Genomic DNA, 72089 nt, shown 5'->3' on the forward strand with positions numbered 1-72089 from the left:
ATGTACCCCCAGGTTTCTGATGTTCATACTTCACCTGTTGGTAATTCAGACACTGAGTAACGAACTCTACTATATCACGCTTCATCCAAGTCCGCCAGTAATGTTTTCTCAAATCACGATACATCTTAATAGTACCAGGATGGATAGAATACCTCGAACTATGAACCTCTGTCAGAATGTTCTTGATCAAATCGCCCACCCACGGTACACACACTCGCCCTTTGATTCGCAGCACGCCCTCCTCATCAATCACGGCCTCTTTGGCCTTACCGTGCAACACCTTATCACGTATTTTACATAGCTTAGCATCTTCAAACTACTTAGCTTTAATCTGCTCTAAAAATGATGACCGAGCCTCAACACAAGCCAACAACTTGCCTGTGTAAAGTCTCATAAAACTGTTAGCCAGAGTCCGAACCTCTCTAGCCAACGGACGCTCAGAAGAAATCAAACGAGCCAGACTTCCTATACTAGCCGACTTCCTGCTCAATGCATCAGCTACCATATTTTCCTTACCAGGGTGGTACAAAATGGTAATGTCATAGTCTTTTAGCGGTTCCATCCATCTCCGCTGTCTAGAGTTCAGATCCTTCTAAGTGAACATACGCTGCAAACTGCGATGGTCTGTGTACACCTCACAATGGATACCATACAAGTAGTGCCTCCAGATTTTCAACGCAAACACCACCGCTGCGAACTCTAGATCATGAATAGGATAGTTCTTCTTATACACCTTCAACTGCCGAGAAGCATAAGCAATCACCTTTTTTTCCTGCATCAATACAGCACCCAAACTAGAAGGTGAAGCATCACAGTAAATAACAAAATCCTTGCCCTTAACGGGCAATGCCAGAATCGGTGTTGTAGTCAATAATGTTTTTATCTTTTGAAAGCTCTCCTCACACTCGTCAGACCACTGAAATGGTACCTCTTTCTGAGTCAACGGGTTAAATGAGAAGCAATAGACGCAAACCCTTTCACAAGCCGAAGATAGTAAGAAACTATGGATCTCGGTCACTGATGTGAGCCTAGCCCATTTCTTGACAGCTTGAATTTTCTGAGGATCCACCATAATAACCTCTTTCGAAATAACATGTCCCAAGAACGACACAAAAGACACCCAAAATTCGCACTTGGAGAATTTAGCATACAACTCCTTCTCTCGCAATACCCCAAGAGCAATTCTCAAATATTTCTCGTGCTCTTCCTTACTCCTAGGGTACACCGGGATATCATCAATGAACACTAGTACGAATGAGTCTAAATAGGGCTTAAACACACTGTTCATCAAATCCATAAACACAGCTGGGGCGTTTGTAAGCCCAAAAGACATAACCAAGAACTCATAGTGCCCATACCTGGTTCGAAAAGCAGTTTTAGGAACATCCTCTGCCTGAATCTTCAACTGATGGTACCCTGATCTTAAATCTATTTTGGAGAACACAGAAGCTCCCTGTAACTGATCAAATAAGTCATCAATATGGGGAATGAGATACTTGTTTCGGACAGTTACCTTATTCAGCTGACGGTAATCAATACACATGCGCATAGACCTATCATTCTTCTTAACAAACAGTACAGGAGCACCCCACGGAGAGGCACTCGGGCGAATAAATCCCTTACTCAGAAGATCTTCCAACTGCTCTTTCAGTTCCTTGAGTTCTGTTGGTGCCATCCTATAAGGTGAGATGGAGATAGGATGGGTCCCTAGGTCTAAGTCGGGTCCCTGGGTCTAAGTCAATTCTGAAATCAATATCACTATCCGGTGGCATACCAGGCAAGTCCACGGGAAACACATCCACAAACTCGCGTACCACTGGAACCGAATCAAGGGATGGAGTATCTGTACTGGTATCACGGATATGTGCCAGATAATCTAAACAACCCTTCTCTACTAGCTTCCTAGCACGAACAAAGGATATTACTTTCTTAGGGGGGGGGGGGGGGGGGGGACTAAGGTTACCCTACCACTCAAGTCTAGGTGCCCCGGGCATGGCTAGTGTAACAGTCTTAGCATGGCAATCAAGAATAGCATAATGCGGGGACAACCAACAGATACCCAAAATAACATCGAAATCTACCATCTCTAAGATCATCAAATCTGTCCAAGTACTATACCCATAAAAGAAATCGCACACGAAGAGTAGACGCTATTTACCACCACAGAATCCCCAACATGAGTAGATACATAAATAGGGGTGTCACGGTAATCACACATCATATCCAGACCCACAGCAAAATAGGTAGATACATAGGAAAAAGTAGAGCCCGGATCAAACAAAACAGAAGCTATATGGTCATAAACGGAGATAGTACCTGTGATAACTGCATCGGGTCTACCTGGAAAAGCGTACAAATGACCGCGCCCCCCTGTCGCCTGTGAACCACCGCGATTACTATTACCAGTCTGAGCCCCGACCTGTCGGGCTGCTGTCAGCCTCTACTTGCCTGAGTACCACCTCGGTTAGGCTGGGCACCACCCATACCCGCAGTGTGGCTGCCCCGCCCTGCTGGTGCGCGATCTTTACCTCCACAATCTGGTACAAACGGAGCTCGGGAAGCCTGATACTGAGTACCCTGCCCACTCTGTCTAAGTCTGGGGCAATACCTCTTGATATGCCCTATCTCACCACACTCAAAGTAAGCACGGTCCAGCGTAGGCCGCTGAACAAAAGCTGATGAAGAGGTGCAGCCTCCATACTGACCGGAAGCATGATAATTTTCCCCTAATGGGCCCCCAGCTGACACCTGCATCGCAAACTGAACCAAACGCCCTGAATATACCTGCGAACTCTGACCCCTCGAGAAGGAGTTGCTGAACATCCCGCCCTTACGGGCCTTCTTCTCAACCTACCTTGTATAACTCTCATGCCTAATCCCCTCAACGATACGGACATGCTCCACTATCTCCTGAAATGAAGCACCAGTGTCTACAAGCTAAAGAGCCGACAACTGAAATCCAGTATTAAACCCCTTTATGAACCGCCCGCCGTATCCTCTCCCCCTCAGTAGGCAGCAACTGAAGAGCATAACGGGAAAAGGAGTGAAAACAGTACTCATACACAGCAACCGATGAGTCCCCCTGACCAATAGTAGAGAACTCATCCTTCCTTTGGTCCCTCAGAGTACGCGGAACGTACTTGTCCAGAAATACAGAGTAAAACTGAACCCAAGTCAACGGAGGAGACCCAGCTGGCCTACACTCCACATAAGCCCTCCACCAAAGCTTGGCATCACCCAAGAACTGGAAGGTCACAAACTCTACCCCGTACTTATCCACGGCCCCCATCTTATGGAGCCTCTCGTGACAGTCAATGATGAACTCATATGCATCCTCCGAATCAGTACCATAAGACACAGGAGGCTTCATTTTAGTGAACCTCCAAAACAGATCATGTTCTTCACCAGTCATCACTAGCCCTGCAACTGGCCTCGGGAAGGCCTCAAAACCCTGAACCTCATCCAAGCGAGGTGCCACTGCTGTTGCATGCTGAACCTCCGGAGCCTGTGCTCTGTCCGGGTCTGGAACCGTTACTCCTGCGCCCCTACTTGTTGGACCCGCTGGTATAGCTCCGGCCTGTCCTAACCCATGCAGCACCTGTGCCATAGCATCTGGTATACTCTGAGCAGCTGCAGCTCCTGGTGGAACTGGTACTGCTGCTGGCTGGGCTGGTGCGGCTGCATCTCCCGCTGCTTGATTAGGAACCACTGGAGGCACGGGTTCAACCACTGGGATATCGCCCCCAGTTGGGGCCGCACCTCTGCCAGCATCTCTACCTCTACCTCTACCTCTAGCTGCTGTCGCGCGTGTTCTCGCCATCTGCGAGAGAATGAAGGATAGTCAGATGCCAATTTGAATCAGCAGATAACAATTGGAATAAAGTAACACGAAAGAAGAAAGAAAAGGGAGTTTTCCTAGTGTCCGATAGCATCTCGAAGATAAGTACAAACGTCTTCGTACCAGACCCGCCATGACTGGCACCCATCTAAATCCTAGAGGGCGAACCAACATACAAGACACCTATCTATTCAATCTGGTTTTATATTAACCAAGCTAAACAATTATTACTCATTTAACATCAAAAGAACAAGTAAATCATACCATAAATGCAGAAATAATTGCAGAAGTTCTAACTATTACAATCCCCAAAATCCGAAAGTCATCGTACAGGACTCTAAGCTAAAACATGTCTAAGAATCTGAAGTCTAACAAATAAGTAATCCATAATGTCCAGAGTACGAAAAGACATCATAGTAAGAAGATCTTCGGGCAGCCTAGCATGGGAAGAAGCTCACCCTAAAATCTGTCAACAATTATCTTCCACGCTAAATGTGAGGACGAGCAACGGTCTCTATATCACAATCTGCACTTCAAAGAATGCAGGAAGGTAGTATCAGTACAAACACTATGTACCGATAGATACCATAGGCTGACTAAGATTAATATCATGCATATTTCGTAAAATCAATAAAATAAAACAAGGCAGTCAACAGACATGAATATCAATAAATCACAGCAAGTCAACCAAGGACAATCACAATCAAATCACCAAGAATGTCAAGCAATCACAATCACGTAAGCCACAACGAAAATAAATTTACCACAATAACCTCACTCGCTGTACATACATGCTAGCTGATGTCTTAGCTTAGTAGTCATGACTTGCAGGGGACCCATAGTGTCCATGTACTACTCATTCCCGATCCACTCCTCGGACCTGAGCACAAACTTCCGCTCCTGAACAAACCTCGGCCGCGGGACATATCAGAGTACCTCTCATTTCCGGAACGATCCTCAGACCGCGAGCCCATAATCTAGGTCACATGAGTGCCTTTCCAAACCTCTTACAGAACAGAGTTTCTTATCTTTGCAATATCAACAAGCAACTCAACATTTCATGTCACAATACCCTTGAGAATATTATATTAGCTTCTCTTCACAACATATCCACTGTAGATTCAATCACACAGGAATAATGGCACGGAGCCCACATAGTCACTCAATCATATTCACGTAGGAATTTAGCCACACAATACCATGCATGAAAACTAGACATGCTTTCTCCTAAGGAGATCACAAAACATACAATCAACTAACCAAAGTCTAACTTCAGTAAATCGTAACCTACCTCAAAGTAGAGCTGGAACACGCAGGTTACTCTACTATAGCCTTTCCTTTCTTCAAAGCCTCAATATGTTCACAGTCTAAAAATAGAATGCTCAATGAGTCACATTGCGCAATTCACAAACACCAAAGCAGGAAAACCCTACCCTTCCCCCATCCTAAGGGTGGATGATTTTCTAGGTGATAAACAACCTATCAAGGCCCCAAGTATTCATTTACCATCAATTTATACAACATTCTATCAAATATTCCCATTACAAACAGTTTTCTATGGCAAAGACACCATATTTATAGAACCCTAGGTCTTAAATCACTTAGTTTATTATTCTAAATGTTCAATTTATGACAAATAGCAACTAATCAATCCATTTAAATGATAAATAAGCGATAATAACCCCAACCCATCAAGTTTAGAAGGTTTATTGACATTCTAGGGTTTCTACCTCACTTTCACCATTAAAGACCCATGAAGATAATTACAATAATGAAGGGGAAGAGTATGATAGAATGAAAAGCAATGGAACTTACCTCTCAAGGTTATCTTGCCTTAGCTTGAAAATTCTTTCTAGGTGCTTGTTGGGAAGTGTGTTGGTGTTTTGTGAAAAGGGAAAATAAAACTGAGTATATAAAATTCGGGCTACTGTTTTACGTCGACTGCTACAACGGTCATCACGCCGTTGCAGCTGTCACGACCCAACCCCGTAAGCCGGGACTGGTGCCCGACATGTACACCCATATACATACTCTTTAGCTATATGTTCATTTCACATCAAACTCAATATGGATCTTATAACGACCAAACCATGGTCTCAGAACTGTCACATAAATATTCATATAAATGCAAGCCGACAAGGCTGCCATCATATAATAATATCATATGCAAGCCGACAAGGCCGCCATCATATACGAACATCATACCACAGCACATCGTATAGACACAGCTGAACAGAACCCATACACAACCCACACATATGTCCACAGACCTCTAAGAGTATCAACAGTAACGTAACATATGACGGGACAGGGCCCCGTCGTACCCTTAGTCAACATATGCACATATATATATATATATATATATATATATATATATATATATCCGAGAAGGATTTGTACCAAAATCTGGACTCCGGAACAACGGAGCTCTCCAAAATAGAAGAAGGGGAATCCTAAGCTGTCGGATCACCAAAACGAGTATCTGCACCTGCGGGCATGAAACGCAGCCCCCCCCCCCCCCCCCCCCGAAGAAAGGGGGTCAGTACGGAATATGTACCGAGCATGTAAAGCATGAAATACAGAAAACGGGATCATAATTGAAATATGAAGTACAGAAAATGAGTACAATAACCAGAATACCAAGTACTTGCTTTCGAAACATAAATCATGCATGTCAATATCATATATCATATCCGGCCCCATTATGGGACTCGGTGAACATGGTCGCCACCCCATCTCTGGCGCCATAACACAGCATAACTTCATAATATAATATATATCTCCGTAACACAACATATCTCCGTAACACAGCATAACTCCGTAACACAGCATAACTTCATATCACAGCATAACTTCATAACACAGCATAACTTCATAACACAGCATAACTTCATAATATACATATATATATATATATTGTACCCGGCCCTTTAATGAGGGACTCGGCGAACAATACAGTGAAAGTGTGCACGATAACATACCCGGCCCGGGACTCGGTGAAAGATATATTGAGATATGCACGAGCAGAGTAGTGAGAAACTATATGCAATTCAAAACATTTTTAAAGACTCAATAGAATAGTCAACACGAACCATCGTTCGCAATGTCAAATAATAGTCATCTCATATACCTTTCGGATGTCCCTGTGGATTATATCAAAATGAATCTTTGAAATCATGTGTACACATTAATATAGATGAATCAAAACATAAGTTATGGGAATCAAAAATCAATAGCCATCCTAGTGGCTCTAGGAATAGGAGTTTCTTTTGGAATCGTATATATATCGTATATTCATTTCACAACGATCATGCCAAAAAGAAAGAAGGGTTAGCTTCACATACCTTTAATGCTTATTCGTCACACAATATGTATACGCTGCCCAATAATACTTCAACCTATATTAAGATGCCAACAACTACGTTTAAGTTACGGGGAGATTCAAAACGTATTCTAACGTTAGTAACTCCTTTCTAGATGTTTAGGCGACGTTTCCTCTTGTATCCGAACCAAGTACATACAACCAGCCCAACATCAATAATTATATGTTCAATATCAATCCGGACAGCCCACACAATATTCCAAACAGCCCACATTCACAACATGCAATAACGATTCACATACGGCTACTACATTCTCAAGTTACTTCTAATAGTTTGTAGCCTTAACGTTTGCATGTAACAACTTATAACAGCCCATACAACATACAATATGATGTATACTCTTAACTTATAATTAGTCTTTCCAACTTAATGAAAACACAAGTCCAAAAGAGTCCCTAACCAACAACACATCCAAAACAGTCCCTAACCGATAACATAACAATGTTCGGAATTCTTGCAAACGTTTACGAACATACTAAGCCAACCACATACGATTTTTACACATCATTTCATGTCTTCTTTTCATATAATTTCAGTAAGTTATGACCAGCTATCCAAACGACAAGTACAACATCAATTCATACGCAACTACGCTATATCGTCATTTCTATAATCCTTACAACAATTCTCAAACGACTTTAGTTTCAACTACAATCATTAAACACCTTCATTTCCATCATAAATTTCATGATAATAAAAATCAAAATATCAAGTAATAACAGTTCACTAACTTCCTCACAAAACAGTCCACACACGGTTTCAACATGCTTCAACATCACTTCACATAAAATCATAGATTCACTTTATTTTCATACTAACACAACTTCACTTTTAACCTTCCAATTCTTTTCATTCTTTTTACCATGAGATCTATGATAGTAACATCCATATTTATTAAAGAAAATTAGTTCATTAATTCCACCAAAACAGTCCCCTCGGTCACAACAACATTCTAACACCAACGTTCATGATTTTATGCATGCGATTCATGTTCATCAAGTTACAACCATACTTCAACATCAACACCTATAACCTCATGGTTATTATCATGTTCCAACATCAACACACCTTATTTCATGCATACAACTTATATTCACACATCTACATCACCCTTAATATATGAAAAAGAAAGTTAGATCTTACCTTGACAACTTGACTTCTCTACTTGGCTAGAGTTTGTGACTTGAGATGAAAATGGTTCTTGTTGCTCCAGAGACTATCTTCACGTTCTAGGGACCTTCTAAAGGGTTGAAACACCTTGGAAAATAATTTTTGGATCAAGACTCAAAGGGCTCAAAAATCAGCCAAGGTGGCCGAATGCTTCTCTCTCTAGATTTAGGTTTTTCTTCCTTTGTGTTGTGTAGTTGAAATGAATGTATTTTCTGATTTCCTTAGTTATTATTTGGTTCACTATAATGCCTACAAGTTGGACACAACACATGCTCCATCATGACCATGATTCACTCCATTAACTTTACACCAAAACTCAATATTTTTCTCACAACTTTCGGCCATAGGCCTCTTGGCCGAACCCCTTTGTCTCTCCCTTCTTCTTTCTTTTCAATTTTTTTACAAGACAATCTCATGTGTGTTGAATGATTCATACACCACCCTTTGTCTATTGTAATCGTGCCAAGATGGATGAGCAATATTTAATGTGAAGTGATCCCTCCACCATGTTATGTCCTCCTAAAATAATGTATACTTTCATAAAGTAGTGGATGCCCAAATATTCAATTGTAGGCTTCAACTTTTTCCTCCTCAAAATTTTCAGCCCTTGGCCGAATTTCTCATGTTCATGAAGTGTATTTTAGTTGTCCACAATATAATGAAAATGTAGTGGATGAATCAACATTAAATGCATATGTGTATGCCTTCCATAATAGCCTTGTTTTAGATGACTTTGAGGCATCTTTTGGACCTTGCACGTTGCATCTTCACCTTGACTCATTGATGCCACAAATTTTTACTTAACACCACAATTAAGTAGTTCCTAATCTCCAATAACATTTTTATACTGAGTAAAATTTATAACCGATTAGTTCTAGTTTAGAAATTAAAAATTCGAGGTTTCTATCTCACGTCGATTCCTTCGCGAATAACTGGACGTATAAAATACGGGGTCTAACAGCAGCGGTACCGCTATAGCGGTCAAGTGACCGCTATAGCGGCCCACTACAAAATCGTTGTGACCACAATAGCGGTACATTGCCAGCTACAGCGGCCACCAAGGAAAATTGATAGCCGCTATAGCGGTTTGAGTACCACCGGCAGCGGTCCGATTACCGCCACAGCGGCTCATTTTGGGCAGTGAGCTCAATTTGTCCAGTTTTTCCCCCTATCCCCCTATATTTCATCCAAGGCCTCAAAACCATAACACAAAACATGCACACATATAAAAAGATGCCTTACGAATCCACCCGCGGCCTCAGAATTCCCAACGGAGTCATAATTTCCCATTACAACCGAAAGGGTTGTTACAGCCCCTCACTGCTTGCACACAAAAAGAAAACATGTTAAACGACAAAATTGTCATATATAGAGTTTTGCTAACCTACAACATGGAGGTTGTAGGATAACAATGTACCCATTTTGTCTTTTCCTTTAATGCCCTTGGTATATCTTGCCAACTCATTAAAACTGAGGGCCTTTTTGTCTTTTCCTCCCAAATGCATTTTCCTCCCATCTGATAGATAACAAGCATACTTGTGCAGCGAAAGAAAACAACCAAGATCAAATTCATACATGTAAACTAGACCAACATAACCAAACACGAGATTAGAACACTAACCTTTTGCAGTTGTAACACAAATCTTCAACAGCAGTCATGCTCTCCAGGTTTGCGATATTTTTCTTTGTAACCTGAATTTCTATGAATAGAATACTTGAGTGGAAAGTATTACAGCTAGAGACTGAATATCTTCAACAGTAGTCGTGCTCTCTAGGTCTGCGATCTTCTGTTGTGTAACCCAAATTTGTATGAACGAAACACTTGAGTGGCAAGTATTGCAGCTGGAGACTAAATATCACTTAGGGCTGAATGACCTTGTTTATATGTACACATTTTAGGTCAAAACCCCAGCCAAAAATGTGTGGCACTTTCCTTACCCACCAAAGATATTATTTTTCCTTTTATTTTCCTTATTCTAGAATATTCAGGCACAGCAGGGACCATAAATTTAATAACGAGGCTTCCTATTGCGGTATTAATTCGGAATATGAGTGAATTAATCCTACCACCATAAATTACAATGTATTCCACTAAAAAACTGTAATTGCACTCCTTAGTTTAATTTAGAAATCTTTCATTAAAAACTTATTAACTCCCCATGTTAAGATTACAGATACCAAACAAATAAATTAAATTACTGACAATTTAATTCATTGACTAATTTAATTCTGTATAATTCCGCTTAACTTATTTCATGTGATGGATACAAAATCCACCTACAGGGTTTTCATATGAAAACTTATAAACATCCATAAAGGGGTATCATCAATCTCAAGGTCGAGACGCGGATTATATCAACTAATTGTTATTTCACAAATGCATTTTGTCATTATACAATTTACCAGGAATACATTAACTCGCAATTGAGTCGTACCTTTTAATAAATCAAAATAATGAACAAAGCACATTGATCATAGCAATCATATCAAGATGAAGAGTATAAGTACATTTAATGAGCTAGAGAGGTTGTTTTATATATTCAGTACAAAAACACTTATCTCTAATTGTTCCGTTCAATACATACAAAATGTACTAGCATAAGAAGTTGGAATAAGGCCATTCCTATAATCAAGATAGATTATATTTTAATCTTATGCTGTAATCAGCAAGATACTTTGACTGGTTTCATTTGATTGTGAGCATCAACTTTATAACTTATAAGAACCGACAATTTAATGTTTTGTGCATAAGCTAAAACTCCATACACTAAATCGTCTACTATATAAGTAAAGGGCACACATATGAACAAATGATGTATTTAAAATAAGGCTTTATTGAATTGAATAAATAAATAAACAATTGTTCCATAAAGAATAAAACATAATACTATAATCAAACCGAATGGTTAATCATATATCCTAACAATCTCCCACTTAGACTCATAACCATGCATCTACAACTCTAACACCCATTTCTTCTACATGCCTATCAAAAGTCTTCTGCGGCAAGCTTTTGTAAACGGGTCCGCCAAATTGTCTGCTGACGCAATCTTCAAAACTTTCACCCCTCCCCTATGAACAATGTCACAAATTAAATGATATTTACGCTCAATATGTTTACTCCTCTTATGGCTTCGTGGTTTCTTCGAGTTTGCAATCGCACCACTATTATCACAATAAAGTGTAATTGGTGCTTGTATTGAAGAGACAACACCAAGCTCTTTTAGGAAGTTCTTGAGCCAAACGACCTCTTTAGCAACCTCAAAGGCAGCCACATATTCGGTTATCATGGTGGAATCAGCAACACAGGTTTGCTTAACACTCCTCCAACTTATGGCTCCTCCTCCTAAGGTAAACACATGTCTTAAGGTAGATTTTCTAGAATCTCTATCTGAATGGAAAGTTGAGTCTGTATACCCAACGGGTACATGATCGGTTGAGTGAAAAATCAATATATAATCCCTAGTCCTTTTCAGGAACTTGATTATATGTTTAACTGCAGTCCAATGTTCTTTCCCAGGATTAGACTAAAATTTGCTAACTATGCCAACAACAAAGCAGATGTCAAGTCTAGTGCATAGCATTGCGTACATAAGACTCCCTACAGCAGAAGCATTAGGGACTGCCTTCATCTTCTCTATCTCATCAGCCGTATTAGGAGACTGATCCTTGGACAGAGAGATTCCATGCCTGAAAGGAAGAACTTTCTTGGAATCTTGCATGCTAAATCTGGCAAGAATAGTATCAATATAAAGTGCTTGAGATAAGCCTAATATCTTTTGCTTGCGATCTCCCGTGAAGTTGATCCCAAGGATATGAGTTGCTTCTCCTAAGTCTGTCGTATCAAAAACCGAGGACAACCACTCCTTGACTGAATTCAACATGCCCAAATTATTTCCTATGAGTAAGTTGTCATCTACATACAGTACCAAAAATGCTACTTTTTCTCCATCCCATTTCTTATAGACACAAGACTCGTTTTCACATTGATCAAAACCAAAAGTCTTAATCGACTTGTCAAAACACGTGTTCCATGCCCTAGATGCTTGTTTCAATCCATAAATGGATTTGTTCAGCTTACACAGCATGTGCTCATCGTCGCTTTTCATGAAACCGTTTTGTCATGCCATATAAATGCACTCATCAAGACTTCCATTAAGGAAAGCCGTCTTAACATCCATTTTCCATATCTCATAGTCATAATGAGTAGCAATAGATAACAGGCTTCTTATGGATTTAAGGATGGCTACCGGTGAAAAAGTTTCCTCATAATCGATCCCTTCTTTCTGAGTAAACTCTTTCGTAACAATCCTTGCTTTAAAAGTTTGCACTTTTCCATCCACTCATCTCTTTTTCTTATAGATCTATCTACGGTTAATAGGTTTGACTCACGCAGGTGGTTCTACAGGATCCTAGACTTGATTGGAGTCCATGGACTCCATTTCAGATTTCATAGCAGCAATCCACTTTTCAGCATCTATATCCTGTAGTGCTTCATCGTAATTTAGAGTTCTGTATTAGGCTCTTCAGGGATCCTATTGTAAGATTCTCCTAAGAGCACATACCGAGAAGGTTTTCTAATAATTCTCCCACAACGACGAGACACTACGGGTGCATTTTCATCCACGACATCATCATGAAGAACTATATGCTCAACCTCATCCTCCACACCTTGCGGTGCTAGGATTTCATGAGCTTCTTCTTCAAGCGCAGGTTGCACAGTTGCAAGTTTCTCAACATTACTCCCACTACTTTGAGACAACGAGATGTAGGGCAATGCCTCTTGTGTGTTCTCTTGCCTATTCATATTCCTCCCACTACGAGAACGCAGTGGTAGATCAATACTGGTTGCCGGGATATGTTTCTTAGATGGATATTTTATTATTTCTTTGCTCAATTCCTATAAAACAAGTTTGCTTCTAGGAACACGGTTTATTAAATAATCCCCTTCCAAAAATTTGGTATTCGCTGTAATATTTACCTTCTTTTCTTTTGGATAGTAAAATAAACCTCCCTTTGTTCCTTTTAGATATCCAATAAAAACACACACCTCTGTCCTCGATTCCAATTTCTCTGTTTTCCCTTTTAGTACATGTGCTGGACAACCCCAAAATCGAATATGCCATTGACTGGGCTTGTGCCCAGTCCACAATTCTGCTTAAGCTGAAGGTACTGACTTGGAAAGAACCAAATTCAGAATGTAATTTGTTGTTTCTAAAGCATATCCCCAAAAGGACGAGGGTGGCTCTGAATAACTCAACATTGATCTGACCATTTCCATAAGGGTTCTATTTCTTCTTTCTGCTATACCATTTTGTTGTGGTGTTCCTAAAGCAAATAATCGAGATGTTATTTCACAATCTGATAAGTATTTACTGAATTCTGTAGAAAGGTATTCACCACCGCGATCAGATCGCATTGATTTGATATGTTTATCATGTTGTTTCTCCATTTTTGTCTTGAATTATTTGAATTTCTCAAAGCACTCAGACTTACAACGCAACAAATAAATATATCCGTATTTCGAGTAGTCATCTGTAAAAGTCACAAAATACTCAAAACCACCTTTTGCTTGTATATTAATAGGTCCACACAAATCAAAATGGATTAATTCTAACTTATCACTGTCTCTATTTCCTTTTGAAGGGAAAGGTCTCTTGGTCATTTTTCCTTCTAAACAGGATTCGCTGGTTGGTAGTGCTTCCACTTTCAATGACCTTAAGGGTCCATCAGAAACCAACCTTGAAATCCTATTTAGATTTATATGACCTAGACGTAAATGCCATAAATAAGTTTGACTCAAATAAGAAATACACTTCCTTTTACGTGGCAGATCAACGTTATTTAGTTCTTTTGGTTGTAGCACATCAGGAGAAATATCAAGTATAAAATGATCACGTACTCTGGCAGTAGTGTAGATAAAAAGTCTATTATACTTAATAATCGCAGAGTTATTAATGAAAAAGACATTATAACCAACATCCATTAATTTCAAAACTGAAAGCAAATTCCTTCTAATGGAAGGTACATATAAAACGTCTTTTAAATCCAAAACTCTATAACTACTAAACTCATCCCTAATATTTCCTAAAGTTAAAGCTAGTGTTGGTTCGCCATTGGCTTGAAAAACACAAACTTCATTATAACTTAGCCGCAGCGTTTCCTGAAACCCTTACAAAGAAGTGCAGATATGATTAGTGGCTCCCGAATCTACACACCATGACATGGTAGAAACAGCCACAAAACAAGTTTCAACGACATTTAAATATGAATTACCTTGCTTATTCATCTTAGCTAGATATCCAGGACATTGTTTCTTGTGATGCCCAGGCTGCTTGCAGTGATAGCACTTACCCTTAGGCTTTCTCACACCACTAGCAACAACTCCAGGTGCCACAACCTTGTAAGCCTTTTTATTTTTTTCGACCGCATTTCGGCTTAGAAACCGAACCTTTCTCAACAGTCATTGCCACAACAGGAGCTTGTTGTTTAATAATGGACTCTGCCGCCTGTTGACACCCAATTTTGTCCCTCATTTATTTTAATTTACTCGGGGTTCTAAATTTACTGACGAGCTAAATACTTTATTTTCACTATTTTTTAAAATTATTATTGCTACTACTATTAATACCACTGCTGTTATTTTTCAACACTACGAGCATTACTTTACCACAAATTTTAAATGATTCGTCATCATTTCATTTTTTCGGGTTTGGACTCGCTAAATTAATTATAGAACAACACTTTGTTAAATCCTTATTTTTTTTTTAAAATATTAATTATTAATTGTCTTCATATAGTATATATTTTACTAGTTGTTAAATTAGAAGCTCAACAATAATAAAATAGAGGAGAAAGGATCAACAATTTTCACCTCATAAAAAATTGCTCGGAAGTATATCAATATTGGACTCATTTTGAAGCTCGTATTTTAAAATGACGTATTATAATTTTTATTTTTGTCAAAATATTATTTTACAAGGGACCAATTCTTGATAATTCTATTTACCTTTTTTCCCTATTCCATAAAAAATAAAATAAAAAATTCAAAAATCATTTTCAAAGTTTCCATCTGTGTCTTTCTCCTTTGCCTTTTTTTTGGGGTTCCACACGCAACTTTCCATTTTTTATTTCTTCCTTCTTTTCTTTTGGGGATCCACATGTTTTCTCTTTTTTGACTTCATACCATATTTTCCCTAAATTGCTCCATCTCCCTTCTCTTTCTCCTGCAAACCAGCCGCCTCCCTCATCTCCTTTGTCCTCTCTCCTTCTCTCCGTCCCTCACCTGCGCTCCCTTTCCCCGATTTTCCTCCACTCTCATCCGTCGCTGTCCCCCACTCGCTACACCCCGCTCCTCTTCTTCTTCCATCTAAAACCCTAATCACAATCCTATAAAAAGAGGGGAACGAGGAGAAGCGAGGAGGACGAAAAGACCTCTCATTTAAGCTATTTTTCTACTTTTGCTAAAAAAAAACATTAGCATTTTATATCTTTCAATCTCTGTCCGTTTCTATTTTGTAAAAGGAGAGTAGATCTGAGACTTGACGCCCCGTTCACTGTGCTCACAAGAGGTCAGCCTTTATTTTTTTTCCCCTTAATTTCATTTCTCTTTTAGTTGTTACAATATGAAATCTGAACTTGTCTTGTGGTTGTCCATTTTAATGAAATCATGTGTTTCTTAATATTAGAAACCATATCAATAAATAGTTTCTATACTTCTGTCTTTGATAAAAGTAATCATATTTTTCTTTTTCAAAAGAAGCTTGAGTTATAATTTTCTTAATGAAATCTATCGCCTGTGTCCGGCACTATAGTTGACATCGTAAGTACATGTAGTATGTTATGAATATTTGATTCTGAATGGGAAGATTGCTTTGTCATATAGTAAATTTTGTTTTAGTTATGTTAGATTCTGAATAGGTATATTATTTAGTATCATATATTACGAATATTTGATTCTGAATAGAAATATTATTTAGTACTTTTAAAAAATGAGGTACATAATTATGTTGCAAGATCTGTGTACACGTGGTGGGAGTTTTTATTAATGAGCTACGGATATATGCAAGTTCAGTGATTTTTTTAAATCATCGTGTCTAAAGCTGAGATTTTTTTTAATTTATTTTTGTATTTCTCTATCCATCAGCTTCGTTATATAAATCAGAATAGATTTTTTATTTTTTTTTCTAATTTCCATTTCCTTTTTTTTTCTCATGTACACCGGAGCCGAAGAGTTTGACTTCGAAACTCAAGGACACCGCTTATGGAGTCCACATATCTGCGCGAATTTTTCTTGTCTCTCAAATATCAATTTACAGAGGGGATTTTGTCCTCCCATTAAAGCCGAATGTGCTACTTAATCGTCCCTCTTTTCTCTGGTTGTTTTGCTTACTTATGATGGTGAATGATTTTATTTTCAGTTATGTATTTACCGTTAAAAGTAGGATTGTTATACAATTAATTAATGACTAAGCCTTAAGTAATTATTTAAAGTCCTTGCCTTATAACATTTTTTTAGGATTAATAATTCAATAACTTTAGGATATTGAACATTGATTTTGAGTGGTAATTTGGTTTCAAGCTAAAAAAAAATAGTAACTTTTTTTTTTAAAATAAACCACTCTAGTTTGTAAGTGATTCTACTACAATCAGAGTCGTTTTCTTCTTTACGTTTAGTATAGTTAAGCTAACTATTAAGAATTGTTTTTCAATTCTAAACTCACTTTTTTTTCAACTTTGAATCCAAACTTTTCCCATTAACTAATTTTGACTTTATATAGTCTATTAAAAGGGTCTAAAGTTTACCTTGTTTTGCAATAGGACATTCTCAAACTTTGGTACATTTTGGTCCCAAACATTCTTTTAAAAATCAAGTCTTAAATCAGGAGTTCAGTTGTCCAAATGCTATGCAGTTTAATATATAAGTTTTTTTTTTTCACGAAATGCATTAGCACTTGTATTTTAACGACCTCCTAAAGCCTAATTAATTCATCTAAGTCCTGTCGGTTAACCATTGTTAATGGGTCTTAAAGGGTGCCTAATACCTTCCTTTTAGACTAATTGAACCCTTACCTAGAATCTCAAGTTTCGCAGACCTCAAACAGAGTTAACTTTAAACATAACTTTAATAAACTTTAGGTGTCCTAATTCACCATAAATAATTAGGTGGCGACTCCTTTAAAACAAGCATATTTAGGAATCTCCAATACGTCATACTTCTAATTTAACCCTCCGGGGTAAAAAAAAGGGGTGTGACAGCTTGGCGACTCCGCTGGGGATTTCTTTTAGGTTCTAACCATAACGGACTTAGTTTAAATAGGTTTTGTGTGCTTATTTTGATTACTTTATTTGTTTGTTAACTGTTTTTACATGCTATTAATTGTTTGCTTGATATAAACTGTTTGTTTGATATAAACTGTTTATGTGTTACTGCTTTGATAAACTGTCATTCCGTTCATATTTCCTCCACTTCTGAAAAACTCACACATATTCACACACTTAAAACGGCTTCGCGGTTCGCGCCCGTTCACTACTAAATTACCCCTTTAGTTGGATTGATCTTGTGGATTTAGTCGATCAGCGGTGCAGTCGACGGCCACGGACTTTCCACTCTCAAGTTGTCCGCTTGGGAGAACCTTGTGTCATAGGAAGCCAACTCTTAGTCAGCCTAAGATAGAGCTAAACCAACACCCTTTATTAAGAGCATACATTTCATGACCTAGGAGGTTTAATACCCTTGGTGCATTAAATCCATTAGATGACTTTACCCAAACGTCCAAGCGGGTTCACAACCCCAAGTGACACCAATCATACTTTATGTGCATGTTTAAAGGATAACTGTGCCTAAATATTGACTATTTGCTTTAATTAATTAAACTTTAGGAGGGAAGGATGATTAACGTTTCTATGACAGGTATGGATTTGCATTGGAGTACAATGAATGACGAAGATCAATGACATCACAAAAACGGGGCTGAGATTTAGACATAGGAAATTGTATTCACTTCATTTAGATTAGGAAACACTTTATGTTGTATTCATTTGACATGTAATAAACGTTACATTACTTTTGTACTTTATTGTTGGGGAAATAGAATTTGTTTAAATAATCAAAGCAACGGGATGACATATTATGGCACATTTTATCCTTTAAACAACGTTAGGCCCACCTCTGGCGCAAAGAGGTCACATGCATATTAGGACGTGCTAGTTGTTTTGATATAATCGTTTACATTTGTTTGACAACTTGTTTGACTCTACTTGATAAATTATTTGCTACATGCCTTACTCGACTTTACGTGACCATGACTTTACCTAGATATGTTCATGAGATTAACATCGTTTATACTGTATGTCTATTTTATCTTATTCCCGAAGAGAGAGTTGATTCGTGTTGACGCTCGATGGCCGACCATCCTTACATCACGAGGTCAAAGACGTCATCGTTACCTGAACGTAGTTAGGCTGTCCAAGGAAATGAAATTACAATGTCTGATCCGGCCGCATCTGTTCCAACTGGTGTAGAAAACCTCGTGATCGCTAGCGATCCGCCTGAAACTTCCGAACATGGAACTGCTATTCAACGGGATGAACATATCGCCCGCCTGACTCAAGAAATTGAGAATCTACGTGGAGAACTAAATCGGGTTAGGGACTTGACCAATTTATCCATCACACTCCAAAATCACCTTCTGAACCTAGCAATACTGCACCAGAACCACCTCGTTTCCCATCACTCGAATCCCCATTTCCTGAGCATTTTCCTCCCCAAAACAATGCACCTACTAACAACAACTTGCCTCCGATCACCCCCGCAAATCCACCAAATCCAACATCCGTCTATACTCCCCCACAAAGTCAACCAACCACTTACACTAGCTATACTCCTCCACAAAATCAACCACCCACCTACACTACCTATGCTACTCATAATCCACCACCCGTCAACCCACCAAGTCAATCGCTAGTTCATACTCCCTATGTTCCTTTACCCGCCAACACTAATCCACTACCCACGACCACTTCTCTAAACCCACCAAATCAACCACCTATAAACACCAATTATAACACACCACCTCTTGTCCAAAACACCCCCATCGTCCAGACTTATCCAACCCAGCATATGCACGGGGCACACTTTGTCACCCCAAATGCACAATATGTTCCTCCGGTATATGCCACAGAAACACAAACCTTTACCAACCCAGTAACGGTCAGGTTCCAACCCGAGGTAGATCAATACGAAGAAATGGAAAGGGATGCAAAGGCAGGGGCAGATAACATACTGCTAAAAGAGATCCACAGTCTCAAAGAAGCAATGAGGAACCTTCAAGTTGCTAGAGGAACTAAGAGTGTAGAATATGAGGATCTCTGTGTCCAACCTGACGTCGATTTACCCGTAGGCTACAAACCGCCAAAATTTGATACATTCAATGGAACAGGCGACCCTCATACACACTTAAGGGCTTATTGTGACAAATTGGTTGGAGTGGGCAGAGACCAGAGCATAAGGATGAAGCTCTTCATAAGAAGCTTATCTGGCGAAGCACTTACTTGGTATACACAACAGGATGTCCGTAAATGGCGTGGTTGGAGTGACATGGCGCAAGACTTTATGGACAGGTTCAGTTTTAACACCGATATCACACCAGATAGAGTTTACATGACTAAGTTAACCAGGAAGTCAACTGAGACGTTCCGCGAATATGCGTTACGTTGGAGGTCAGAAGCAGCCAGGGTTCAACCTCCGATGAATGATAGGGAAATGACTGCTACCTTCATTGAATGCCAGGCTGGCATATTTTACGAGAAAATGATAGGTATGATGGGACAAAAATTCACAGAAGTTGTTCGAATGGGAGAAGCCTTGGAAGAAGGGATCAAATCGGGGAAAATTCAGGATCTTATTGCTTTACAAGCAATGAACAAAGCTATACAATCTGGTTCTATCAACGGGATTAAAAAGAAGAAGGAAGATGTCGCTGCAGTCATGAACGCTCAAGGACATGAGCCGAGCCAAGCCATTCCATACTTTAACCACCCACAACAAACTTTCTACCCTTACCACTACCCTGAACCCTACCAAGCTCCACTACCTCCTTACCCCGTTTACAACACCCAAGCAAACTGCTACCAACCCCGAGCGCCTCCGCATCAAAACCCACGCCCGTATCAACCCAACCAAGCTCCAACTTACCAAAATCGACCACATACTATACCTAGAGCCCGTCCAAACCCTGACACCAAAAACACCCGTAATTACACTCAGATCGCTGAACCCTTGGCTCAATTGTTCGAAAGAATGAAAGCAGCAGGCATAATACAACCGATTGAAGGAAAAATTCCCGAGCCTATCCCAAAATGGTTTGATGGTTCCAAAAGCTGCGCATACCACTCTGGAGTTGTTGGGCACGCCACTGAAGATTGCTATGGGCTTAAAAACAAAATCGAAGCCCTGATTAAGGAAGGAGTAATTCAGCTCGCTGAAGCTAAGCCCAATGTGGTCAACAATCCTTTGCCTGCTCACGGAAATGCCAAGATTTAGAGGAGTCCAGTGCGGAAAGAGTCAGATCAACAACTTTGTCGCTCTCGTGGGAACAATCCAATACAACTACTCGCAACACCAAGGCACTGACAATATGGGGCGCCGAACCAGGAAAGACTCTGAAGAGTTGGACTTGTACTCCGTCCTCGATCCGTCGGGAGCCTTGGTAGCATGAACATGTAGTGAACTTGTTTTCTTTTATTGATGCTTGAACCGTACTCAAAATTTTGTTTGTTTTGCTTCACCTTGTGGAAGCTTGAATTGCAAAACTATGAATGCATTTCTGATTTTTCTTAATCATCTATTTTCTACTTTATTTATCAAAACTGTCAACTCTACGATTGTGACATGGAATGTACGAATAGACAACATACGTCTCGAGAGAGTAACAAAGAAAACTAGAGAACAAAACAAAATTCCACTTAGAAGAAATTGAAATAGCCTACAGACAATGACAAGCATGAAAGCTATCAGTCAAGAAGACATTGAAAGACAATATTAGGTTACACAACCTAGTTTGCAACTTTTCCTTTAATATGCGTGCGAACTACGCTGACCTGATTCCCGTGGGGGGATACGTAGGCAGCCCACATAGGGTTCGGTTGCTTTATAACAAATCCAAAAATATCTTATGCATACGAACTACGCTGACCTGATTCCCATGGCAGGATACGTAGGCAGCCCACATAGGGTTCGGTTGCATTATAACATAAAATCAGAAATCCTTATGTAAGGAGAATTACACATGACTTGATTCCTTTGGCGGGATTCGTAGACTTTCAACATACGGGTTAGTCATAATTAGGTAGAAAACCAACAAACCTTTTACCATTTACACAACAGAACTACGCTGACCTGATTCCCTTGGTGGGACACGTAACCAATCCACATCAGGTTCGGTCCCTTTATTAGAAAACTTCAGACCATTCACCAATACGAACTACGTTCTGACCTGATTCCTCAGCGGATACGTAGGCATCCTATATAAGGTTCGGTCACACCGCAACATAAATTTAGTACACCCTTCAGAACCAAAACTGGGGCATATTTTTTTGAGAAAAAATATAGATAAAAGAACGGGGACATTGACAAGATTAAGGCTACCAGACAGGAAATATTATAAACCAATTGCTTTAGAAATGTCATAGTCCGAAGTTGACAGAATATTTTACAACTTACATATATTTCCTTACATACATACATTTACATATACATATTTCACAACTTATATACATATAGCTACATTTCCTTATACATATACTTATATTCCTACCTTTCGGATGAAATACTTCCTTTCGATCATTTTCACTACTGGTCATCTATCGAGGTTTGTACGGAGATCACAAGATCCAAACAAACAAGACAAATGGAGCGTCAACAACATCAAGATTCGAGTCAACACGAATCAACTTCCCCCTCCCAAACTAAGAATTTTTCTTTGAGTGCAGGATTTAAAGGACCGCAAGATCAATAGTCAAGTCTATCAATCACGGCGAAGAGACATCATCCACTTTACAACTTTATCCTGGACTTTACGGGAATCATCATCAAATCTCTGAAGACAACCAGAGACGTCACATGGCTACACGGCCCCATACGCATAAGCCAAATGGCTGCACTTTGACTTTACCCTCTACTTTATCATTTATTTTACCAACTTTAACGACTTTACCCTGAACTTTACAGGCATTATCATTGAGCCTCCGAAGACAACCGGAGACATCGTTTGGCTGTACAGCCTCATCAACATATCATTGAGTCCCGAAGACAACCGGAGACACATCGTCAAATCTCTGAAAACAACCGGAGACACAACATCAAGTCCCGAAGACAACCGGAGACATCGCATGGCTATACAGCCTCATATGCATAAGCCGGACGGCTACACTATGACTTTACCCTCTATTTTATCATTTATTTTTACCAACTTTAACAACTTCACCCTGAACTTTACAGGAATTAGCATCAAGTCCCCGAAAACAACCGGAGACGTAGCATCAAGTCCCCGAAAACAACCGGAGACATAACATCAAGTCCCGAAAACAACCGGAGACATAACATCAAGTCCCGAAAACAACCGGAGACGTATCATCAAGTCCCCGAAGACAACCGGAAACATCGCATGGCTACACGGCCTCACCTGCATAAAGCCAAACGGCTATACACTTATTTTACTCCTTACTTCATCTCTTTATTTCATCATCTACTTTACCTACTTTAACGAGTTTACCTTAAATTTCACAGATATCATTTATCATCGAGTCCCGGAAGACAGTCGGAGGCCGTATTACTATCATCTTCAAATGCAACTAGAGGCATTATCACATCCTCAGCATACGCATCGCGCATTCATTCAAGTCCCTGAAGACAACCAGAGTCGACATTAGCCACACAATTTCATTTTCATTCCCACACTCATATTTACTATCATTTTACACTCTTTATAATTTCAACCTTATTACTAATGCTGACATGAATTTCAGTTTTAGCAGAAAGTACAATTTGCAGAGGCGCAACACAACGTGGAACTTTATCTTACGCAGTGAACTGGGGCAAATTTGCTGAAGAGGAATATCAAACTCACAAGCAAGGGTCACGGATCTACTCTCGAACTCAACTCCGCCTACGTCCACAAACACGTGATACGTAGGTTAATTTCTCTTTTATAACCTCCACTAAAAAAACTCTACTAAATCTACTCCTTTCACAATCTTGTAAGCCTGTCTATATCTCAGTGTCTCCATAACTCAACACTGGGGCATTTTTGGAGAATTTACATCGTGTCTAGTAGAGTCCTACTTATGGGTGTGTTGTGCACCACATTTATAATTAGGAGACTATAAACATACGGTCCATTCTCAAACACTATTTTCATCTGTCTTCGACCCGCGAGGATATAAATGACATCTCATCCAACATCCTTTCAAATCATTAACACCTCTCAATACTCCGTCAATCTTCGCTTCCCAACATCCTAAATTCCTTCTGCCCTCATAATATTTTCCACCAAAAAAACCATATTTTCTTAAGTTCGTATCTGTTGGTCGGAATAAAATTGGCTACTACGTCAACTTCTTCGCCCGAAAACTCTTACATCGTCTCCGGTCGAAGAGGGGCATCTTTTGACACCCAATTTTGTCCCTCATTTATTTTAATTTACTCGGGGTTCTAAATTTACTGACGAGCTAAATACTTTATTTTCACTATTTTTTAAAATTATTATTGCTACTACTATTAATACCACTGCTGTTATTTTTCAACACTACGAGCATTACTTTACCACAAATTTTAAATGATTCGTCATCATTTCATTTTTTCGGGTTTGGACTCGCTAAATTAATTATAGAACAACACTTTGTTAAATCCTTATTTTTTTTTTAAAATATTAATTATTAATTGTCTTCATATAGTATATATTTTACTAGTTGTTAAATTAGAAGCTCAACAATAATAAAATAGAGGAGAAAGGATCAACAATTTTCACCTCATAAAAAATTGCTCGGAAGTATATCAATATTGGACTCATTTTGAAGCTCGTATTTTAAAATGACGTATTATAATTTTTATTTTTGTCAAAATATTATTTTACAAGGGACCAATTCTTGATAATTCTATTTACCTTTTTTCCCTATTCCATAAAAAATAAAATAAAAAATTCAAAAATCATTTTCAAAGTTTCCATCTGTGTCTTTCTCCTTTGCCTTTTTTTTGGGGTTCCACACGCAACTTTCCATTTTTTATTTCTTCCTTCTTTTCTTTTGGGGCTCCACATGTTTTCTCTTTTTTGACTTCATACCATATTTTCCCTAAATTGCTCCATCTCCCTTCTCTTTCTCCTGCAAACCAGCCGCCTCCCTCATCTCCTTTGTCCTCTCTCCTTCTCTCCGTCCCTCACCTGCGCTCCCTTTCCCCGATTTTCCTCCACTCTCATTCGTCGCTGTCCCCCACTCGCTACACCCCGCTCCTCTTCTTCTTCCATCTAAAACCCTAATCACAATCCTATAAAAAGAGGGCAACGAGGAGAAGCGAGGAGGACGAAAAGACCTCTCATTTAAGCTATTTTTCTACTTTTGCTAAAAAAAAACATTAGCATTTTATATCTTTCAATCTCTGTCTGTTTCTATTTTGTAAAAGGAGAGTAGATCTGAGACTTGACGCCCCGTTCACTGTGCTCACAAGAGGTCAGCCTTTATTTTTTTTCCCCTTAATTTCATTTCTCTTTTAGTTGTTACAATATGAAATCTGAACTTGTCTTGTGGTTGTCCATTTTAATGAAATCATGTGTTTCTTAATATTAGAAACCATATCAATAAATAGTTTCTATACTTCTGTCTTTGATAAAAGTAATCATATTTTTCTTTTTCAAAAGAAGCTTGAGTTATAATTTTCTTAATGAAATCTATCGCCTGTGTCCGGCACTATAGTTGACATCGTAAGTACATGTAGTATGTTATGAATATTTGATTCTGAATGGGAAGATTGCTTTGTCATATAGTAAATTTTGTTTTAGTTATGTTAGATTCTGAATAGGTATATTATTTAGTATCATATATTACGAATATTTGATTCTGAATAGAAATATTATTTAGTACTTTTAAAAAATGAGGTACATAATTATGTTGCAAGATCTGTGTACACGTGGTGGGAGTTTTTATTAATGAGCTACGGATATATGCAAGTTCAGTGATTTTTTTAAATCATCGTGTCTAAAGCTGAGATTTTTTTTAATTTATTTTTGTATTTCTCTATCCATCAGCTTCGTTATATAAATCAGAATAGATTTTTTATTTTTTTTTCTAATTTCCATTTCCTTTTTTTTTCTCATGTACACCGGAGCCGAAGAGTTTGACTTCGAAACTCAAGGACACCGCTTATGGAGTCCACATATCTGCGCGAATTTTTCTTGTCTCTCAAATATCAATTTACAGAGGGGATTTTGTCCTCCCATTAAAGCCGAATGTGCTACTTAATCGTCCCTCTTTTCTCTGGTTGTTTTGCTTACTTATGATGGTGAATGATTTTATTTTCAGTTATGTATTTACCGTTAAAAGTAGGATTGTTATACAATTAATTAATGACTAAGCCTTAAGTAATTATTTAAAGTCCTTGCCTTATAACATTTTTTTAGGATTAATAATTCAATAACTTTAGGATATTGAACATTGATTTTGAGTGGTAATTTGGTTTCAAGCTAAAAAAAAATAGTAACTTTTTTTTTAAAAATAAACCACTCTAGTTTGTAAGTGATTCTACTACAATCAGAGTCGTTTTCTTCTTTACGTTTAGTATAGTTAAGCTAACTATTAAGAATTGTTTTTCAATTCTAAACTCACTTTTTTTTCAACTTTGAATCCAAACTTTTCCCATTAACTAATTTTGACTTTATATAGTCTATTAAAAGGGTCTAAAGTTTACCTTGTTTTGCAATAGGACATTCTCAAACTTTGGTACATTTTGGTCCCAAACATTCTTTTAAAAATCAAGTCTTAAATCAGGAGTTCAGTTGTCCAAATGCTATGCAGTTTAATATATAAGTTTTGTTTTTTCACGAAATGCATTAGCACTTGTATTTTAACGACCTCCTAAAGCCTAATTAATTCATCTAAGTCCTGTCGGTTAACCATTGTTAATGGGTCTTAAAGGGTGCCTAATACCTTCCTTTTAGACTAATTGAACCCTTACCTAGAATCTCAAGTTTCGCAGACCTCAAACAGAGTTAACTTTAAACATAACTTTAATAAACTTTAGGTGTCCTAATTCACCATAAATAATTAGGTGGCGACTCCTTTAAAACAAGCATATTTAGGAATCTCCAATACGTCATACTTCTAATTTAACCCTCCGGGGTAAAAAAAAGGGGTGTGACACCGCCTGCAGCTCATTCAACAATTTCGCCAATGACAAATTCATTTTTTTCATATTATAGTTCAAGTGAAATTGCTGAAAACTGCCAGGCAGAGTCTGCAGGACCATCTTAACTTGAGAATCCTTGTCAATCACAATCACAGCTCCAAGAACCTTGAGTTCAATCAAAAGACTCATCATATCAAGGACATAGGCCCTAACCGAAGATCCTTCAGCCATCTTGGTGTTCAAAAGGGTTTTCATAGTTGTCTTCTTAGCCGCACGATTATACTTTCCAAACATCTCTTTGAGATTTTCAAGCATGTCGTACATAAACCCTATTGACTGATGTTGATGTTGCAAAACATTCGCCATGGAGGCAAGAATGTAACATCGCGCCATCTCATCAGCCTTAACCCATTTATCAAAGGCCTTAATCTGGTATTCCGAAGCATTCTCTCCAGGTTTTTCTGCGCACTCATCAATCAGCACAAATTTGTAACCTTCAGTAGTTAGGACAATATCCATATTTCATTTCCAGTCAACATAATTTGGACCCTCTATCTTATTTTTGTTCAGAATAACGGTAAGTGGGTTAAAAGAAGACATGATTAATCTGAGAGATATAAGCATTAAATAGATCATTAGTTATGCTGAAAGAATAATAAAATTCAAACCACAAATCACACATAAAACCATGCTTACCGAACATTGAGATTCGATAGGGAAACTTAACTATTCATGCAAAATATATCAGTCATGCTAGATATATTACCCCATAAAAAATAAAATAAAAGAACCAACTCTGATGGAGAGTAAACTGCTAATTTATATTAGGTAAATATCACATTTAATTATACCTAGTTCTATTAAGACAACGTGTAACTCAGTTGGAGCGTCAAGACAAGCTATGAATTAACTAGGGACTAGAACACAGTAATTAATCATAATGAATCTATCCGATAGGAAGGAAGACCTATGTCAACACATAAACTCATTATATCATTGCTATATACAATGGAGATCATAACTTATTATATCACTGTTATAAACAATGGAGACCATAGAGAATGAACCCTAACACAATTATTTGTTAAAATGAAAATTTTAGTTAACAAATTTTTTCTAGAAAATAGAAAAACGCCCAAAAACCCATCTAAACGACCCCAAATGGCCAAAAAAGGCCCTTAGCCATGGAGGATCCATGACTATTGCTTAGTGGACCGTTTTCGATGAACCTACCAAAATTTTGGGTCAATCGGAGTTAGTCAAAAATTCAAAATTCCGTAACCATGACCATTCGGTAAAATCGATTTTAACGTTTTTAGGGTTTCAAAATGAATTCAGATTCAATCATACCACATATTATACTTATTTCAATAATATTCGTGATTCAAGCAATCATAAACAATATAATCAATCTCGTTTTTCATAAAACAACACAATTTTTCAGAAACTAACATGACAAACATGCATTCAAAAAACCAACACCAATACTAGGGTTTCTGTTTCATGAAGTATTACAAAAATTATCTAGTTAGATGTAAGACAGCTCTTGATGCCAATTGATGCATAACAGGCATACATGTGCAGCAAAAGCAAACAACCAAGATCAAATTCTTACATGTAAACTAGACAAACATAATCAAACATGAGATTGGAACACTAACCTTTTGAAGCTGTTACACAAATCTTCAACAGCAACCGTGCTCTTTAGGTCTGCGATCTTCTGCTATGTAACCTGAATTTGTATGAACAAAATACTTGAGTGGCAAGTACTGTGGCTGGAGAATGAATATCACTTAGGGCTGAATGGCCTTCTTTATATATACACGTTTTTAGGGTAAAACCCCAGCCAAAAATGTGTGGCACTTTCCTTACCCACCAAGGATGTTATTTTTCATTTTATTTTACTTGTTCTATAATATTTAGGCACAGCAGGGACCATAGATTTAATAACGAGGCTTCCTATTGCAGTATTAATTTGGAATATGAGTGAATTAATCCCACCACAATAAATTATAATTTATTCCACTAAAAAACTATAATTGCAATCCTCAGTTTAATTTTGAAATCTTTCATTAAAAACTTATTTAACTCCCCATGTTAAGATTACAGATAGCAATCAAATAAATTAAATTACTGACAATTTAATTCCATTGACTAATTTAATCTTTTATACTTCCGCTTAAGTTATTTCATGTGACGGATGCAAAATCCACCTGCAGGGTTTTCACATGAAATCTTATAAGCATCCATAAAGGGGTATCATCAATCTCAAGGTCGAGACACGGATTCTATCAACTAATTGTTATTTCACAAATGCATTTTGTCATTATCCAATTTACCAGGAATACATTGACTCGCAATTGCGTCGTACCTTTTAATAAATAAAAATAATGGACAAAGCACATTGGTCATACCAATCATATCAAGATTAAGAGTACATTTAAATAGCTAGAGAGATTTATTTATATATTCAGTACAAAAATACTTATCTCTACTTGGTTTGTTCGATACATACAAAATGTACTAGCATAAGAAGTTGGAATAAGACCATTCTCATAAGCAAGATAGATTATATTTTAACCTTATGCTACAATCATTAAGATATTTTGCCCAGTTTCATATCTGATTGTGAACATTAACTTTATAACTTATAAGAACCGGCAATTTAATCTTCTGTGCTTGAGCTAAAACTCCATACACTAAATCGTCTGCTATATAAGTAAAGAGCACACATATGAACAAATAATCTATTTAAAATAAGACTTTATTAAATTGAATATATAAATAAACAATTGTTCCATAAAGAATAAAACATAATACCACATAGTTAATAGTATATCCTGACACCACCATCACCAAAAATTCCCTTCACAAACTCTGGGGGGAAAAGAGACCAAACAAGGAGGCATCCGTAGTTTTTCTTTAATGGAGATCTAACTCTCCAAGTTTAAAACAAAAAAAATCCTATTTTAATATTCTCTAGTGCCCTTCTATAGTTTTTTTGTGCCTCGACTCATTTATTTATTCAAAGAGTGAGACCTAAGGCGAAGATTCTCACGAGGTTTGCGGGTTTGATTTTTGTTTGCTCTTTCGTGCTTAGAAATTGGGCTATTTCTTATGAAGTTGAAGAAGACTTGGTTTTTAACAAAATTGAAGGGTTATTCTTGGATTCTGTTTCTGAAACATCTGTTACTGATGCCACTAATCCCACTTTTCTTATGATTGGCCATTCACTCATTCCATAACTATCATATACGAAGAATTTTGGTGTTGAATTTTAATTTGAGAAATAATAAACAAAGAAGTGAGAGATCAGATTGACAAAGAATCGGGAAAAAAATCGAGAGAAAAGAGAGAGGTAGTGATGAAAAAGAGGCAAATTTAGATTTTTTATGAAAAAGACGAAAGGACCCCTCATATTAATGAATCACTAACTAAATATTAAGGGCATTAAAGCAAAAGACAACATGGGTACATTACTATCCTACAACATTCATGTTGTAGGTTAGCAAATCCATATATATATACATACACATACACACCCGTGGAATTATTAATCAAGCCCGAAAGAAATTTCTTTATGGAGTCACAGCTACATGGTTATAGTGTTAGGCCGAATTTCTGAAATCAATCCAGTTCACGAATAGACAGTTTCCCTTTTTAAAAAAAAAAAAAAAATCCGATGTTCACTAATCGAACCCACTCTATTTGTTTTTTGTAAAGTCAAGTTTAGAAAATTAGAATTGAGTGGTAGTTTAGCCGTGAAATTCAAGCCTCATGCCATTATGATGCAAATGTTCTATTTTCATTTAACCATCATTACCTTTTATAATAGACTTGGGTAATCCCCCCCTCTTCCTAAGAAATCGAGATCAATGTGAGGAAAAATCGAAGATTTACCGAAGTACTTCTATCAATTTGACTTATTTCGTATGATCGTTTACTTGAGAAATGAGTCAAATTTTATATGGTTAAACAGACAGAGACTAAAAATATGATAAAAACTAAGATAGGAAAAACATTTATTTGAAATAACTATTTAGTAGAAAACCTAAATGCCAGTGAGAAATTCAAACTTCAGAAGGATTATTCTTACTTTTGGAAGACGGGAACAAAAGAAAATGAGTATTTAGGGAAAAGCAAGTCTCCATTCTGTAACGAACCAAATTCTTAACACGTCTAACAACTTGTATTAATCCAAACACAGTAGCAATACAATAACGATTCTGGAAATAACAATAGAAATCTGACTGAAATACAAAGGATAGAAAGAAGGAGATGAGAATCAGAGATACTGAGAATGGGGATGAGAAGAAGCAGACTTTTGAGTTTAGACTCAACAATATTCGCATAACCGCAATTGCTCCTATCCGACACTATTTATCAACCTAGATCCCAAAATAACCACTTAATATGGTGTTGGGCTGCTTCTGCCTGAGGCTTCTATGTAATATTTCCACTGGTCCATTTATTAAACTGGTTCGGGCCCATTCATAACAATACTCCCCTCCTCAATAAGAACCTTGTCCTCAAGGTTCGAGTAGAGTAACACTAATATCATAGCGCCCAAGGCCCATATGCGTACCAGAGAGAAACCACCATTACTATATTCTATAATGACAAGAGTGTCTGTAGAGATGTTCAAAGAGTCCACGACGTCAACCTTTGAGTGGAATATGCAAACTAGAATCAAAACCAAGGAAAATGCTCGGCTTATACCTTGTTCCCTAAACCATAACAGAAATTCCCTATGGCATAATGCCATTCCAAGCCCCATTTCCATGTTCACATGCTCAAGCAACATTAGGACCTCATGAACATGATGTTGAAGCAGCAAATCAAAAAGCATTCTAGCAGCCATACTATAAGCTTTAGCCAAGGGAAACTATCTCTTTTCCCACTTTATCTATAGCATAAAAAGTCCTGAAAATTGTGCGGGCTGACGGAAAAAAGATCCATACGCATTCTAACACTGCTATAGTAGCTTTCAAGTGTATCACTTGGCAAACACCACCAATAGCTGTTATAATGAACTTCAGCAGGGATCCATCGAGAACGGGAGTCAAAAATCGATCTAAAGACAACAAAAGCTCATGAAATATCAAACTCTTTAACGAATCACCAACTATTTTATCCATAATACCTGTGAATATTTCGTCATAAACTCTTAGAACTCTATAAAATATAGTCAGCTTGAATTCCAAAAGATCCTCACTCAAGTTTTTAACGCCTTCTGGCCAAAAACCTCCTGAAGCACCCATGTAGATGTAATTCGACCAAAGAAATGAGTCCTTTAACATTTTCAGCATAGTGAACCAGCAAAGAAATGCTCTGTAATTCAGAGGTATAGCAAGTTCTAAGACACTCATAAAGGAACTCATTATTTGTCTTAATTTGGCTAGACTACTCTTCTCTTCCATATTTTTAAAAACTACCTTCAAGTTTTGTTCATAGTGCCTGTAGAAGGAAAAGAGAGCTGCAATGTTTTCTACAATGCATTCAAGAGAACAAACAAAAGCCGATAGAAGATGAGCTCTTCCACCCCGTCGCCTCATAGAAAGTAATAGCCCTTGTGCAACGCTCTTTATAGTTCTAGATGTAACTTCAAAGAATGGGAAACTTTCCAACAACCCAAGTGATTCTCCAGTAAAAGCATTCCACACCAAACACACGAGCACCTTGGCTCGTCCAAATTCCATTGCACAAACACATAAACCAAAATGCAATGACATGTTAGAATCATTATTAAGAACAAAGCCAACATAGTAATTTGGTAGGTGCACAAGAACCCCATTTGACTTAAACTCCTCAAGAACCTTTTGATAGACAATAAGGAGTATCGTATGCAAGCGAAACTGGAAGAATGTGCCTGAGATAGGGCTTAAACTAAATGTAGTTACTACATGAAAGATGAGGTAATATGGCATCTGAATGGAGGAAAGTATAGTGTCACCCAAGTAAATCAAATTGTCCATGTGAGCAGCTGGTTTCACTCTAAGCTCCTGCAAGTGTATCGAAGTACTCTTGTCTTGTCTAATTTTCCTTAATGCAGCGCATTGGAAACCCCACACCTCATAGAGATAAGAAATGCCAATATTTTCTCCAAGCCTCGCATAGGACATTACTTGACTGACAACAGGAGACAACGCAAACCCAAATTTAAATGTACTATCTTCGTTGAAAAATACTGAGTCAAAAATAATATCAACTGACCCAAGGATATATTGCAACAAAATTAGCCTAATCAGAGAATCGGATTGTTTAAGATCCTTCAAATAATTGTGTCTCCTCATTTTAGCAGCTTCAGATGGCAATATAAGTTGTGGTCTCTGACCAGTGTCGTACCATTTGCATAAATGAACGTTACGTGCAAGGTAGAATATATCTTTAAAGACTTCCTTCAAATTTGGTTCACAATTAGTGCGTAAAGTCATTATAAATGCAATATAAGCAACAGTGCTAGTTGAGTCGTGCACAAAGCAAGTAGATAAACGAAGAGGGCTATGCGGAATTAGCTCTAAATTGACCGTAAATTCCTCCTTAGTGTCATAGAGCATACCGAGAAGTACAACCAACTGCCCTATGCGTATATGTAGGAATATCGAGTGAAGGTAAACCAGTGTGAATTTGGCTTTCCTTTGAGGAAATTCATCGAACAGGTGGTGCCTCGCTACCCTCTGAACTTGGAGCTGCTTCATCTTTCTCGTCTATTGCAACATCATCTTCAGCAAATGTCTTGCTGGGGTCGAGCAGAGTGTCCAAATGACCAATTGAAAGGAAGTTACCTACGGACTCTAGATTTTCTTACTCCACTTTGAGAGTTTCTAACATCGTTGGAGGGACCTTGGAATTCTTGTTGGGTCCATCCCATAATTTGAGGAAAGAAACATCTCCCTCATTTTAAGGAAGAAAACAAGGAAGAAAACATTTCCCTTGTTTTGAGGAAGAAAACATATTCCTTGTTTTAAGGAAGAAAACATCTTCCTTGTATTTGGCAAATTGTCAAGTGTTTGCTTGAGTCACAAATGACATCAATAGGTTCATTTCATCCCTATAAATAGGGAAGCCTTCTATCATTTGTAGCATCACCAAGAGCAAGAGAGAAAAACAGTAAGGAAAACACTTGAGTGAGATATAGGTATTAAGTTTAGGATTGGTTTTTTGTAATAGTTGAGTGTGAGAGTTGCTCCTCCTATTGTAATTCTGTTCCGGTTATGAATAGAAGAATTTTCCAATCCTAACAAGTGGTATCAAGAGCTTGGTTAATCTTCCAGGCCAATCTTTTAAAGTTTCGTAAAATTTTCAGTCAAAAATATTTTGTCCCAAAATTGTGCTCTGAGTATACCATTAGAAATATCTCGTTCCGAGGATTCCGAATATATATTTTTCGGAATTTTTCTACCACCGGAAGGCCTCCAAAAGTCCAGTCAAAGTTTCTCTGTCCACCATCGCCGCCGCCGCTCTGCCACCTTCCGGCCACCAGCTCGCCGGAGAAGACGACCGAAGAAACCCGATACGAACAACCCGTTTTGTCCAGACCAACCTGTTTGACCAGAACCAGATCTGGTCAAAGTCCAATTGCCACATCATCCTTTTGTTGACTTTTTCAACCAGCCAGTGGTTAAACCGGCCCGGTTCGGTTTGAATTAGTGCAGCCCGGTTCACTCTGTTTTTGTCCGGTTTTTAGATTGGTCAGACCGGTTCCCTAGGTTTTCGACCATTCCAAATTCAACCGTGAGTCCCGTTTTGCCTAATTCTGCTTCCATAGTCCAGTACAAGCAGATTAGGTGCACTATATCATGGAGAAATCATCATCGGATACCATGATTCCGCTAACATCCTCAAATTATAACATGTGGAAACCTCGTATGGAGGACTTGTTAAATTTGAAGGATTTATTCGAGCCGCTCGAAAATAAAGGTGCCAAACCCAACAAGAAGACAGACGAAGAATGGGCAAGAATGAATAGGAAAACGGTCGCACAAATTCGATAGTGGATTGACCATAGTGTATTCCATCATGTCGCGCAGGAAACGAGTGCTTACAAACTTTGGGAAAAGCTTGGGAGCATGTACCAAGCAAAAACGGCTCGAAATAAAACATTGTTGATGAGGCGATTGGTAAATCACAAGCTACGTAGCGGTACCTCTGTCACAGAACACACAAGTCAATTCCAAGATCTCGTGAACCAGGTAAGTGCAGCCGAATGGGTTCTCAAAGATGAGGAGCAAGCAATCTTGCTCCTAAGTTCTCTACCTGATAGCTGGGAGACTTTTGTCGTCACTCTCAGTAATTCCGCCCCCAATGGTAAGGTGACCATGCAGATGGTCACGGACGCCTTAATAAATGAGGAATCGCGAAGAAAAGAAGCCGGGGTAGATCAATCATATGCCCTTGTTTATGAAAATAGTGGACGCAACGGAGGTAGAAGCGGAAGTAGAGAAAGAGGCCGAGGCAAAGGTAGAGGTCGATGTCAAAGTAGAGGAAGATCTCAAGTTCGAGGGAGATCACGAGAGCGGGGAAAGTCTGTCGATACCAACACTTGGTTCGAGGGATATTGTAACTATTGTGGCAACTATGGCCACAAGAAGGTGGAGTGTCGAAAGCTTAAACGGGAGAAGCCTCAAACTAACCAGAGTTCGAGCAAGAAAGATGGTGAGACCATGGTCACCAGACATTACACTTGTTACATGCGGAGAGGAAGCATGCCTACACGTGGGCACAAATGATATTGAGTGGATGATTGATACTGCTGCATCATTCCATGCCACTCCACACCGGGATTTGTTCAGTATTTATAAATCTGGAGACCACGGCGTTGTGAAGATGGGCAACACCAGTTTCTCGAGCATTGTTGGCATTGGTGATGTGCACATAAAAACTAGCAATGGAAGCTCACTTGTGTTAAAAGAGGTTCGTCATGTTCCGAATCTGAGATTGAATCTGATCTCAGGAATAGCTCTGGATCGACATGGGTATGGAAATCTGTTCAAGGATGGTACGTGGAAGCTGTCCAAAAGCTCTATGGTTATTACTAGAGGACATATTTGTGGTACTCTTTATAAAACCAATGTAAAGTTGTAATGACCGAGTCTTAATGCAGTTGAAGAAGAGACATCGCCAAACTTGTGGCATAGACGATTGGGCCACATGAGTCTGAAGGGATTGACGACTCTTGCAAATAAAGAACCCATCTCAATAGATAAAGACGTAACTTTGGATCCCTGTGATCACTGTTTATTCGGGAAACAACATAGAGTTTCTTTCAGTTCCACCAGAAAGAATCGTTCCGAGTTGCTGAGCCTTGTCCACTCTGACGTGTGTGGACCCATTGAAGAAGAATCTCTTGGTGGTAGCAAATACTTCGTGACATTCATCGACGACACATCACAGAAGGTTTGGGCTTATTGTCTCAAATCGAAGGATCAAGTATTCAATCGTTTCAAGACATTCCATGCTATGGTAGAAAGGGAGACTGGAAAGAAGCTGAAATGCCTCCGATTCGACAATGGAGGCGAGTACACTTCCCGGGAGTTTTTTGCATATTGCGTTGAACATGGGATGACATGAGAAAACGGTGCCACGAACACCACAACATAACGGTGTAGCTAAAAGAATGAACCGCACTATTGTTGAGAAAGTCCGATGCATGCTCAGTATGGCTAAACTGCCAAAACCATTCTGGGGCGAAGCTGTTCTGACAGCTTGTTGTCTTATAAACAGGTCACCTTCAGTCCCATTGAACTTTGAAGTTCCAGAAAATATATGGTCTGGGAAAGGTATTTCATATTCTCACTTGAAAGTGTTCGGGTGCAAGGCATTTGTGCATGTATCCAAGGAGTTGAGGCAGAAGCTTGATCTCAGATCAACTCCGTGTATCTTTATCGGCTATGGAGATCAAGAGTTCGGATACAGGCTGTGGGATCCCGAAATGAAGAAAGTGATTTGAAGTAGAGACGTCGTGTTCCATGAAAACCGATTTCATGAGTGTGCTCCAACAGTCAACAAGCAACGAAGTTATCATGCTCCAGATGATGTCCCTGAATCACCACACATTCCTCTCAACAACAAGGAACTTCATGATAATGTCCATGATGAACAAGAAAACATTGATCCGGCAAATGTTGATGATGATCAAAACGAAGAAATTCTTGAGCAGGGGGAGCCTTTACCCCAAGACGCAGCTGGAAATAATCAAGTTCGACGTTCTGCACGAGGGTTAATCCCTCAAAGGTCATACTCGCCAACAGAATGGATCCTTCTTACCAGCGAGGGGGAGCCAGAGAGCTTTCAAGAAGCTCAATCTCATAGTGAAAAATCCAATTGGCAACAGGCCATGGAGGAAGAAATGAATTCTTTACAAAAGAATCAAACATATGAGTTGGTGAAACTTCCTCCGGGAAATAAGGCCTTGAAGAACAAATGGGTCTTTAAGCTCAAGAAATATGCTAGCGGAAATATCGTGAAGTACAAGGCAAGTCTCGTAGTCAAAGGTTTCCAACAAACGGAAGGAATTGACTTTGATGAGATTTGTTCGCCGGTTGTGAAGATGATGTCTATCCGAGAGGTTCTCGGATTGGTGGCAAGTATGGATCTTGAACTTGAGCAGATGGACGTGAAAACAGCTTTTCTGCATGGTGATTTGGAGGAAGAAATATACATAGAGCAGCCCGATGGTTTCCGAATCCCAAAGAAAGAGCATCTCGTTTGCAAGTTAAGGAAGAGTCTCTACGGTCTCAAACAAGCCCCAAGGCAATGGTACAAAAAGTTCGACTCATTCATGCTGAAATATCAATACAAAAGAACAACTGCAGATCATTGTGTGTACTTAAAGAAGTTCCCTGATGGAAAATTTATCATCCTTCTGCTCTATGTAGATGATATGCTGATAGTAGGCCAGGATGCAACTATGATCAACAACTTGAAGAAAGATTTGTCTAAGTTCTTTGATATGAAAGACTTAGGCCCTGCACAACATATCTTGGGCATGAAAATCATTCGTGATCGAAAGGCAAAAAAGTTGTTCTTGTCACAAGAGGAATACGTTGAACGCGTGATCAAAAGGTTCAACATGAAAAATACCAAGCCTATTGGTACTCCACTAGCAAATCACTTCAAGTTGAGCAAGGAAAGTTGTCCTTCTTCCGAAGAAGAAAAGAAAAAGATGAAAGCAGTGCCCTACTCTTCAGCAGTTGGAAGTTTGATGTATGCAATGGTGTGCACAAGGCCAGACATTGCTCATGATGTTGGTGTTGTGAGCAGATACTTATCAAATCCAGGAATAAAACATTGGGAAGCTGTCAAGTGGATACTACAGTACCTGAAGGGTACATCCAGACTATGTTTGTGCTATGGGGGAGCTAAGCCGATTTTGGAAGGTTACACTGATGCTGACATGGCAGGAGATTATGATAGCAGGAAATCAACTTCAAGTTATATATTCACATTTGTAGGGGAGCTGTGTCATGGCAATCTAAGTTACAAAAGTGTGTAGCACTATCAACCACATAAGCCGAATACATTGCCGCAGTTGAAGCTGGGAAGGAGCTTATGTGGCTGAAACGTTTCCTTCAAGAACTGGGTTTCCGACAAGAAGAATACACAGTTCATTGTGATAGTCAAAGCGCTATGGATCTCAGCAAAAACTCGAGGTACCACTCACGCACAAAACATATTGACGTTCGATATCACTGGCTTAGAGAAGCAGTCGAGCAACATGAGCTGAAGCTCTCCAAGATCAACACAAACGACAATCCTGCAGATATGCTGACCAAGGTGGTACCGAGAGACAAGTCCGAATTGTGCAAAGAACTTGTCGGCATACACTCAAACTAAAAGCCAGTGTACCCTCCTTCAGGTGTATGGGACTGGAGGGGGAGATTTGTTGGGTTCATCTCATAATTTGAGGAAGGAAACATCTCCCTCATTTTAAGGAAGAAAACAAGGAAGAAAACATTTCCCTTGTTTTGAGGAAGAAAACATATTCCTTGTTTTAAGGAAGAAAACATCTTCCTTGTATTTGGCAAATTGTCAAGTGTTTGCTTGAGTCACAAATGACATCAATAGGTTCATTTCATCCCTATAAATAGGGAAGCCTTCTATCATTTGTAGCATCACCAAGAGCAAGAGAGAAAAACAGTAAGGAAAACACTTGAGTGAGATATAGGTATTAAGTTTAGGATTGGTTTTTTGTAATAGTTGAGTGTGAGAGTTGATCCTCCTATTGTAATTCTGTTCCGGTTATGAATAGAAGACTTTTCCAACCCTAACAATTCTCTGTAGGGATGGCGTTGCCATCGTCCAAATCAGAAGCAATCTCCGATGGTGCGACCTTCGCTGTTTTTTGCCAATCAGCCAAAGACGTATCGGCAGCCGAACTTTCTTGAGTGTCAGCCAACTTTTGGGAGCAAACAGAAAGGATGTTCTGGACGTCCTCGAGTTTTCAGCGCATATAAGAACAATTTGCGTCCATCTGCAATAGCAAATCCATGACCCTAGCATTCACTGTAGGAAAAAAGTAGAAACGAGAGGCATCCATGAGGAGGAGCAATGAAAGCACCAATGTAACGAACCAAATTCTTAACACGTCTAACAACTTGTATTAATCCAAACACAGTAGCAATACAATAACGATTCTGGAAATAACAATAGAAATCTGACTGAAATACAAAGGATAGAAAGAAGGAGATGAGAATCAGAGATACTGAGAATGGGGATGAGAAGAAGCAGACTTTTGAGTTTAGACTCAACAATATTCGCATAACCGCAATTGCTCCTATCCGACACTATTTATCAACCTAGATCCCAAAATAACCACTTAATATGGTGTTGGGCTGCTTCTGCCTGAGGCTTCTATGTAATATTTCCACTGGTCCATTTATTAAACTGGTTCGGGCCCATTCATAACACATTCTCAAAGAGTCCGCCGAGAGAAATTAGCTAGAGAGGACTCAAAATAATGGTAAATGGCCTTCTTTCCCTTTTAATTCATTGATGATAGTAATTTCAAATCAAATTTTCTGCACCAAGACGAAAAATTGATTAATCAGTTATCAATTAATGGTAAATCTCTTTCCCATCTCGATCTAAAATATTGATTTCCTTTAATAAAAAATAGTTGTCACAGCTTGCAATTACTCTTTTCTTATTCTTATTCATTAACCTTTAGGTTTGGCTAATACGACTTGAAATTTTATTGTCTATGCAATAATAACAAGTCGCTACCTCTGATTCATATTAGATGTCTTTCCAGGTTTTTCCACTCATTCTAGTTTTCCATATCACTACTGTTATTATTACTCTTCTACTATCGCATTCTTCCATTTTATTATTTGTTATTGTTTCCTTCGCATTGATTATCATACAATTTGTTGTAGCTATTGTTCTCTTCTCCGTTGTTTCAGCATGACTTCTCCACTATTATATTTTTTTCCATACTTGATTTTGTATGCTTTACTTGGGCCAAGGGTCTATTAGATTTCTACCTTCACAAGTTAGGGATAAAGTTGCGTACACACCACTCTCCCCAGACACCACTTATGAAATTACACGGAGTATATTTTTGTTGTTTATTGTAAATTATTCTTTGCATATATCTCCTTAAACGTCTTATTTAATTAACACTACCATCTCTTATTCTTTTTAAACTATTTTGTCGAAATAACTATCCTTAGGATCAGAGACCAGAATTTGAAACTTTATTCTCTCTGCAATGCAATGGCAAGTTATGTTTTGTGTATTTATTGATCCTCTAAATGAAACTTAATTCTAAAAAATGATGCATACATAGTTCATGAAGATGGTCCTGGCGATGTTCAGGACACAGAAACTAATGAAGGTAAGGGTGGGGTGGGGTGGTAGTGGGGGTCGGGGGGGGGGGGGGGGGGGACACATATCTGACATAGGAGGAGGACAATAGCACACAGTAATACATTCACGTGCACTTCTTCAATTGTATCCTTCCAAAATCCTAATATCAGAATGTCCCTACACACACACCCTACCCCCCTTCACTTACTAAAGTCAGCACAATGCAATTTACATACATACATATATACACACACATCTATCTCCATCTCTCTGTGTCTAGCAGCTTTCTCCCACACGTGTCCCTTTGTACTCTTCTGTTCCCAATGGTGTGCACCTCAGATCTTCTGCACCAGTTAACGTTGCCTTGTTTGTATTAAATCCATTCTTTGCTTTGGAATGACATCTCCTCTTTGCTTGAACCCTCTAATTCGACTACTCTATATATGTTTCCTTTAATAATTAAACCCAATATTTTTCTGTAAAAGAAAAGTGCCTTTCAATAAGAGGGCGTATCTTCAGCTAACAAAGAAGTCAATATTTACATTATAAAATACATGTTCGAATGTTAACTGATGCTAGTCAATAGATGAAAGATAGCTAAAAGCAATTGGTTTAATCCTGGACATGATACGTTAATATTGAGTTCTATCGTTGGCTGCTGTGAATTAAAAATATTGTACAGCTATTTTTAAGGTTAAGTGTAAGAGTTTTTCGAAAAAAAAAGGTTAAGCGTAGATTGTAATTGAAAAATCAACATTACTGCACCGGGAAAAGAAGTAATTGCACTCATTAATCAAAAAAAAAAAACTAATATAAAAGGAAAGATTAAAAAAATTGTTGGAATTTGGCACTAACATTATTCTTGGTTAAAAAAAAGTTCTATTTTTTAAACAAGTACTAGTAACAATCTTTTTGTTCGATGCTTATTTCAAAAAAGGAAAAGAAAAGAAAAGAAAATCTATGTTTTAGCATTAATAATTCTATTTTTAGTAACAAGTTATCACAAATCTTTTTGCTCCGCGGGCTATTCTTTTGATTTTGAAATCATTACCAACTTACCAAATGATCAGAATTAAGAAATCTAGAGCTGGATCTTAGGAATCATATACAAGTCCAGAGCCAGCATTGTCATAAATATATTACTCTCCAAAAACACTCTTAACAAAAAAGTGCTACTCCCCAAATACCACAAAAAAAACAAAAAGTGTAAATTTTATGGGTCATGGATAAAACCCAGTAACCCGGCCCATAACTCTCTTTAGTCGCAGGTCGTGCTTGGGAAGTAGAATCAAGTAGCATATGCATATCTATCTACATTTCTCTCTCTCTAAAAGTAGTTTTTTTCCTATCAAAGTTCCCATCTTTCAAACTCCTCCGCCCAAAAAACTCCTTCATCCTTACCTTCTTACTAGGGTTTCTTGTTAAATCACTTCATACACTCAAAAACACTAAAAAAAACACTCTACTCGATATATACATACAGAAGTGATATGTATGTGTTTGGTCCTACTCATAAAAAATCTTAGAGCACACTAGAGAAGTTGTGTGTTTGTGTTTCTCTCTCTACTAGGATCTATACATTCTTGTTCATCCAAGAAGAGCAAATCTGAAGAAAAGGCTATGCAATCAAATTATGAGATGGCTGGGATCCATCATCAGAGAAACCAACCGCCAGCACAAGTGGAAGAGCAGCAACAACAACAACAAAGATTCTTGATGGAAAATGCCTCAACTTCTTCACCATTTTTCCCAATAAACTCAAGTTATCACTTCCCTCATCAACAGCCACATCCACTTCTCCAACAAATTCACCATATACCCTTTACTCAACAGTTTTTTCAGTATCAGCAACACCCCCATTACAGATCCATGTTAGACCATCAACAACATCACGAAATAAGGCTAGACCCCAGTGCGGAAGTCGAAAATAATGATTTTTTTCCTTTAAGTTTCAAGTTGGGTATGGAAGGTGATAGTGTTAGCAAAGCATCTAGTGGTTATGGGGAAGAAGGAGAAATTAGACAAGAAGATGCTTTGATTCGTGGGAGTGAGGGATACTGTACACAGCCTCGACAAACTTCTCTAGCTGTGTCTCATTGTTGGCAAAACCAAGAAGATTCTGCAATTAAACAACCTTTCTGGTAATTTTTTGTGCACTCAATCACATGTAAATTATAATTAGTCTACTACCTACTGCTATCCCCACCGTACACCCTATTAATAGCCTACTCTATTATTTAAATTAGGGTAAATTATTTATTCCTGCTTAGATCGTCTACAATTAATATCTCTTTTATTTTATTTTTTTCTTTCCTCGTTTTTGGGTTTGTAGGAAGCCCCTTAATACGGAATTTTCAAATGGGAATAACAACAGCAGTGAAAGTGAGAAGAACAAACAAGAAGAGGATCAAGAAATGTATCCACCTGAAGAAATCCAGCACCATCAGCAAATTATCAAGAACTTAGAAGAAAATAAATGTAGAGTATTATTTGGAGAGTTAGAAGCCATTTATGCTACAAATGCTGACAACACTAACGCTACTACTAATGTTCATCGAATTGCATCTGAATCTGTTCTCACTGCTGAAGATTTGCCAACGAATCACAATGTCTGTATTCCTGTGGCTTTCAATGATTCTAATCAAGCCAGTGGTGCCACCACAGCCATGGCCACAACTATTGCTGGATCAGAAAGTGCATCCGTTGGAGAAAGAGAAGCAGAACTTGAAGTAGAAGCGACAAGGGGCGAAGTTAATAAAAGGAAGAGAAGGAAGAAAGCAAAAGAAGGAACAACAAGCACTTCAATGACAAGATTTTTCGAGTCCTTAGTGAAGAAACTCGCGGACCACCAAGAGGATCTACAAAGGAAGTTCATGGAAGCGATTGAGAGATTGGATGAAGAAAGAAAAGAAAGAGAAGAAACGTGGAGGGAGCGAGAATGGGCAAGGCTCGAAAAAGAAGCAGCTGCTAGAGCACATGAAAGAACCTTGGCTTCAAGTAGAGAAGCTGTTCTTGTTTCTTACTTGGAAAAACTCACTGGTCAAAAGATCAATTTTGATCAACCAATCAAGAATGAAGACAAAAGTTGTTTGAGCTTGGCAAAGTTGAATAATAAGAGATGGCCTCAAGTTGAAGTTGATGCTTTAGTTCAGATTAGAACTAACTTGGAATCTAAGTTTCAAGAGGCTGGTCCGAAAGGGCTACTTTGGGAAGAGATAAGTTACTCAATGGCCTCAATGGGATTTCAAAGAAGTGCTAGAAGATGCAAAGAGAAGTGGGAGAATATGCATAAGTGTACTGTCAAGAGAACAACAGAAATCACGAGGGAACAGTTCCATGATGGAAATAGTAGTACTGCAACTGCTGACTTTGTAAATCAAGGAAATGATACTGTTGATCATTTGGCTACTGTCAATCTACCTGAGGGGAATGGTGAAAAAGATAAACATGGAAATGGAGAGTACAAAAATGGAAGTGGGAAAGAAGCTGTGGAAGAACTAAAAGAAGAATAATGATGAATGAATTAAGGATTCATTCATCAGAATCCAGACAAATGAGACAGCCAAGCTAAGAACATCACTAGTTCCTTTCAGGTGGAGCCTTTTTTTGCGCTTTACTTTTCTCTTTTCTCATCATTTCTTTTTATCTGTGTACTGGTATTTGCTCATCCTGTCATTTCTTTTTCTTCCAACACTGATATGAGTTTCCATGTCGTTTCTGATATTTTCTAGTGGTTTAAAATGTGAAGTATTGTGTAGGGAATACCATCATAACTTTGTCCCGAAAGACATGCAAAACATGGTGTCTTGTATCATAGCACATAGATGAAGTTAATGCAACAATTATAAAAAAAAAAAAAAAAAAAAAAAAACAGTGCGCATGAAATGAAAACCTAGGAAATGTTGCTTAGCAAACATGATGAAAGATTATACTCCCTCCGTCCCATTTTAACTTTTGCTTTCGTTTAAAAAAGTTTTCCCAAAAAAAATATCACTTTAAAAATTTAAGGCTAAAATTGATAATTATTTTCGACTATACTCGTAACATTAAAGGAGGAGCAGTAGTTCTTTTTAATACTCCCTCTGTCTCAATTTATGTGATATTTTTGACTTTTTGAGAGTCAAACAAGAAAACTTTTTCCACGATTTATTCGTATGCTTTTTAAATATTATAATTGTTAATTAATGTGACTTATAACTTTTTATATAGTTTCTAAATATGTAATTATTTTTAATAGAATCGTATGTCTAAATTCACGGTCAAAATAAAGAAGTCTGACTCCCGAAATTCGAGTTGTGTCACATAAATTGAAACGGAGGGAGTAATGCTCAATTCTAAAAAAATATCTAAGAAAATCTACTCCCTCCGTCCCAATTTATGTGGCATCTTTCGGATTTCGAGATTTAAACAAGTCTTCTTTTACCATAATTGTTTTATATACCTTTTAAATATTTTTAATTGTCAATTATTGTGACTTATAGTACTTATTACGTAGTTTCCAAATTTCTAATTTTATTTTAAAAAACTTAAAGATTCTATGCCTGAATTCATGGTAAAATTAAATTGTGACTCTCAAAAATCAAACTGTGGCACATAAATTGGGACAAAGGGAGTAATAAATAGAGGTAACTTAGTAAACCTTGTACTTATTATTTTTTTAATGAGCGTAAAAAGAGATAAAATAATAATTAAAATGGGACGGAAGGAGTATAGTTAGTTTTTTTCGCACCACCTTAACTCCTCTATTCAGATAATATGTTGAGGTCTACATTTTCTTTTATTTGCTTCACATTTCTTGTCATCTGAATTTATTACGGGTGACCGTATTCGCAATATGCGATTGGGGCATGCATTAAATATAGACTATAAAGTACATTTCTTTTAAGGGAAAAGGGTCAAAAATACCCCTCCATTACAAATTTGGATAAAAAATATGAAAAAGGGTCAAAATTACCCCTGAACTTTGAAAAATAGTTCATTTATACCCTTCGTTATACTTTAGGGCCAATTATACCCTTACAGTTATACTATGGGTCAATTATACCCTTATGACTAACGGCTGCCACGTGGCATCATCCCAACCCTTCAAAATTATTTTACCCTCAAATAATTTTTTACCTACTAAAATAACTCAACAATTTTTTTTCTAGCAAAAATAATACGAAATTATTTTTATTTTTTTTCCTGGAAAAAGTATCCGTATTATTTTTTCTCGAAAAAAAAAATCGGGTCGGGTTGAGTTATTTTAGTGGGTAAAAAATTATTTGAGGGTAAAATAATTTTGAAGGGTTAGGATGATGCCACGTGGCAGCCGTTAGTCATAAGGGTATAATTGACCCCATAGTATAACTGTAAGGGTATAATTGGCCCTAAAGTATAACGAAGGGTATGAATGAACTATTTTTCAAAGTTCAGGGGTAATTTTGACCCTTTTCCGTAAAAAATATCCCTCCTCTCATTAAAGTTTTCAAATACACTCATGTCTTAACGGAAATTCCCAAAATAACCAGATTTCATTTTTAACCCCGCTCCATTTAAACTCGATCAAGCTAAATAAAAAACTCATATGGGTTACTCGCTAGTGTGCCTAGTGCTCCAGATGTAGGACTCGGAAACGAGTTGGTCGCATATGAATTTTTTTATGTAGTTGGGTCGGGTTTAAATGAAGCGGGTTTAAAAATGAAATTCAGTTATTTTTGAGGATTGGGGATTTCCGTTAAGATAGAGATATATTTGAAAACTTTAATGATGGGAAGGGTATTTTTTACCCAAATTTATAACAGAGGATATTTTTAGCCCTTTCCCAAAGTAGAGGGGCATTTTTGACCCTTTTCCCTTTCTTTAATTCACTCAATATGGTGGTCGAGTGTCAACGGCCAAACAAAATTATTTTCTTGGTCTTTTTAGCCGTTGTAGCCATTCTTTGAGCGATGATTATATTGGCTTGGAGTTCATTGCTAGATGTGGTCCAAACTTGTGAGGTGTGGGGTAAGACGATGTGTACTGTATAACAATTGTTGGGTTTGGTCTTGCTCCAAAAATATAAAAATAAAAACAGTGAATTTGAATTTAAATTCAAGCCATACTTGATGTTTCGTGTATCCAAAAGAATACTGGCTTCTAATATGGTTTTCCATGGATCAATGCATTCATATGCTTGTATTATAATTTTTTTATCTTCATAAATTTCAAAGGTTACAGCATTCACAAGTTTGTACTCACATTTAAAATTTGTGTGCATAGACTTTATTTAATTTCATGCCTCCTTTTTGTTTCTGTGGCTTGTTTTATTTCTCTTTCCCATTCTAAGTTTCTCTATATTTATTGGCTTTTTTATTTGGTGTCCGCTACCTGTATTAGAGAACTGATTAAATTCAAATATTTAAGCTTCTTTTTCTTTAAACAAACAAGTAGCCGTCTCTAATTTGAGGAGATGTATTTCTTTTGTCAATAAAGTAGAGATCAGAAGACTTAAAATTAAAGAAAGGACAGAGCATTTGAGTTTTCTATAGTGTAGATACATGACAACTGAAATTGAATCTTATATGCAAGTACTTAAATACTTTTTAATTTATGAAGGGAAAAGAAAGGTTAAAAAAAAAACAAAAGAAGGTAGGCATAGGTTCCACAAGGGGGGAGAATGTTGGTGTGAAACGAGTGCACCCGAAACTTTTTTAATTCAAAAAATAACTTTTGGAATCAAACTAATCCTTTAAAAGAAAAAAGAATCAAATTAGGCTTCACGCACAGAAGCTGTGCGTGAAAGGACCAAACTGTAACTTTTTGAGTTTGGTCCTTTCACGCACAGATTCTGTGCGTGAAAGAAGGACGGTACTTTTTTTTGCCCTTTTTTTAAGCTATCAAAATCACGTTTTTTTCATACTTTGGACAAAAATTAGTCATGTTTCAAAACCCCGAAATATCAATATTTTATATAGAACTTAATATATTTTTTTGCATACAATAACGTCGGCTCATTACATCAAGTATACCTAAATGTTTGGATCGTCATTTTAGGGGTTGTAGAGTGCCCCGAAGTAAGTTTTGTTTGGTTGGAAACTTGTCATCTTTAGATCTAAGTGTCATATTTTATAGGGTTTGATTTAAGTGTTTTGAAATAAAAATATTGTATTAAAAAATAATTCATCCAATACGAGTGGTTCAATCAAGGTATAATATATCTCATTCAATGCTCCCACCAAGGTTTGATCCCATGTTGTTGGCATAAAAAAGAAGTAAGTAAAAAAGAGAGGCTAAACCAACAAGCCAAATTGGTGAAAGCAACAAAGTTGACACTTTCTATTTTTTATAATGTTCACTAATGTTATCTAACTCGTTTTCATAAATTGAATTTTGAACCTCGAAATTGACATTCAAAACATCATTACCACGGGATTAGCATCTCGAAATAGATTTTTTATCATTATATTTTTACTAAAGAAGAATGAAATTTTTGCACAAATTTGGGGCAAAATTCAAATTGAATGGGATAACGGGCGTTTTTTGGAAAATCGGCTCGGCCAAACCACCTTGCGGTAGTTTATCCGCGTAGATCTCGAAAAAATACCCCAGATCAAAAAAGAAAAATCACGTAAATCGGACATTCAAGCGCGAAGTTATAACCATTTAAAGTTTCAACAATTTACAACTAGTTTTCTACCTATGCTCCCGTCCTTATTTTTTTATTTACGTGAGTGATAGGCATATGTATACTTGATGTAATGAGCCGATATTATTGTACGCTAAAAAAATATTAAGTTCTATATAAACTATTTATATTCCGACGTTTTGAAACGTGACTAATCGTCGGTCAAAGTACAAAAAAAAAACTTAAAGATAACAAGTTTCCAAACTTACTTCGAGGCAATTTACAACCCCTAAAACGACGATCCAAACATATATGTATACTTGATGTAATGAGCCGACATTATTTTACACTAAAAAAATATGAAGTTCTATATAAAATATTTATATTCCGGTGTTTTGAAGCGTGACTAATCTTTTGTCAAAGTACTGAAAAAAGCTTAATTTTGAGTTTGATTTCCAAAGAACAAAGATGACAAGTTTCCAAGCAAACAAAACTTACTTCGGGGCACTCTACAACCCTTAAAACGACGATCCAAACGTTTAGGTATACTTGATGTAATGAGCCGACGTTATTGTATGCAAAAACATATATTAAGTTCTATACAAAATATTGATATTTCGAAATTTTAAAACATGACTAATCTTTGCCCAAATTATGAAAAAAATGCGATTTTGATAGCTTAAAAAAAGGGAGGAAAAAAAAGTACCCCCTTTCACACACAGATTCTGTGCGTGAAGCCTAATTTAGTTCTTTTTTTTTAAGGGTTAGTTTGGTTCCAAAAATTATTTTTTGGGTTAAAAAAGTTCCGGGCTCAAGGGAAGTAGAAATTAAAAAGGAATATCCACCAATTTGGTTATAATCAAAAGGTAAGGGTAGATAGAAGTAAATTGGTATCTCACGCTTTACCACACTTTCACCTTAGTGTTTTCAGCATCTCCAATCAATCCATCCAAAATTGGTTACAACAGATTGGAAAAATATTTATCCTCCTGCCCCCTCCCCCCCTCCCCCCTCCCCCGAACAATCAGTCTATCGGAAGTTAATCATTAGCAAAGGGCTCCATCAGAGATTTCAAGTTCGAGTCCTGGAAATAAAAAGAGCTTTGGTTTAAACACTTTCCCTTTTAATAAACTTTATGGGAAGTAAATTTTAATTAATCGGGGCAACGAATACGATGATCATACCCAAACAATGAAAGTTAGTTTCCATCCAATACATAAAGGTCTCCAGGTCTTTCATTGTTGTTTCCTTAATAAGGGCTTGCCTTATGTGCCCAAACTGCTCCACACAGTGCATGCTAGGAGAGGACGGGCGTACCTTGGTACGCAACTGTATACGGTAAAAACCGAAGAAAGTTGCACTCGGTGAGAACTGTGGTAAAGTTTAAAGTCGTCCGATGTAAGATCGAGCAAGTATATGGTCGTTGGCCATTGATGGGAACGAGGACCGAGGGGTCGTGAGTTCATTCAACTCAGCATCAAAACCGAAGGTATATTGATGGGCACAGAAAACCCGAGCTTGAAGCGAACTCACTCAACATAGGCTCGGAGAATCCATTGTGGAACAAGCCACGCGTCATCTAACCGTTCCGCCATTTGCACTGACAACAGTACGGGTGTCAGACCATACGGACGCCGCCTTATCCATTTTAGGGTTTTTTCTAGAAAGGCCTTTCTAAGATTGTACTAAGGCCCATCTATTTTTAGCTATAAATAAGGGTGTATCCCCTTATTTTTTAGGTTAGCTTTTCATTATTCTTGATATTTGTAATCTGAAAAGAAGGCATTGGAATTTTCTTAAGTTGTTGGCTCGGTTAAGGAAAGCAATCACCAAAATCGGACCAGTTCTCAAAGTTCACAATTTGGTTTCTTAAGTTTCCTTTACTATTATTTATCAATATACTATCATTAGCTTGCTATTATTACACGTTAAAAATTAATCTAACCACACATCCTATCAACCACTTATAAATTTACCTGTTATCCATTTTTTTGGGTAAACAGTTTGGCGCCCACCGTAGGGCCTAGGATAATAGTGGTGATTAATTTGCAACTCCCTTTTTCACTTGTTCTTTGAAATTTTGTGTTTCAAATTCATTCAAAATGGTACACAGTGGTTAGTCCGGCACGTGAACAACAATGAGATTATCGTTGAAAATGACAACAACACCGAAGTGCCAAACCCGAACGCACCCCCTGTTGACCCAGCCAACCCAAATGTTGTCAACTTGACTGAAGGCCTTAATAAGAATACCGTCAACTAGGACAATGTCGCCCTTCCGGCCACGGATCCTTTAAATAACAATAATTCAACAAATTTAACTCGGGCACAAGCCCGAAAGACTCCGGATGTTGCGGATGAAATTAGCTTATGTTTGATAGTTGAAATGTTGCAGGAACAACAGGTCGCTACAACTCAGCTACAAAACAAAGACAATAAAGCAGCATCGACAAAGCCAAATCGGACTATCGAACCAATGCGAGAGGAGCCACGGATAGTCCAGAGCGACAACAGATCCGGGGCTAGTACATCTACCGAGGTCTTGAAAATGATTGACATATTGGCTAAACGAGTCGAATCAACTGAAAAAATGGTGGAGACGTATAACCCTAGAGTAGATCAAATCCCGGGGGCACCTCCAATCTTGAAACGACCAGATTCAAAGAGATATATCCAAAGGCCTTTTCCTCTGAGTGCGGCCCCGAAGCAGATCCCGAAAAGGTTCAAAATGCATGATATCCCGACTATGATGGGACGACAGACCCACAGGAGCATGTGACTTCGTACGCTTGTGCCATAAAGGGCAATGATGTGGAAGAAGATGAAATCGAATCAGTGTTGTTGAAAAAGTTCGGTGAAACGTTGTCTAAGGGGGCACTGACTTGGTACGATCATCTGGCCGAGCATTCCTGTTACATCTCGTATTTTTGAACGTCGGATTAATTGTAAGTTGAGGTGGGGCCCACACGTCAAGATTTTTTTTTTTGGGACATGTGACAAATTATATGAATCACATATGTGAAGTTAAACACAACTCAAGAAGGACCCTTGGGCCAAATCAAAGTGGAAGTCCTCCAAACGAGTTTTTTTAAGAAAACGTTTTCAGGTGACCTGACTTTGGGGGGCAAAATCGATATTATAAGTTTGGAATTTGGAAGAATACCAAGAAATAGAAGTTGTAGATAATTGAATTATCTTTCCATCCATAGGTCGTGGGTTCCCAGGTGACGTCGGTACAAGGAGATATGGACGTTTTAAGGTCGAAAGGTCAGTGGGCTAGGCCCAACTCGGGACCAACCGGGTTGGCCCAAAAAAATGAAAAGAAAAATTTAGGCCCAAAGTGAGGGGGTGGCCGGCCATACCTGGTCCAAGGCCACCAAATTAATGAATATTTTCCATGTGCCAAATAATATAAGGGACCATATATGTATTATTATCCATTAGATGATTCAAGAAGCAAAAAAAGAGAAAAACAAGAACAAGAGGAGCAACATGAAGGGCAATTTCGGCCCTAGCTCCTCACTTTCACCCCTCAAAAATTTTGATCCAAAAATTATTGTCTTGTGGCTTTCCTACTATATTAAGGGTCCTCTACAACTTGGTGCAATTGTTTGGGAGAATAGAGCACTTGTTCCATCAATCTCACACTTGGGTTAAGTGAAGAAGTTGAAGAGAAAAGGTAAGAATTTATCCCTCCTTACTATGTTTTGAAGGTTGGTTTATGTTGTAGTATATAGAAATGAGTAGAAATTATGGAAATAAGAAAGTTTACAAAGTGGGTTTGCATGTGTGCATGTGTATGTAAGGTTGTATAAATAAGATGAGTTGAATTTTATGTTGTACTCTAGTTGTGGTTATGGTGAAAATTATATTGGGAATGAAAGTTGAATGAATTTTGGTTGAAGTTGGAATGTAGAAGATTATGTCACTTTAGAATGATTTTGTGATATTATGGAAATAAAGTTGTTAAGATGTGAATTATGATTATGGTTGATGAAATTGGAAGATGGAAATATGTTATGGATATGTAGGTTGAATAATAGAAGTTTTGGATGAATTATGACTTAGGTGGAAAGTTTGTATATTTTGTATATTTTGTGAATATTTTGTGGAAATGATATGAAATGCTTCCGAATTGTGTTGTAATGATCTTGATTAGTGATGAATACGAGAATGTTGATATTGATTTGGAAAATATGAAGTTGGAATGAAGGTTATGACATTATGTGGGAAAGATGACTAGTTATGTTATATTGTGTTATAGTGATTATTGTTGTTGTTGGTGTTGTTGTTGAGTTGTTGTTGATTGTTTTGGCCGAGTTGAATTCTCGGGGATGCTATATGTATAGGGGAAATGCTGCCCAAATTTCTGTAGAAAAGTGTTGATTCAAGATTTAAGTCCTAAAGTCTTATGGCTAACATTTGGTAAATGTGACCATTTATAGATTTTGGGCGAAATGGGAATTGAATTTGGAAAGGCGTAAAGAGCATATAAGGTATGTAAGGCTATCCCGATTCTTCTTTTGGCATGTCCTAGGTGTACTAGGATCGGATTTGAGCCTCGGAAAGTATTTTCATCGGAATCTGCATTTGAAAATACTCCTTTTTCATTCAATGGAATTGAACCCTATAAGTATGCTTTATTGAAAGAATTGTGCAAACTTCCGCAAATTGTCTAGAAAATTATGGAATGTCCCCAGAACCTCCGTAGGTGACTTTATAAGCTTAAAATACGTAATTTGAGCCCACCGCTTCATTTTTCCCGAGGTGGGCCCACTATTTTCGATTTTACCCTTTTGTGTTTATGACTTGTCTTCGAGCATTTCTTTTTAAGAAATATTCTAACTACTCTTTTAACTACTAAATAAAAATTGTTTTAATATTTCATTAAGCCTTATGAATTGTTTTGAAACTTGGGAACGATCTCAGAAAGATTATGCTTCCGTAACCCATTTTGACATTCGAATTTCACTTACTATGACTCCGTTCGATTTCATTGATTTGATCTGTCATTCGATATGCTTCATTGAGTCTCTGGAAATATATATGGTATTTTCATTGCATTTAGTTTCTCACTACTCTATTCGTGGATGCCTCAATGTTTCCCACACTGAGCCCGGGCCAGGATATGTTGTCAAGCGTATTCCTCTGCATTGTTCGCCGTGCCTCAATGTGAGGGGGCAGGTATACATGTACATGGGTTGTGGAGTATGCTGTGCCATGTACACTATTCTGATATGATATGATATGATCTGATATGGCCATTTGATATGTTATGCTATGTTACGGGGTCATTCCTCTTTTTTGATCCTTATGTGTTGTGGCACCAGCGTCGGGGGGTGGCCACGTTCTGTCTGCCGAGTCCCTTGGCAGGGGCCGGATATGATATGGCATATGTTTCTGTACACACTCTTCATGTTTTGAAAATATGCATTTGATACTCTGTATATCACACTCACTTTTCTGTACGTGCTGTTTCGGTTATGATTTTGTTCCGTAATGGGACCAGGTATGACATACGTTTTCTGCAAATACTACTTATGCTTTATGATCAACATTTTTGCTAATTTGGATATTCCGTTCATTTTCTGTATCTTCTGCTTCGATTATGACTTTGTTTACTACGTTCCGTGCTTTACATACTCAATACATATTTCGTACTGACCCCCTTTCTTCGGGGGCTGCGTTTTCATGCCGCGCAGGTACTAACGACAGATTTGCTGACCCGCCTGTTTAGGACATCTAATCTGCTATTCTGGAGCGCTCTTTTGTCCAGAGCTTATACCTTGGTACAGTCTGCTGCTGTTGTATATATATGTATGCTATTCAGGGGTATGACGGGGCCCTGTCCCGTCTTATGATTCTGTTATGTTCTGTAGAGGTCTGTAGACATAAATGTGGGTTCTGTATATGTTTTGGGTTGTTATGATCTGTGATGGCCTTATCGGCTTCCACGTACAAAATCTGTTCATCTGTGATATTTAATAGCACCAACTAACTTTCATCTTGATGTTTTCTGCTAATATGCTGGTTTGGGGTATTGGGTACGTTGGGTGTCCAGCACGGACACTAGTCGCGGCCTACGGGGTTGGGTCGTGACAATTCCATCACTTCTTTTGAGATGCTCGCAAATGTGTTTATCAAAGCCCATGTCAGAGCCAAAAAGGTATAGGCAAGGAAAGTAGACATCTTCAAAATCACCCAAAGAGATAACGAACTACTCCGAGAGTTTGTAAACAGGTTCTAAAGGAAACGAATGGAACTCCCTTCGGTCCCGGAGAAGTGGGCAATTCAAGCATTTACTAAGGGTCTCAACCCACGAAGCTCAACTACCTCGTTCAAATTAAAGGAAAACTTGTTGGAATATGAGGCAGTAACTTGGGCCGATGTCCATAATAGGTACGAATCCAAGATTCGGGTAGAGGATGATCAACTTGAACTTCCACCTGGACCGATAAGTGGAAGTAAGAATTCTGAGAGATCGAGGAGGAATTTCGAACCGAAGATAAGGTCATCAAAGGATAGGTATCGACCGTATGCTCAACCGCTGAAATCCAACTTTAAGTCGGATAAGGGAAGAAGTGGCCCCGGTCATCTTTCGAGTACAGGTGATAGGCGAGCTGATCGCGAATCAAGCAGTCGAGGCTTGCTGTTTAGAGGTTACGCCGGTGGGTCAACTATCAATGGGGATATTCCGAGGTTATCAGAGTACAACTTCAACATTAACGCCACAGATCTTATCTCGGCGATTGGCCATATCAAAGATGCCAGGTGGCCGAGGCCATTAAGATCTGATCCAGCTCAAAGAGATCCAAGCGTGATGTGTGAGTACCATGGGACTCATGGTCTAGAACCGAAGACTGTCGCCAATTGAGAGAAGAGGTGGCTCGGTTGTTAAAAAATGGTCACTTTCGTGAATTCTTGAGGGAGCGAGCCAAAGGACACTATAAAGGTAGGGAAAATCACAAACAGGTTGAGCCCGTGGAGCCACAACACGTGATCAATATGATAATCGGAGGAACGGATATGCCACGAGGACCGATGATGAAGAGAACAAATGTTTCAATTATATGAGAGAAGCGGACCAGGGATTACGTGCCGGAGGGATCTATTTCCTTCAACGATGAGGATGCGGAAGGCATCATTCAACCACATAATGATGCGTTGGTAATTTCTATCCTTATTTTTAAATCTCAAGTTAAACGTATTTTTATTGACCCAGGTAGTTCGGCCAACATTAGCCGATGGAGAGTAGTAGAGCAACTGAGGTTGCTGGACCAAATTGTTTCGGTAGCTCGGGTTCTCAGCGGATTCAATATAGCAAGCGAAACTACTAAGGGAGAAATCTCTTTGCCGGCCAACATCGACGGAACTATTCAGCAAACTATGTTCTATGTCATCGAGGGAGAGATGAAGTATAATGCGTTACTCGGCAGACCATGGATTCATAGCTTGAGGGCAGTACCATCGACATTACATCAGATGTTAAAATTCCATACTGTGAAAGGGATAAAAACGGTCCATGGTGAACAACCCGCACTAAGGGAGATGTTCGCAGTCGAAGAAGCCCTCCTTATCCTGAAGGAACCGGCCTAAAAAGTTGTTGAATTAACAAAAGGCAAAGTTACTAAATAGCAATCAAAGAATGCAGGCCCAGATGAAGAAAAGGAAGAGATGAGCCTGAGCTTCGAAGAAGAAGATTTCAGTGTTCCCAGATCGTTTGTATTACCGGATGATTCGGACTCAATCAAGTCTACCAAGAGGAGCTGGAATAGATTATCTTGTTCGTGCACTTGCCGGATAGAAAGATATACCTGGGCACGAGGTTAACCTCGGTGCTCATTTAGACATGACAGGTGTGCCACTGGAGGTGACGATGCATAAGCTTAGCCTCGATAAAAAAAAATTCTCCAGTCAAACAAAAAAGAAGACCGATGGCCGAATTAAAGCATGTCTTCGTCAAAGAGGATGTAACAAAGCTTTTAAAAATAGGTTCTATTCGGGAGGTTAAATACCTGGACTGGTTAGCCAATGTCATCGTTGTGCCAAAGAAAGGTAATAAACTTAGAATGTGTGTTGATTATAATGATCTGAACAAAGCATGTCCCAAAGGATTCGTTCCTTATGCCTCACATTGATCGAATGATCGATGCGACAACCGGGCATGAGATGTTAAATTTTCTCGATGCCTACTTCGGGTACAACTAGATTCGGATGGACCCGGAGGATCAAGAGAAAACTTCTTTTATCACCCGATATGGGACTTATTGCTACAATGTAATGCCGTTCGAATTAAAAAATACCAGAGCAATTTATCAATGCCTAGTTAACCGAATGTTCTAAGAACAGATAGGTAAGAAAATGGAGGTTTATATTTATGACATGTTAGTTAAGTGTCACGCCCTAAAACCCACCCTAGACGTGACCGGCATCCGACGTCATGAACAACAACGGAAGAACCTGAAAGATGCAGTAACAACACTTGAAACCGCCAGGTTCAATATTCACCTCCAACAGTTTATAAAATAAATACAATCAAATCTGATATATGAATTAAATCAGCGGAAGTTTTTAATATCATAAAACTTAATCAAAACGTGACGAATGCCCAAGAGTTAAGAAAACTCAATAACTACCCACAAAAATGTATACTATGGAGCTTCTAAGATAATGAGCAATGTCTAAATCATCGGGACGCACCGCGAAACTAAAATACGAAAAGTAAAGATAGAATGGTGCCCCACGAACAATCATGTGGGCTCACCGAATAGTCTGGAAAGCAGCAAGTTCTATTAAGTCGTAGGCGTATCGCGAATCTGCTCCTCAATGATACGTAACATACCATAAAAAACAACAATAGTATGCATGAGTACTGGGTACTCATTGAGTGTCTAAGGGGAAATAGTTAACAAAACAAGATATAGTGAATAAAATCAATAAAATGATATCAATGAAAATAACATTTCAAAACCAGGAATAAAGTGAGTCATCAAAGAATCCAACAATGACAGACACATTAACTTAACTCCTTACCATTTACCAGGCCAAGTATTTCACTGGCGAATTCAAATCACCACAAGCCACTCACAAGCAACAAGATATGAAACAAGCCACTCACAAGCAACAAGATATGAAACAAGCCACTCACAAGCAACAAGATATGAAACAAGCCACTCACAGGTAGATCAATCAATCGATACTCCGGGTTAGGAAACCACGGAGGCTAATCGTCCTCTAGACTAGCACAACAATAGATACTCTGGGCTAGGAAGCAACGGAGGCTAATCATCCTCTGGACTAGCACAACAATAGATACTCCGGGATAGGAAGCAACGGAGGCTAATCATCCTCTGGACTAGCACAGCAATAGATACTCCGGGATAGGAAGCAACAGAGGCTAATCGTCCTTTGGACTAGCACAGCCATAGATACTCCGGTCTAGGAAGATACGGAGGCTAATCGTCCTCTGGACTAGCACAACCATAGATACTCTGGTCTAGGAAGATACGAAGGCTAATCGTCCTCTGGACTAGCACAACTTGCCCATACAAGCCCAAACACAAACAAAGTACAAATCATGGAATATTACCGAATTATCAATCATGGCTTAGAGCCGAATCTCACTTCTCAAGTCATCGTCTCAAAATAGAGGCATTTCAAGTCATAACCGATTTAGAATCTTATTCAAATATCTTATTCAATTTCAAATTCAAGAAACCCATTCTACAACAAAATGAGTTCAATCATCTAATAATGGGAAAAGCTAGTTTCACAAAGTAGTATAGTTCATATAAGGTTTGATGCGGGCTTGACCCTACACACGCATGACCTTGTCTAAAAGAAATAATCTTTAGTTCCAAAATGAACTTCCACCAAACAAGAGTTATAATCATGTTCACATTCCAAAAGAAGATTTCAAGTCACAACAATCATCCACACGTTTCAAGAAATATAACATACTTCAAAGAAAGATTTTGAAAAGTAATCATACTTCAAGAAAGATTTTTGGGAAAATCTAGACATACTTGAAAAGACGAATTTTGAAATATAGACACAAAAATCACCTTCATAGTCAAAAGAGTATGTTCAAAAGAGACATACAAATCACCTTCATAGTCAAAAAGGATTTTTAAAAAAGACAAACAAGTAACAACCAAAGAGTTCATAAAAACCAATCGAAAGAGTATGTTCAAAAGAGACATACAAATCACCTTCATAGTCAAAAAGGATTTTTTAAAAGAGACATACCTCAAATCCCGCTAAAATCTAGCAAAACGGAGTTCTCAAGGTTCAACAATCACACTAAAATGGTTTTAGATGAGAAAGATTAGAGCTTTAAGCTAATTCTACTCATATACCCCTTTATAGAAAAATTAGGGTTTTCATGTCTAGAATGTGTTCTTGAAAGCTTCATGAATCATTCATGGATTATAATCCCCTAGGAAAACCTACACTAGTCTAAACCCTTTCAATAATATCAGAAACATCAAAGATCATACCTTTTTGAAGGAATCTCAAAGTGTCCAACGTTCCTTTCTTCTTCTCTTTCTTTAGCTTTCAAGAATCTAGGGTTTGAAAAGATGGACTAGTGTTTAAGAGTAGTGAATTGACATTAGACGATGTAGTAATGATAGGAATTGATCAAGAACATACCTTATATGTTTTCGGGAAGCCCTAGGGTTATTTCTTCTCAAAAAGTCGGTCAAAAATAAAGTAGAATGAAGGTTTAAGAAACTTTCACGTTCTGGGGGTTTTTATAGTCGAGCAAGGCGCGTAACGCATCGTGCGAATCGCACGTTTGACCCGTGAAACGCAGCCCTACCGCACGACATGCCAGAGGGGCGTGATTTTTGGTGTTCATCCTGAGATTCACAGGATTGAACCGCAGGATGATCCCGCGAAACGCACGTTAGTAAAATGGCCATAACATTTTACTCACAAGTCTGTTTAAGCTCCACTATATACCATTGGAAAGCTATTTCAAAGATCTAAAACTTCTATTAGAGGAAGGTTTCCCACATTCGTAACGAATGTTAACGAAATTGGCCTACAAGACAGGTCAACAAAACATAGGCGATTTTTAGAACTCTTACGAACTCCACTACTTGGTTTGATTCTATAACAACTATCTTTCACTCAAATTCATCCCCAAAGGATTCATATAGTTAAAATATCACATTTACATCTATTATACACATTCACACCTAATCCAAATTTACGGAGTGTTACATTATCCCCCCCCTTAAGATCATTCGTCCCCGAATGAAAGTCATGGCTTAAGATTTTTCACTACAACAACTAGATAGAACTACGCCCCCTTCGAGTTTATCCCGCAAGTCTTAAGATACAATATAAGTTTACCCCGAGGTTTTAGCAATATCACTTTTTCATTCTATAATGAATCCCTCAGCAAATTCAAGCCTAACTATTTCTGATTGACAATCCAGAGTTTCATAACACTCGGAAAGCTAGTCTATCCCCAAAAATCACATCAAAGTTCATCATTTCTAATTCAAACACATTAAAAGTAATCTCACGGCCCTTAACTACAACGACGCAGTCTCTATACATTATAGAAGTGATAATAAGGACGCAGTGGTATTCATAGAAAAAGGGTGTCAACAATTGTTCGACTTCTACACAAAAATCAAGGGCAAGATACTGAGTTATATAAGAAAGAGTCGAACTTGAATCGATAAGCGAATACGCTTCAAAAGAACATGAAAGGCTATCGTATGAGGAAGTGCCCATTGCCATTCTAGACAGGCAAGTGCGAAGACTTCGAAATAAGGAAGTAGCTTCAGTCAAAGTCTTGTGGCGAAACAAAAACCGAGAGGAAATGACTTGGGAGGCGGAAGAGAAGATGAAATCCACATATCCGAATTCATTTCAACCCCCGGAAGAAATCTATGATGAGACATTGAGATTATGAGGTATGTATGCTTTTCTTTTATGTACATGGGTCGTGTGTGGCCAATTTATTATGCTATTATGTTGTAGCCCCATGAGGCAATGATATTATGGGTTGTTGTTACAGGTGGGTAGTGCCATATTACAGGGGAAACTCTGGCGAAATTTTCGTAGAATTCCGAGTGTTTAACATTCGAGGACGAATGTTCCAAAAGGGGGGAAGAATGTTACACGTTGGAAAATTCCCCGTTAATGTACGGTGAATAGGATAGCGAGGAACACGAGGTATACGATGATTTGGGTAAATAAGAAATAGCATTTGATGGTCCTAATCGATATTCAAAGACATGTGACAAAAGGAAGAAGTTTGGCAAAGAAAGTAAAGGATGTGTTATGTGTCGGGTAGGAATTATGAGTGACGAGCTAATGATGTCTTAGATAAGGGTGATAACATCCCTTAGATTGGTATTGAGGTGTTAAACAAGTGTTAAGAAGGTTCCATAAGTATCGGAGATCAAACGAGTCGACGAGAACAAAAACGGAACAACTGGGCACTATACGGCCAAACATACGGACCGTACAAATTATACTGGCCGTATGTGAGGCCGTATAATTAGACAAGAGGGACACCACTCTCTGGACCAAACATACAGACACACATACGGTCCGTATAAAATGTACGGACCGTATGTTGGTCCGTATAAGTTGGTCGGGACAGTTTTCAATTTAATATAAGGGACCCTTTCTCATTTCATTTTATTTTATCTCCACTCTATACACTTCGAGAAACCTTTATAATATTATCCATCATTCATCCACAATAAAATCAAAGGAAATCCATGATCAACTAATTCAATCCATGAAAACAAGTGTATGAAACCTAGTGAAAGTCATCCAAGCCAAGAAATCCCAAGAGAAGTGAAATAGGGTTTTGGTGCTAGAAGAGTATTTCCATTCAAGGCTTGTTTCTACACTATCTAAGGTAAGTTTCATGACCATACCATGTTGTTTAAGGTATTGGAAGGCTAAGATACTTGAATTGTAGAAAGACATAGAAAATGGGTCATAAATGAGTGAATAGTGTCATTGTTGAATAGTGGTTGGGGTGAATCATGAATGTTGGTATGTTGTGATTGTGAATATGTTATAAATGACATTTAGACCATGGAATAAGTATTATATATGAGAAAACGCGATAATGAGCTATAACCATAAATTGTGGGGAAATTGAAGAGAAATGGTGAATTGTGGTAAATGTAGATAAATGATGATTGTTGTTTGCATTATTGTGAATGTTGTTGTGAGCATTTGGGAGTTGATATAGAACATGGAAAAAGTAGTATAAACAAAGGAAATGCTGCCCAATTTTCTCTAGCGTTAGTAAGTCCGTTCTTATAATTGTTAGCTAATGTCGATACGAATTCTCTTGAAGGTAGAACGTGTGCATTAAAGGAGAACAAGCAAGCGATAGACTAGTTAAACGACAAAGGTATGTCAGGATAATCCCTTCCTTCAAAGGCATGAATCCTTCAAGCTTTCCATGATCCTCCTATATGATGGAGCTTATGAGTCCGTAAATATACCAAACTACATACGAGTATGATAATGATGATGATGAGTAAAAGTATAGGGATTCTAAAGTTCATGATATGATGCTCCTATAACGTTAATGATGTCATTATTGTTAACGCTCACCTTATACACTATTTCCTTCAAGGTGAGGCAGAATACTCATAAATGTTCATAATATAATAAGGGGTTCACGACCTTACGTCACCCCGACATAGCCATGGTTGCCTTCAAAATCTAATGTATGCTCCTAATGATAAATGTGAAATGATACTAAGTCATGATATGTCTATAAGATGATCAATAATGCTAGCTTGTAATATGCTTATGTTATGTATGGAAATGCCAAGCTATGATAATATTACGATATGTTTATGAGATGTGTAATAATGAAGGGTTATGATTGACTATATGACGATACGATTCCACCGTGCCTAAATGGCCGGGCATGTCACCGCTAAGGCGGGCTGCTATGTTTACACCGATCCTAGAGGGCCGGGCATGATCACCACTAGTGGGCGGCTTATGATGGTTTCTCGGACGCGGGATAACGATAAGGATTATGATGTGATGATATAGGTGATGTGATGACATATGTACTATGATTATGTAAAATATGATATATGTACGAAATGTATTTGCCTATGAAACTCATGCAGGTTATATCTTTCCCTTATGGCTCATGATCCTTCTATTATATTTACTTCATTTCTGTCTTACATACTCAGTACAATGTTCGTACTGACATCCGTTTTCTTTGGACGCTTTGTTCATGCCCAGAGGTAGACAGGGAGGTGAGCTTGACCCGGACTCATAGAAGCCAGTAGCTGATTAGAGAGCACTCCATTGTTCCGGAGGTGCTATGATTATTCTTTTGTGTATATTCATGTATATGTATTTTTGGGCATGACAGGATCTTGTCCCGTCCTTATGTCTAGTACTCTAGTAGAGGCTCGTAGATATGCAGTGTGGGTTGTATGATCTCACGAGGATGCTATTATGTATTATTTTTATATATATATATATATATATATATATATTACTTTGATGGCCGAGAGGCATATGTATATGGAAGTAATTATGTTCCAAAATGAAAGATGATTTTCTTATAATTTGGGTATGAAATTGATAAAGGAACGTTGAATGTGTATAATGAGTAGTAGGACGAGCGGTGCTCGGTGGTTAGCCCTGGGTACCCGTCGCGGCCCCTAGCTGGGTCGTGACAAAACCGATGAGTCGAGACGAGTGTCTGACCTCTAGCGACCAAACACCTCTATAATCACATCTGAATCTTACTGAACTTCAAGGGCTTACAAGAGACTCAAACTGATATCATACTGCCTCATAAATAGATAACATCATGAACTCTGTACAACCTGTGCATACATAAACATGCTGAAAGAATAGTGCAAGCCAGTTAGGCTGCTAGATATACTGTACACAAAAGAATAGAAGCCGACAAGGATACATCATCTAACTAATACATACAATTGTCTACTGACCTCTGCTGGAATAAAAGCTGTAGAAAAGACGGGACAGGGCCCCATCATACCCATATGCATATACATCTCAAAAGGCTAGCATACCAAAATAGACTGCAACTCCAGATCAATGGAGCGCACTGACCATTGCTGGATAGAAGTCCTACTAAGCTGGACCACTTATCGGTCTACCTGAACCTGCGGGCATGAACGCAGCCCCCGAGCAACGGTGAGTCAGTACAGATAATATACTGAGTAAGTAAGGTATGAGAACAACATATATATATATATATACAAGAATCATGAATAAGATCTGAACCAATAAGCTGAAACGACTATCTGCATGTACTTGTATGAACTGGTATCTTTAAATATCTGCATAAATCTGTGTAACTGACAATGCCACTCTGGGCGCTTAATATGCATGCTCATGCCTATCAATGAAGGTCATACATCTATATATATGTGTGTGTATAACGCCTGATATATGTGCGTGTATAGCGCCTGTCTCTCTGCTCATATCATATCGGCCTCTGTGCGGCCATCATCATATACATTGCTGTGATACGTGCAGCCTGATTCTCATATCATCATCATGGTGGTAATGCGTGGATAATGCCTATCTCTCTTCTCATACTCCACATATATCTAATATTTGCGTATATAATGCCTTCTGGTCACGGGTCAATGTACATAAATATATAATGAATGTAATGCATGAATAAACTGTATACATATAACTGGCTATATAAAATTGGACCCATGAACAGAAGGAACACTCATAAACGGGGTACATGAACATCAAAGACTGAAGTACTTCTAATGCTTCTAAGAGTAGAGTAATATGGAAGCTCGGTCACTCGCTTGTTGGCTCATATCATAGGATCATGACAAAGGAAAGAAAGGAGAGCCTTAACATACCTTGACAGATATCCAATCGCCCAACTTCTACCTTTTGAACTTGTAAATCTACAATTGAGATAACATAGGCCTTAATTAGACTATTTACCTCGCTTACTAACCATCTTTAAATACATATAGAGCTTAACGATTTATGGACAACATTTCCCTTGTAAGCTCAACAACCCTTCAACTTCCCATTCAATCTAACATCAACCACAATACCCACAACAACACTGACAACACATATATATCAAAATACACTTAAATCCATACCCAATCATCCCTTAAAATAACCCCAAATCTCTATTTTACCCTTCATCAACTTACTACTTCCATAAGAATCATCTCTTTACTTAAAACTAGTAAAACGCTAAATAATTAATGTCACGACCTAACCCCGTGGGCTGTGACTAGTGCCCGAGATGGACACCCATACACGCTTACTTACCAAATCAGCATATCAATGACTTATCCATATCCAACATATATTGATTATTACAGATATGAAGGGCAGATGTGGTCTTAAGCGGTCGCATATATCAAACACATCATACAGGAGCCGCCAAGGCTGTCGTAAAACATATCGCCCAAAGCATATACATAAGTATATATATATATATATATATATATATACAAGCCGTTAAGGCTGTCATAGAAAATAGGACCGCTTAGACGCAAACCACATAGACATAACTGAACCATAACGACCTGTCACGACCCGGCTAGGGGGCCGCGACGAGCACCCGGTGCTACCCCACCCGGGCACCCTCTTAGCTCTCTTATGCTTACATCTAGGTGAGCCACATAATTATACATGCATTTCCATTCATTCGTCACGTGCTTTTCTTATCGTTAATCATATTGATCCTATTAGGCGACCATCATCATTTAACATATCATAGACATCTATGCCACATTATAAGTACAAGGCCGACGTGGCTAACAAAAGATATACAAAACATGGGCCGACATGGCCGAACATCTCTACCCACATACACATGACTACAAGCCTCTAAGAGTATGACATATCGTATGAGTGGGACAGGACCCCGCTACGCCCATAATTATATACACAAAAGAATGAATACCCAAAGGCTGCGGCTCCGAAAGAAATGGAGCTCTGCTATGCAATCTCTGAATAACCAGCTATGGATCGAGCCTATCTCCCTGTGCACCTGCGGGCATGACGCAGCGTCCACAAACAAAAGGACGTCAGTACGAAGAATGTACGGAGTATGTAAAGCATGATCAACATCAATATAGAAGCATAATAGATATCATATGAAATAGCATAGGAGGGGAGACAGTAATATCATCATCATCATCATCATGTCGCTTACTTGCATACATCGTCGTTCGTACCCCATAATAATAGCCATACCACTTTGTGTTCATATTCGTATACATGCCCTTACTAAGTCTTATCACACTCATATTCATATTATACACATGGTCATATCATGTACATAGTATTTACATAGCATACCCAACCTCATAGGATCGGTGTGTCATACATACTTGGCCAACCAAGGCTCAAGATCATACATACCTGGCCCTACCAAGGCGTCAGGGTTATCCGTACCATCTGCAGAGGTGTGCGCGCATTTCGTAATCGTATACATACTTCATACATAGTCATATACATATAGTCTTACCCGGCATCATAAGCTCGGGGTCTTATCATAACCCTTCATAGGCATACATATACATATATCATAGCTTGTAAGCATCTCTAATCTCATTTTACTCTCATCATCATTACTATCCTCATCATTATGGTTACATCTACATTATAGACTTACTCGTCATACGAGGAACATAGTATAATCATAGTACATATCAAGGGTCGTGAGCTTATGAGCTCGGAATGTCAACCATGTGAAGACAACATACTCATATAGAGGAATTAGGAATTTGGACAAGAACCATGCCTTAGGAAAGAAGGGTTAGCCTCACATACCTTTCCGTCGAACTATTCTACACTTGCACGTTCCCTTCCAATGCTAGCGTTTATACCTTCATTAATATCATAACAATGGCCATTAGTCATTCACATCATCCACATTATCTAGATTTCTCAATTTGCTTCTAATTCTCCCATATTTATGGTCATGACCTCCAACTTCGTCCATTCGTCTAAAGTGTCGAGTTCATGATCTTAGTACTATTTATAATACATTCATATCGTAACACAACAACATTCATAATTCAATTCAAACTATTCCTCAAAATGTCACTATTCACCATTCATGACCTAGTTGACCACATTTTCTACAATCCATGTATTTTAATTCTCCAATACCTTAAACATCATGTAAAAATCATGAATCTTACCTTAGAATTTGTAGGAACAAGCTTTGGTTGATAATACCCCACTTTGAGCCAAACCCAAGTTTTTCTCCATTTGGATTTCTTGACTTGGATGATCCTTGATGATTCCCTTATCCTTGATTCACTTGTCTTAATATTATTGATGGCTTATAATCCTTGAAAACTCATATAATAAATGTAGAGAGAAGTGGTGTAATGTTGTAATGAAATAAAACAAGTGTTGGTCCCTTTATTTAATGACTTGTGAAATCTGTGCTGAGATGAACAGTGGTCGTCCATGGAGGTTTACGGACCGTATTCCACTATACGGCTCGTCCTCCACGGGCGTATTTAACCATTTCCAGAACCAGAAGCTGGGCTGCCTTCATGGTGGTTTACGACCATGGTTTACGGGCCGTAAATCACTTTACGGTCCGTCCACCAGGTCGTATTTAACCATTTCCTCGGCTGGCAGAAAGTCGAAGCCTTGCATGGTAGTTTACGACTGCCAGTTTACGGACCGTATTGCACTTTACGGTCCGTATTTTGCAATATACGACCACTGGGCAGTTCCAATTCTGCAACTTCCCATATTTCTTAGACTTTCTCATTTTAATCATCCCCGTCCATGTACATGCATTGCTCACCTTGTATCTCATCTTAACTTAGCCAACTTTCCTCGTCTCACATCAGATACTTTCGAAATCTCGCCTAAGGTCATCAACGTCGTTTCTTGCTCATGGACATCATGCACTCATATTCATCACTAGTTCATTCTCTTGCGTACCAACGGAAAATTTTTCGAGGTGTAACACGACCCATGACCCACATACATGTCTACAGGCCTCTAATAAACATAACAGAATCATATGACGGGATAGGGCCCCACCGTACCCCTGAACATATACATACATATAGACAACAGAAGAGTCTGTACCAAAATGCGGGCTCCAGAACAAGGGAGCACTCCAAAGCAGCAGAATAGATAGCCTAAGCTGTCGGGTCACTCACGTGAACGTCTGTACCTGCGGGCATGAAACGCAGCCCCCGAAGAAGAGGGGGTGAGTACGGAATATGTACTGAGTATGTAAGGCATGAAATACAACTGGAAAGATCAAAATTGAAATACCAATTCTGGGAGTCAAGTATCATAATAAGGAAACCACTGTACCTGTGTAGTACGGAACAAAATCAAACATTTCATATCACATACCGTATCCGGCCCATTATGGGACTCGGTGAATGGAATCATGTCATTATGTCATCATGAATACATGTATACATATACCGTACCCGGCCCTCTAGTGAGGGACTCGGTGAATAGAGCCATGCATGCCAATAGCATATATCATATATATATATCGTACCCGGCCCTCTAGTGAGGGACTCGGTAAGTGAAGTCATATCATCATATCAGTATGCCATCATATCATCATGCGTATACATATACACATACCGTACCCGGCCCTCTAGTGAGGTACTCGGTGAATCACATCATCATATGCCCTCCTGGCCATCATAACATATCATCATCTCATCACATCATCATATGCATATACCGTACCCGACCCTCTATTGAGGGACTCGGTGAACAATGCAATGGGGTGCGCACGATAACATACCCGGCCCGGGACTCGGTGAATAGACATATTGAGGCTTGCACGAACAGAGTCGTGAGAAACTATATGCACATAAATCAAGACTCGATAGATAAGTATACTTACCGACATCTGAAGGCTCAGAAACAAGTTTCGGGTCAATCCGACTTAGTATGAGAAAGTTATGAGCGTTTGAAGTATAGAACCTTCTACGAACATTTCAGAAGCCATTTTTGGAAAATCGAAGCAACAATCATATCATGTACTTTTCGGACATCGTATAGATCAAATCAAATATAGCTTTTGGAATCATGTGTACATATCAAATGTATCAAAGACTTAACGGAATAATCAGACGTGCTATCATTTGAAAATCAAGACATTAGCTAGATCACTTATCTCTCGAATGCCAATTCGGAAACATACCAAGTAGATCTTCGAACATCATAGATACGCATCAAAATCATATGAAACATCTTATGGGAATCAAAGATATTAGCCATCCTAGTGGCTCTAAGAATAGGAATTTCTTTGCAATCATACATATACGTCATTTGTTCTTTTCATAAAGATCATGCCAAAAGAAAGAAAGGGTAAGCCTTACATACCTTGCCCGCTTCCTTAGCTAATCCAACTTAGGTCTTGGCCTTTCCAAAATATAGAACAATGTTAGTGAATAACAAACATTAGCTATAGATATCCAAGAATCTCATCTTTAACTAACACTTTGTCTACAGAAATTTCGGCAGCATTTCCTCTGTAAATACTACCATCCCCGAGAATCCAACTCGACTATATCATCAACAACAAATCCGAGAATTTAACTCGGCCAAATTATCAACAACAATACCAACGATTATTCTAGCAATATCCACAATCGATTCAAAACGCATACTAACATTAGCAACTTCTTCCTACAAACTTCAACGACGTCTCATTTATGTTCAATTCATATTTGCTCACACATTCAAGTATTAATCCGAAACCATTCAAACAATATCCAAGGATACTTCAAACAATCCGTACTATATTCAAAATAATCCAACCAATATGCCATTCCACCCGAAACTTCCCAAATGCAATAACAACAACAACAACACATTTTCTCCTTCCAAATTCATGAATTATACTAACAATTCACACATTAACAACATTACCTTCCATAACTACAAAAGTGACATTAAAATCACATTAGCTTCTAGAACAACTCTCCAACACTTACAACTTCAACTAGAATCATCAAACTTTCATTTCCATCATCGATTCCATTACAACAACAACCAAAACACTAAATAAAATAATTGAGTCATTATTCTTACACACACACACATACACGGCCACACACTACATATACACGGCCACCACACAACTTCCATATTTTCATGAATTTCATTCATTTCTACATACTACAACATGCACAACCATCCATAACATATAAAAGAAGATTGAATCTTACCTTTTTCCACTTATCTTCCTTCTCGGCTAAAGTTGCTCCTTGCAAGAATAGATGTTTTTCTTGCTCCAATGTTTATACTGCATTAAAAAGGACCCTTGAATTAGTAGGAATACTAGAAGAAATAATTTTGTTGATCAAGATTTCCAATGGTTCAATCTTTTGCTCTATGGCCGAATAGGCCTCTTATTTTTTCTCCTCTCCAAACTTCTTGAACCTTCTTAGTTGAAGATGCAAATTGTGATGAATTAATCATCTTTTTAAACATCCATGTGGGCTAAAGCCCACCCATGTTTGGCTGGCCACTTTGGCCCATTCATTAAGCCCATTTTTTTTTTTGTATCTAGTCTTGTAATTCATGAAAAATAATTTTCCAAATTCCGAATTTGCCCTTAGCCTTCCTCCATATTTCCATGAGTCATCTTGCGTATTTCCCTTTTTACCCCTAGTCTTCCTTAATATTTCCACATCAAAGTTTTCATACGCAACTTGTGTGCTAAACAAAATTAAAATATAACCTTGCCCTTAACTTCCCGCAATTATATTGAATTATCCGAATGCACAAAAATACGGGATATAACATCCTCCCCCACTTTAGAACATTTGTCCTCGAATGTTAAACTGGCCTCATGGGGTATTGTGATACTTCAGGGGTCTCCTTTATGGTTTTTACATACGATCATTTAACATATTCGTTTTAAAGGCTTAAGTTGCCTGTGGCGTAGAAAATGACTGGGGATATTTCCTCTTCATTTCTTCTTTTGGCTTCCCAGATCGTCTCCTCTTTATTACTGTTTGGCCGCAATACTTTAACCGGAACCACGTCTTTGGCGTATAACTTTATCACCTGACCATCCGTTATGGACACAGACTATTCCTTATATGGTAGCTTCTCTGTCACTTAGATATCATTTATATGCAACACTTGGGAAGGGTCACCAACACATTTGCGAAGCATAGGCACGTGGAAGACTGGACGCACTGCTTCTAATTCAGGTGGTAACTTTGATTCACGGGTGGCTTTGCCAATAGTACGGACAATTTGATAAGGTCTACTGTATCTTGGATTGAGCTTTCCCTCCAAATTCTACATTCAAAATGTTTATCCAGTCATGACTTTGTCGCTAATGAACATGATGGTTATGTTCCTTTCCAAGGCCAGATTATCAGTACCCAAAACGTATATACGTGATATTGCCTTGCCATTTCTTATCCTTCGCAGCTCAACTATACTGATGGAAACTTATGATTCGAGTTCAGTTAATTTCTTAACTCGCAATATCTTTGGGGTTCTTGCCGCAACTTTTTCCTTATTTCCTTCCCCTCACATCCCTTAATGCCAGTATACCTGTCTGTAACTTCCTTGGATTGGTGATCGTTCCATCAGTCGTCATTCCTTGTTGGCTCTCCAACGTGCACTCCTTATAATTAGGCATAACTTCATGTTAAGTATTCTTACGATCCCATAGTGCATACCTTCATGTTTAGTATGACTAATGGTCCATGAACTATTTTCTAATATCCGGTGGCCTCTTTTATCTCCTATTCATGTGAGCAACGTGCTTCCTTTCTTCAAGAGTTTATCAACTACAAACCGTTGTTACTTTATTATATCAGTTGTTATCCGAGGCATCGTTTGGATTTAGCTTGTATACTTTTCTTACTCTCTTTATTACCCTCTTCTGGAACTCAGATCATCATAATTCGTCTCAAATCTAGTATGTTCTCCCCCCCCCCCCTTTTATTAAGAGGGTCCATATATGCCTATGCCCTTGAGATAATCATCGCTTTCCGCGACTTTCTTTGAATTATAGTTCTTTCATTGCGGAGTCTGTCCTGTCTATCCCCTTGCTAACTACGTTTTCGTATTTAATCGGAATACTTATAAGGGCTTCCATTCCCAACACTTGCTTTTCTTTCCATTCTGACATACCTCTGTCCTTTATGTGTAACAATGTCATTAACCTCTTGATGCATATCCGTTTCCAATCACTTTCTTCCTAACCACTCTCCTTTTCCTTCAATCAAGCCATCAGTATACTTAATCCTTCTTAGGGAGTAACTTTCTTCTCTTGTTGTTTGTAGCATCGGCTCTGAAGTTCACAAAGTATTCTTTTATACGCGCGACTCGGTCCCATTCTTAAGTCACCCTCCAGAAAGGCTTCTCTATGTTCAAAACAACTATGCCAACATGGCTACGTATTTATCGTTTGGTAATTATATCCTTCCACAATAGAGGATTTGGCCAAGATGTCCTCTCCTTCATGCCTGTTCCTTATCTTTCATTCTGTTTTCTCGATAATCGAATTCCTCGGTCTTCACATGATTAATCATTCCCGGTCATAGGTTTTCTTATCAATTGAACCAACTCACTATCCTTATCCTTTCCTTGGCAAGTAGTCGATTCGCTATCATCAACTTATTAAAGTATCCTCCGTACTCCCATATGCTTGTCCTATTTTCATCGTTAATCTTTTTCAGGTTTGTCCCTCTTTTTGTCCTATACTATTACATTCTAATTCCTTTACAGATATGTCCTTCAAATTCTGCGCAAATAGTTTCATGATTTGCCCGTCGGTTCTTTTAGAGGCTTTGCTTAATTATATTTCTTACTTTTTCACTTTTTCCGATATTTTGATCTCCCTGTCTTCCATTTACTTACTCTCTTTTCTTTCCAAAT

The 72089-nt window shown here is 38.2% G+C and overlaps 1 protein-coding gene, 1 long non-coding RNA gene and 1 pseudogene across 2 annotated transcripts; 2 read left to right on the plus strand and 1 right to left on the minus strand.

Moving 5' to 3' along the window:
• Window positions 1-15152: 15152 nt before the first annotated feature.
• LOC132635974 (uncharacterized) lies at window positions 15153-18465 on the plus strand. The gene is made up of 2 exons (XR_009580873.1): window positions 15153-15962; window positions 16624-18465. It is a non-coding gene; the product is annotated as an uncharacterized LOC132635974 (long non-coding RNA).
• A 6276-nt stretch (window positions 18466-24741) lies between these two features.
• Window positions 24742-27388, minus strand: LOC132637455 (uncharacterized; annotated as a pseudogene).
• A 14472-nt stretch (window positions 27389-41860) lies between these two features.
• Window positions 41861-44370, plus strand: LOC132635975 (trihelix transcription factor DF1-like). Its single transcript, XM_060352595.1, has 2 exons — window positions 41861-42738; window positions 42930-44370. The coding sequence occupies exons 1-2, from the start codon at window positions 42218-42220 to the stop codon at window positions 44107-44109; spliced, it is 1701 nt and encodes a 566-aa protein (XP_060208578.1). The 5' UTR covers window positions 41861-42217; the 3' UTR covers window positions 44110-44370.
• The last annotated feature ends 27719 nt before the right edge of the window (window positions 44371-72089 follow it).

Source organism: Lycium barbarum, chromosome 4 (assembly GCF_019175385.1).
Source record: "Lycium barbarum isolate Lr01 chromosome 4, ASM1917538v2, whole genome shotgun sequence".
In the NCBI taxonomy this organism is placed as follows: Eukaryota; Viridiplantae; Streptophyta; class Magnoliopsida; order Solanales; family Solanaceae; genus Lycium; species Lycium barbarum.

Bases quoted from the DNA above. Each gene is read 5' to 3' on its own strand.
- LOC132635975 (XM_060352595.1), top strand. From the start codon at position 42,218: ATGCAATCAAATTATGAGATGGCTGGGATCCATCATCAGAGAAACCAA. The intron at 42,739-42,929 runs GTAATTTTTTGT...TTGGGTTTGTAG, and splicing joins GCAATTAAACAACCTTTCTG to GAAGCCCCTTAATACGGAAT.